Here is a 61,773-nt window from a genome sequence, read left to right as displayed (position 1 = left end):
TTTTCCCACCATACATTATCTTTACAAAATTGATTTTCGCACTTCTATTTTTAGTGTTTGCACTCTTTTATATTATTCATGTAAATTCATAAATTTTATTAGTAAACATATATGTATATGGATAGCGATATAATTATGTAGTCAATTCGCATGGCCTTATTCTTTACTTTTCAAAGAAGGGTGTTCGGAACTTCAGCTTAATCTTGTAGCATGTCTGAATTTTCATTCACATGCCAATTCTTCTTTTACTTTGCATATTCGACGAAACAATTCAATTCGGTTTGCATACGTTAATTACTAGTATAAAAAATAAACTTAATAGTTAGAGTATTTAAATTACGAAGAGAGAAAAACAATACCAATTGATGTTAGAGGATTTGAAATTGGGGATACATGCTCATATATACCATATATAATTTGTGAAGAAACATTTCAGTTTGACTTGGCTTTTAATTGACGTTATAAAAAGCATGCTCATTGCATGTGAAACCTCGTTAAAATCTAGGAATTTGTCAGTGAAACGCGTGAAAGAATGAATTTAATTGTTCAAAAATTTTCAAAGCATGCAAGGAATCCTTCATTGTCTTCTTCTAGACAAATCTTATAGTAAAAGAGAACATGATCATCAAAACAAATAACGTAAAGAGTACTACTTGCCATGCTCATCTTTGAATTTCTTTAAGCTACTTGATCCACAAATGAAAAACTATACAAAGGGTAGTTTCGGAAATCTAAGGTGAGTAAAGTAACTTATTAATGTTTATATTTATAATGACTAATTTGGTTCTTAGAGAATTTTTTTAATTTCTATCAAGATTTTTCTTTTCTTTTCTTTTTTTCCGAATTCGCTGCAATGAGTGAAATAAAAAAGTGAATAAATATGAACCAAACTTGAATTCTTTTCTTCATAATTTTGTATCCTTTCCTTAATTTATTTCAAGCAAATCAAAATCCAAAAAATAATCTTTGAAGAACAACAAGAGTTTAAACCGGCTCCAAGGAGTTTGGTCAAGTGAGCATAACAAAACTAATAAGTGTTTGTCATCCCTAAGGTCTTATATTCGAATTATTATGGAGGCCAAACATTTTCAAAACTTGAGACTGGGAGAATTTGGTCGGTCATTAACTTCAAAATCTCAAAATTAAGTACAGGTGTGTTCCAAGCAAGTGTTCATAAAATACAAAAGTTATCTCAAAAAAAGTGAAATGAATACACTTGTAGGAGAGTGACGTTAACAAAAAATGGAGTGACAAAATTAACTGCACAAAAAAATGGTTTAATCAAAACTGTATTTAAGTATAGTAATTCACGTCTCCTTTTTCAAAAGCATTGCTAAGCATTACAAGTTGGTCGGGCCAAGGCCAGTCGGCAAGAATTGAATACCAAGGCAGGAAAAGATGCCCGAATTAGCTGAGCCGCGGTGGGTCCTAGGTCGGAGTAGTTGGCGGGTAAAATTGGCGGGTGGAATCCACCAAACGAGGAGGCGTACGTGGAATAATCCCTAATCTATGTCAAATGTGGTTAGATTAGATGGAGAGAGATTAATAATTAAATCATTTTTGTAGAAATAAACAAATGCAAAAATCCGGTCCGTGTTCCATCTTCGTCACAAATGGCAGGCAAACCCATTTTCAGGAACAACAACCAGCCACATTGGACGGATACGAATTAGGATAAGTGCTAGTGGTTGGAAGCCAAAAATCCAAAGCGATGTCCAGCTGGAAGAATTCTGACCCGGTTCGGTTTGGGTTTTGAGAGAGCTTTTTATTAAGAGTAATAAATGGAGAAAGATAAATATAAAAAATTTATTAGGGATCATGGTAGAGGTTTTGAGACCTCAAAACGAACAAGCCCCGGTGACTTGAAAACAAAAATGGTAGATGGTGTTAATTAGTTGGCAACTTAAAAAACCAAAAAAGAAAAGAAAAAGAAAAGGGGGAGTTGGAAGCATCATCTTCTACCCATCAAATGGTATGGAGGATCCAAGAATTTCAAAGGCGGTGGCAGGATTTTAATTTAGTGGTGACAAAAATGTATGAATAAAATTTTGTAAAAAAAATTTATATAAAACGTTTATGTTTATTTCGATTGAAAACAAAAATGGTAGGTGGTGTTTAGTTGGCAACTTAGAAAACCAAAAAAATTAAAAAAGGGAGTTGGACGTATCCTCTTCAATCCATCAAATGGACTGGAGGATCTAGTTCAGACAATTTCAAAGGCAGTTGTAGAATTTTAATTCATTGGTGACAAAAATCTATGAATAAACTTTTGTGTACTACGTTTATTTTGGTTGAAAACTTATCGGACCTTAGTTTATTTTATTCTATTGAGCCATATGATCAGTATTTGTTGCAAACTTATGTGAATTTTCATTTATTCTGAATTTTTACAAATTATCCAGTGCAAACAATATTATTGAGCCTAGGAGATATGCTTGGACCCCTGAAAGGCTAGTACTGGAGCCACCCCTAGACAATTTCTGAATTTTTTCCCTGGACCCGCTTCGATGATAATTGGAGCGGTTCATTAGTTAAGGATCGTTGAGAGTATTAATCATGTCAAAAATCACGTTAGTCAGATTTTATTTAATATGAAAACAAAACATGTTCATATTCACAAAAATAAATATATACAACAGTGTATCGGTATTCATTAATCTCAAGATAAATATGCTCAATATAACTTCTTGTGGTTAATACTCTCCACGCTCTAGGAAGAAGCATTTTCTAGAGAATTCAATTCAGATTAATCTAACATCCTGAGCTAGTCCAAGTGATTGTTTGATCATAAAGTTCATGATTTTTAGAAAAAAAAAAAAAATTGCACCATATTAACTATAAAAAATTGGCCTAGGGTCCATTGTACCATGTTTGCAACCCACTAAATCCATTTATCAAATCTCTAACCCACTAAGTCCACTAATTAGTATATGGTAAGGATTCAAGTCCACTCCTTTTAAAAGGGGAAATAATCCATTACATATTTACCCTTCCAAGAATCCCGTTATCCGTTTAGCCCATTATCCCAATTATCCCTTGTACGTTTGAAATAACGCTATTTACGGGGGAATAGAGCGACAGCGAGAAAGAGATCGATGGTTCTCTCAAACATCTCCTATTCCTCATCTGTTGATCTCCAATATTATCCTGTTGTTGGTGATCGATCTCTTCTTGCTCCAAGGATCCCAGGCTATAGTTTCGTCTCTCTACCTCTCGGGTATATCTATCTCTATATCGTCTCTCGTCTCTCTCTAGTCATCTGCTGATCTTGAATTTGTTTTTTTTTTTTTTTTGTTTTGTTTTTGGATTTGTTATTGTACATATGAGAGTTGCATGTTTGGACTGGATAATTTTCATATCTAACATTGTATATAACATTATTATACTTATATGACGTTATATCTCTGTTCAGAGTTACGTTGTATATAACGTTATTGTATTCGTATATCGTGATATAACATTATATATTCTCATTCTAGAGTTACACATGACATAAGCAAATATATAACTATATATGTTTGGAATGTTGTCCAGTTTTTGATATATAACAGTGTTTTTTGTGCAGTTGTCATGGATTCAACAATCATGTTTCTTTGTAAGTATGGGTTGCAGATTCTTCCGGTGAGGTTATCGGGTGGTGCTAGGTTGAATGATGTTTTAAGCAGCATTCGTAATGGGTGGAAGAATCTGTCTGTTGGTAGGTTTTCTGTTTCATATGCTTATGAGGATGGTTATTGTGCTCTTCAGAATGAATATGATTTTGAGAACATGCTTTTCTTGTTTACTAAATGTGATCGCATAAATGCGAAGGTTGATGAAAATAAACATAGTAGCATGTTAATTACTGGTAGTACCAGTAATGAAGAAGCTGATGTTGATGAAGTTGTTGATGATGAGTTAGAATATGTGGATAGAATGGACCCCGCGGAAAAATATTTTAAACATGCGGAGACTAGGAATTTGACGGAAGCTTGGGCTGATTTGATAGAGGGTGTTGGACAAGAATTTCCCTTAGGTGTGAAGGAGTTCAGGGCTGTGCTGGCTAAATATGCGATTGAAAATGGCTTTATGTACCGTTTCGTAAAAAATGACTTACTTAGGGTGACGGCTGTTTGTGTTATTATAGGGTGTGAATGGAACGTCCATGCTATTTTAAATAGAACCAATGGAGTATTTCATATTAAAAAGTGTCATAATGAGCATAATTGTGGTTCAACATATCGAACCAATAAGCATAAATGATTTTAGATATCTTATTTTTTAGATAAATGATTTTTTTTTTTCAAGAACGCAAAAGATATATATATTGAATAAAGCCAAGTACAAGCGCACGTGTGCAAAGGCCACTATCAGTCCGGTTAAAAAAACAAAAAACAAAACAAAACAAATTTTTTTGGAGGGTTCTAATTAACTTTTATAGTTCCAACTGTAAGGATGAAGTTGAGCAAATCCACGATCCATGTACTATGCTCAAGCCAATCCCAGCCCAAATCGCGTGCAGGCTAGCAGGCTATTAGCCTAACCACAACACAAGGGTTTTTTTTCCTTTTTATCTCTCAAACTATGCACATTTTCTCTACTAGTCTCTAAACTATTAATTTGACGATTTCATCCCCTCAATTATTATACCGTTACCTACTTAGTCCAGTAGATAACGAAAGTTAGGAATTTGGACGGAAAATGTCATGTAAGGCCTGTTTGGGACCTTAGGCCATCCACAGTAGTATAATCAAAAATGGATAACCAAAAGTTGACACATCAGCTTTTGATTATCCATTTAAGAGGTTGTTAAGCTTAATAATGTTGAGGTCCACAATGGTCACTTCTAGTCCATAACCAAAATAAAGGGTTCACTACAATTTTACTCTCTTCTTATGTTTTCCACCATTGATCACTTCCTCCCATTACGTTTTTTTTTTCGGGCAAAAATATATCGTTTACGTACCTTCCTTAATTTTGGGGAAAATTAGTGACTTCCATTCTTCATATTATGAATTTGGAAAAAAAAAAATCATGTACTCAAAAAAAAAAAATCAGATGTGTTCTTGAATTTGGAAAAGCATGCAAGATTCTTCATGTATTCAATCACAAGGAGAGGAATGAAAAAAGAATAAAATAGAAATGGAAAAAAAGAAGTGAAATATCTTAATCCGGCGACAATTAGTTGAATTGTAGATGAACGAAAGATATGAGTTTCACTTTTTGAGGAAAAAAAAGAGAAACAGTTTGTGGGTAAAGAGAATGAGATATAGAGCAGGCGAAGAATAAAATACCATTTGAAACATGCGTGTATACAATTTTGGAACCAATTAACTTATATGGTGTGAGATCCACAAATTTTGATTATTGAAAAATGTTGCTAGTTTTGATTATCCAAAGCCCAAAATTTGATTATTTCTAATAATGTTGCTAAGTTTGATTATACCATTGTGAGCCATTTTTTACACCAACATTGTTAACTTTAAAAATAATTTGCTTTTGATTATACCACTGTGGATGGCCTTATAGAGCAGATATTTGATTATGAGAGCCTTAGAGATAAAAATTAATTATGACCCTTTAGGATAAAATGATCAAAAAAATAAGTTCTTCGCACTGGTTTCAACAGATTAAAAATTAGAGCACTTAATTTTTTAACCATATTTTTTAGTATATAAACCTTCTTAAACTTCTTAAAAAATTAAGTGCTCGAATTTTCAATCTGTTTGAATCGGTGCGAAGATCTTGGTTTTGTTTGGTTAAAAGTTTAGATTAGTTTAGTTTAGTTTTGGTAGTGGGTGGAGAGAGAAATATGATAATGATTGAAAAGATAGGTAATGATTGGAGAGAGATAGAGAGAGATGAGAAAGTAATCATTTGAGAAATAAGGTAATGATTGGAGAAAAAAGTAGAGTAATAATTGAAAAATAAAATTAAAAAACTAAACTAAGAACCAAACACAAACCTTATTTTTCTAATCATATTATTTTAAAAAGTCATGATTAATTTTTATCTCTAGGCTATCATAATTAAAAATTTATTTTTTATTTGGGACTCTTTAGAGCAAATACTTGATTATGAGAAGTCTAGAAATAAAAATTAATTATAACATTTTAGCATAAAATGATCAGAACAATATCTTTACACCAGTTTACACGGATTGAAAATTAGAGCGGAAAGCTAGAAATTTGGACGGAAAATGTCATGTAAGGCCTGTTTGGGACCTTGTAGAGCAGATATTTAATTATGAAAGCCTTAGAGATAAAAATTAATTATGACCCTTTAGGATAAAATGATCAAAAAAATAAGATCTTCGCACTGGTTTCAACAGATTAAAAAATAGAGCACTTAATTTTTTAACCATATTTTTTAGTATATAAACCTTCTTAAACTTCTTAAAAAATTAAGTGCTCGAATTTTCAATCTGTTTGGATCGGTGCGAAGATCTTGGTTTTGTTTGGTTGAGAGTTTAGTTTAGTTTAGTTTTGGTAGTAGGTGGAGAGAGAAATAGGGTAATGATTGAAAAAATGGGTAATGATTGGAGAGAGATAGAGAGAGATGAGAAAGTAATAATTTGAGAAATAAGGTAATGATTGGAGAAAAAAATAGGATAATGATTGAAAAATAAAATTAAAAAACTAAACTAAGAACCAAACACAACCCTTATTTTTCTTATCATATTATTTTAAAAAGTCATGATTAATTTTTATCTCTAGGCTATCATAATTAAAAATCTGTTTTTTATTTGGGACTCTTTAGAGCAAATACTTGATCATGAGAAGTCTAGAAATAAAAATTAATTATAACATTTTAGCATAAAATGATCAGAACAATATCTTTACACCAGTTTACACGGATTGAAAATTAGAGCGCTAATTTTTTAGCCATATTTTTAATATATAAACAGTCTAAATTCTATGTAAAGAACTCAGTCTTTTAAAAAAAAAAAATGTATGTGTCAATCTCTATAAAATACCTCGTAAGATTCTAATATATGAACCTTGTAAAAAAATGAGGTGCTTCAATTTTAATATGGAGAGTATGGAAAAATATACATGCACTCGATACACATCTAAGTATTGAGATTTTTTGCCGTTGAAAAAAGGTTTAGATTTTTCTTCAAAAATCTTACTAGATTATGGCGTTGATATAAGAGTTTGTGGTTATATAATGAATACTAGTGATATTTAGCACAGAAGAATACTATGATGAGTTTTTAAACTTTTTATCGGAAAATTAATCACCTTTAAATATGAAAATGATATTTGCACTTCAAAAATTGATGTTGGCACTCTAAAATCTGTGTAACACCAAAGTCATTTTTCTTTATTTTTTTGAGTGTCTGCATGATTGCATCAATTTTTGGAGTGTCAATATCATTTCCCTTAAATATAGAGCATCCCTCCATTTATATGGAAGATACAAACTTTTCAAGATAAACAACATGAAACTAAAATCTGGAAAAGGGTACTCTTGCAATGTCGAAGCAGTTCCGGAGACATCTATAAAAACACTTTAAATTTCAATCTCATAGTTTCTGATCAAATTTTTATGATCCAAACCGTTCAATGTGTGCAGAATGTGATTTTAAAAGTGTCCGCGAGAAATTAGCAAAAAATATGATCGGAAAGTGCTTGTTTTGAGCATTTTTTAATTGAATCGTTCATCAAATCTGAGCTAAAAACTGCTCAGATCAAGCCCGTTCCGGTCATTTATTTTGCTGATTTCTAGCGAATATTCTTAAAATCACGTTATGATTATATTGAGCGGCTCGGATCATGATTGGAAACTATGAAATATTTTTTTAGATGTTTTTATAGATGTCCCCGAAACACCCCAATGTATATATGGTGCATCTTGGTGTGGATTCTACCGAGATCTTGTCGTTATGATCTGAAGTACCGTTCAATTTATAAAGTTCAATCACTTGATGGTTCAAGAAAGAAATTGAGATGACCGGACCGAAGTGTTTTTGGATGGTCCGGATTGAAAATTAATTTTGACTGGTAAAAATTAATTTTGACTGATAAAAATTAATTATTACCGGTCAAAAATTAAAAAGTAATCTCAGCCATTAATTACGCGAATGGATATACGAGATTGTGCAAAACCGTAAAAAACTTATTTGAATAAGTTTCTCTCTATCACTAGACATGCTCTGATGCACATAATGGCAATCTTTTAATAATATAAGAAAAAATGAATTATCAGAATGATTTAAGAAATCAAATGTAGGGCCTAATCTATTTTGATTATGTGGCCGGTTATCTACTTTCGATTAATTATATTTTGAGAATGACTATTTTGTCCAACTAATTCTATAGACTGAACGATTTAGATCCCGAAGACGAGGTCAGAGCCTATACCGAAGTGCACTGCAAATTTGAAATCCGTTGATGAACCACGGGGTTAGCTTGGGGTGATCAAGCTCTGATACTTAAGATGTTTGCTCCATCTTAAAATCTCAAACTAAAAACCTCTTAGATGTTTACGATTCTTTTAGAGCCGATTCATACAGCTAGAGCTTTGCTTTATCTTTAAAAGGGCCTCTTTAGTGGATGGTTGAATTAGTTGATATATACGTTAGGTGACCCGAACACTTGGTTATAAAAAATTGAAGCTGGTATCCTCCACCTTAATTAGCAGCTTCCAATCAGAATCCGCCACATCAATACATACTTGGTTGCCGTCTAAACTTTTTCTCCTCAAAGTCAAAACTATAGGTCATTGAATTAGTTCAATTCATGCACTATAACTAGAAAGGGGTTAGTAGGGACAGTCGCCCTATAAAAAAAAAACTCTACTATTTTATAGAAAAGAAATTCTCGTAAAAATATATATAGAAAATTCTTAGCTCGTATACATGATCGTCCCTGTGTAGTGAAATTTCTGGCTCCGTCTATATAAGCCATTAATAGTGGACCACCTGCACTCTCTCTTTCGATCTCATTCATGGCACTTGAAGAATGTAGGACCCAATTTGAGAAAAAAGAAGGCCACGATGCTGTTTCAAGTGGCTATAGAATTGGCCACGAATATACATACATGTTTGGGTCTTCATCTACAATATTAAGTATATTCTCTCGAAATCAATAAAAACCATATATAGGCGGCCACTAATTTCTCTCTCTCTTATCTCCTGAAAGATGAGGTGAATCCATTGTGCTTGGATTTCTTGCGCTCTTTTGGCCCTTCACTTAGATATCTCTGGATAACGAGACAAACCACGTACTCAATATCGATTCCTCATCAGTCTTACACAAGTCTTCAATTCGCACCTGATCACAAGTTGTGTATTTATATATGAACCACCAAATATATTTCCTTCCTAACTTGCACATATTTTTTTTTCCCCTTTTGTGGATCCGAGCAGTACGTATTTGTTTTCTTTCTTAATTCCATTCTCCAGCTCTAAGTCGGTCCCTTTGCTTTGTCCCTTTGTATATACGAGCTAGTATTAAGGAAACAATGTACTATAAACACGATCATCACCCTTTTCCTTGTTTGCATTGCCACCCACATAGCTACATTCGCATGGTATCTCTCTCTCTCTCTCTCTCTCTCTCTCTCTCTCTCTCTCTCTCTCTCTCTCTCTCTCAGTTTTCATTCGTGAAGGAATTGATATTGTACATCTCCTTCTTGGTCATGTTGCGAAATGAATAATGCAGGTTCAGCATCTTATAGAAAGGTGTTTGCTTCTTCATATGAATCGGGATGAATGCATAAAGGCCCTTGCAGACCATGCTAGTGTTCAACCGCTCGTTACGCTTACCGGTCCCCTCTCTCTAGCTCTCTCTGTACTCACGCGAATGCATGAAAAATATTTAATTTAGAGTTAATTAGTTTTGTGTTGACCGTCATATTTTCGTGCGCTGTAGCATTTTAGTGTGTGTATGTATTTGGAGAATCTTTGGGTTAACCTAACGATTAATTTAGTCCTCTATATCCGTGGATGATGGCAGTGTGGAGAGAGCTACTAAAAGAGAATCAGGACTTCTTTCAATCTTATTTCCATGGCGTTTCTACAAGGCCTTTCAATCGTAAGTAAGCAGAGCACCTAGCTAGCCAGCTTATACTTTTCATACTATTGGCCTTCTTCCTCTTTATCCTTTAGAAAGCCCAAGATGACATACAGACATATATAGTTTGAATGCGCACGGTCTATATATTTTACTGATCAAGAATACTGGATTGCAAACATACATAGTCCCAAAAAACCCAAATAGATAATCAAATAGAATTGGTTTAGGCCAACAGTTGTGCTGGCTCTTGCACACATATTAACTGTGTGTGGACCTCACACTTAACGTGAGTAATTTTGTGTGAAGTGTTTTTGGTTATAATTAATTTTGTTTTAATATGTGTGTTATAGTTTTATTAATTATTTGGCGATAAGCTTTAGCATAGTTGGCACTTCCTACGCTCTACCAATGAGGAGGTCTTCGAATCTCACCTCCTCAACCGGGAAGTGACGTTTCTGCATATGGTGGATCATTCCCAAACTATAGTGGTTTATGAGTTTGTATTAAAAAGTTGAGTGACTTATTTTTTTTGTTCTTATTCAAAAAATATTTGCATTTGTTTGTTTTGCGTCAAACTTTTGTGACTTATTATTTTGTTTCGACGAGAAAAATCGAAAAAGTAAAAAATTTTGATTGAAACTCATAATTTTTTTGAATAAAAAGAAAAATAAGTCAATAAGACAACTTTTTTTTTTACTTATCTTCGTCTTTTAAAAAAAAATTATGAGTTTCGATCAAAATTTTTTACTTTTGATTCCTCTCACCGAAACGAATCAATAAGTCACAAAAATTTGATGCAAAACTAATAAATGTGAATTTTTGTTAAATAAAAACAAAAAAAAATTACTATTGAACTTTTCAATCCAAAATCACCCGGATTGCCCCCTTCTTCCCAGATATACGCTAGTGTCGATTCTCCTCATGATCAAGTGTGACAGTAAAGATGATTACTAGCGGTGTTTTATCTTTCCAATATGATATACTACCTACGTTATGATTTGTTTCTCCCTTTTTTGACTTATACATGTCCCAAGTTAACTACTCAATTTCAAAATTAATAGACTAGATTATGTAAATTTTTAAATCAATAGATCAAATTTGGTTTTCTTAAAAAGTTGAAAACCCGAGATTGGACATACAAATCGGGACGGAGAAAGTATGCCCTTAAAGATAGCTTGCTGTATTTAATTTTCAGGTATACAAATCCATAACAAAACAAAGCTTGCGAGAAGGAAAATTTGGTGGTGACCAACGGGAATTATTATTAATCCTATAATACTCCCTCCGTTCCAAAATAAGTGACCTTTTTAAGGTTTTGTGTCATTTTAAAATGCTTATATCTTTCGATTTATGAAGTTTTATGTAATTTTAAAAACAGTGTTTAATAGAACTAATTAAAATCTATCAAACAAGATCCATATTGCATATTTTTTAACACTCATATTGAAAGATATAAACAATTAAAAATGACACGTTTTTCAAAAAAGGTCACTCATTTTGAAACGGAGGAGTAGTAAAGAAATAATTGAAACAAAGATTGTCGTGATATGTTTCAATTCCTAGCTAGTTAAGAGCTTGTGCACTCTTACAGTAGAGTTTTGGGCCTTTCGTGAAGGTCTCAGAATTTTGGTGTCAAAAAATCTCCAAAAAATACGGAGATTGAAGTTTTTTTTTTTGAACTTATATGGAGATTGAAGTTGATGCTCAGAATGTGGTCCATTTGATTCGAAGCACTACAAATGACAACCATTACCTCTTTGATATTGTGTTCAACTGCAGGTCACTACTCCAACAGCTCGGAATGCCAAAAATCAAGCTCATCTCTAGAGAAGGCAACAAATGCACGGACATCTTAGCGTGTGAAGCCCGGATAGCAAGAGAGAGTTTTATTTCATTTGTTTTGATTCCATATTGTATTAGAACTCAAGTAGCATATGTTAGTAAAGAAGTACGAGTACACGAAAGTCATCTGTATGACTGGTCCAAGATAAAAGTCCATATAATTGGTTTTTACTGTACTAGTAAAGACCATGTGTATATGTAGTAATAAATGCTAGCAGAGTAGTTGTACGTAGTCAGTTTGATAGGTGTGTTACATTAGTCAAGGTAACAGCAGTAGTATGGCAGTGTTCCAATTATATGTTTATACTGTTTGTGTAGGTAATCAGTGATGTAAGCGTCTCCTCCTTACGCCTATTAAAGGAGGGGTTCCCCCATTGTAAAGAACCAAGTTAGAAAGCCAGTCAGTGTTTGCAATAATATTCCAGTCTCTTGTGTTCTTATAATTTCTTGTTGTGTTCTCTCTACGATCCTAACCTACTTAGTGTTTGTACTTACTTCGTGTCTGTAAATTTGGTATCAGAGCCATGTCTTTCATTCTAGCTTAAACCCTCTTCTGGGAACTTTTTTTCCTAAATTACTTCAAATCTTTTCTAAAAGAAAAACTTGAAGTGTATGCTATGTGGTTGCCTTCTAAGGATCCTCCACATCAGAAATTTCATCAACTATTTTGGTTAAAAGAATTTTGTATCAGTGGGTTAAAATACCTTGAGACTTTTGGCTATTGAGCAGTGTGTCTCGATTTATCTACTCTGGTATACAAAATTTTATTAATCAAAATTGGTTGAAGGTCTTTACATTGATAAGAGAAAAGGTTTGATGTACTAAGGAAAAGGAGAACCCAGATTTCTACTTAAAAATGAATCATCTTTTTTCCACCCACTCCTCTACTACGTCATCCTTAGTCCCTTCATGTTCCTCCACCAGTAGAAATTCATCTTCTTCTTCTTCTAATCTTGAATATTTGTATGAGTTTGAATACCTTCCTGATGATAGTAAGGTTCCTCTTACTGATCTCCCTTTCCTAAATCACTATAATGCTTTTGTCAGATCACAAACTTCTATAATAACGACCGCCACCCAACTTTTCTCCACAAAATGCCCAACGTCCGTAAAATAGTATGTTCAAACATCTAAATTTGATCAGTGCTTCATAGCAGCTACAGAAGCTGAACAACTTTTACCTTTGGAAATTCCGATTGATTTGCCTTACCTTTGGCGACAACAAGAATTTACCCATCTTCATTTTAGTGCAATCCGACTTGCTGTTACTTTTCATGGCAGAAAAGGTTTGTCTGTTACTTCCAGACTTGCTCTGGTCAATACCAGGTTTCTACAGTATTAGCACGCATGTATCGCTACAGTCCAAACCACCCTAAATGCTGGAACTGTGATTTTTACCTTCTACCCCAATTTCAACATGCCATTAGCAGATCCTCATCTGCTATCCGCCTTGAAGGTCCAAGTTCAAATTAGTGGTGCCTCCCAAATCTCCTCCACATATGCAGCAACCCTTCACTACCAAATGGCCTATCGTCTTCAAAACCATGCCTTTGACATGTCCTTACCGTCCTCCACAGATGAAGCCATTTTCCTAACAGTTAACGCACCTCACCAAGCCTCTTGTGTCCATGTACCACGACAAATTTCCCGTTCTGAGCTTCTCAAGCTTCTTCCAGAATCTTGGGTTACAACTTATGAGAAAAATCAAAACAAGCCCATACCTGTCCAGTCCTCAAATCCAACTTTCATTTTCAAAACTTGATGGTACAGTGGAGATTTCTTTCCCAAAAGAATTTGTGCCTCAACCTCCACCCATCCTGTCATTTTTCCTTCAAGAATTAACATGTTTGTGGATAGTTCTAGGCCTGGCCCTCCAATTAAATACTTTGATCCCAGTGGCCTTCCAGTCTTCTATTTCAAAAATCCAGAAACAGGTCATTGTTATTTTGATGCCTGTGACTGTGATGAGTGTCTAGAAGACAGTTTCCTAGAAGATGACGAAGACTTTGAAGATCCATGTCCATGTTCCATATGTCCTTCGTCACCTCCTACTCCTTGTAAATCTCCACCTCCTCCTCAACCCCCATCTGATGATGGTTCGTCAAGTCAACCGAGTGGATATTTTATATTCACCTCATCTTCTTCCTAGACTGAAGCAGATTTTCCTCCTTTGGAATTTCATAATTCTCAAGAAAGGACGACCCATCGGCATAAAATTCAGACTCTACTACCATTCTCCCTAATGGTAGTACCAAAGCAGTTTCAGCAACAGAAGCAGCAATGAATTGGCAATCAGCAAATTCTCTGGCTCAGAACAAAATTCTTCAGAGAATTGCTAACTCCCAACAAAATTTGGAGAATGTTGTCCATAAGAAGTTATCAACTTTGGAACTTCTTATCAAAGATTTGCAGCAGAAAATTCAAAATGTTCACCAGGAATTTCTCCAGATTCAACCAAGCATTTTCAGCAGCTTTTTCTCAAAAGGATGCTGAAATGAAGCATCTAAAAAACCAGCTTTACTCACTTCAAGCTCAGCAGTATTCTCAGCAAAAAAGCCCATTTGACATGTTCCCTTCTTCCTCTCAAGAATGTTTTTCTGGGTATCCTCAAATGTCTCAACCATCATCTATAAATCCTACTTCAAGATTTAGTGAGTCCAATATCTTTGGGAGCTCATCAGCTTTTCTTCCTCCACCAAAACTTCCTTTCCCAAAGCCCCAGATAAAACCTGTCCAGCCTCCAACAATTCCGTCTCCACCATCTACATCTACATCTACTCTAACTACCTCTACTCGTTCCAAACCATCTGACTCAAATTCAAAGTCACCCCAGTTAATGGTTCAACCAACTTCTAACCCTTCCAAAAATTCAATCTCCACTCTCCTACATACCTTAGCCACTATACCAGAAGCCCCATCTCCTGAACCAACCATTGAGTCTGAATCGGATACTGAATCCATTGACTTGATACCCATTCCTCATGTTTTCATGATGAATCCAGAAAATACTCCAGAGGAACATGTTGATGATCCTATTATTGAAGAAGGTCCTGAGTTTGATACACCTCCACCTCCAGAAATCCAAACTTTTGATTCCTTCTCACATTCCAATATCCATACCAAAGGTTTCTCCTTTGATAACATTCCCCCATCAAAATGGTTGGATAAGCTTTATGAGATTCATGCTTGGTGCACTGCTGCTATGCTCTCTCCCAATACTACACTAAGTATCGTCATTACTAAGTGTACAGCGAAATTCCTTGGCCGTCTCCGTCAATGGTACTTAGCTCTTAGTGAATACCGACAACTACAGTTCAAACAATTATCAACCCTTGATCAATTTATCTCACTCCTGCATACTGAGTTTCTTGGTGACCACAACAATACAAAAGAGTTTGTTCGAGAAGAATATCTCAGCATGAAGTGCTGTTCATTCGAAAGAAAAGATCTCAAGATTCATTATAACCGGATGTCTCAGAGATTTTATCTTCTCAACGGCATGGATGATGTCAATCTCAAGCAAGTCTTTCTTAATTCCCTTCCTGAACCATTGGGAAATGAGACAACAAGATTACTTCAGACAAAAGGGATGTTGAATGCAACATCTCTTGGTGGTATTTACCAGCACTCTTTGATTGCCTTGAAAAAATTGTGCAATCACGAGAAATTCCTCAGAACTCTTGAAGAACAGGGAAAACTTCTTGGCAAAGCATGCGACCGACCAGACTTATCTATAAAGTGCAAAGACAAGAAGTGCACTTGCCGTCCTTCATACCGGAAGTCCAAACATTTTCAGAAATGGAAGTTCCAATCTCCTGGCAAGTTTTCAAAGTTTCCAAAATCTGGCAGGTTTTCACGTCGAAAAAAATGGAAATTTTTCAAGAAGAAAAAGTTCAGAGGGCAACGAAAGTCTGATCGCTGCTACATATGCGGAAAGAAGGGGCACTATGCAAAACAGTGTCCAAATAAAGCAGAAAGGGACAAAATAGTGAGCTCTTTGGCTCTCATTAATGATGATCTTGAAGATACTGATGTCGAATCTCTGTTTTCCATCGACAATGAAGCAACATATGAAGTAGTTCTTGCATTCACTTTTGATGATTCAGACGATTCATCAGAATCAAGTGACTCTTCTGATGATCCTGACTCATTCCCCTATGAAGTCCAAACAATTGGGTTCTCCAACATCATGCTGGCTCAACCTTTAGCCAAGATCAAAATCTTGCTTGGAAAATATGAGAAACCTATACCAGTCATCGCTTTCTTTGATACTGGTGTAGCAGCCTCCATTCTCAACCCAGCAATCCTCCCCAGATCCTACTGGCAGTCATGTTTCAGACCGTTTACAGTAGCCAATGGAGAAACATTTGTCATCACTCTGATAAGTAAGCCTGTTTCCATTCAACTTTTCCCAGGATACACCATAAAACACCAAGTCTATGGTTCTGATCTCCCAGGAAAAGATTTATTGTTAGGTCTTGATATTTTCCAAAATCTCAGCAAAGTTTCCTGGCTCAAAAAAGGTTTGAAATACAAAAACTACTTGATACCCTGGACCACCCAACCAAATCTATTTTCCATAGAAAATTTCTCCTCCATCAGAGAAGCCATAATCCAAACTTCCTGTGCTGAATATCATTCCCAATTCCTCACCAAATGCTCCAACCCACTTTGAAAAAATCCAGATTTCTTCATTTCTCTTCCCTTTAAGAAAAATGAAGACATTAATCCCACCAAAGCCACCCATCATGGAATGAACCCAGATCACTACCAGCTTGCTCTTCAAGAGCTCCAACAACTCCAATCAGAAGAATTGATTGAGCCCACAACCTCTCAGTGGCATGTGAAGCATTTTATGTGAACAAAAAAACAGAGCAGATAAGAGAAAAGCTTCGCCTGGTTATCAACTACCAACCTCTTAATCATTTTCTGCAGGATAACAAGTTCCCTCTTCCTCGGAGAAGTGTTCTTTTTGCAAACTTGCCTAAAGCTCAAATTTTCTCAAAGTTTGACTTGAAAGCAGGGTTTTGGCAGCTGGGCATCCATCCAGATGATCGCCCTAAAACTGGTTTTTGCATTCCAGATCACCACTTCCAATGGTCAGTCATGCCTTTTGGATTGAAAACAGCTCCATCCTTATTTCAAAAGGCCATGATTCGAGTATTTGCTCCTATTCTATCCTCAACCCTTGTCTACATTGATGACATCCTACTTTTTTCTTCAGATATTGAGTCTCATGTTGTCCTACTACAAATTTTCCATTCCCTAGTCCAAACCCATGGTATCATGCTTTCAGAGAAAAAAATGTTTCTTACTCAACCAAAAATTAATTTTTTAGGGATGCATATCTCTAAAGGTCAATATACTCTCCAGCCTCATATAGCCTCCCAACTTGACCATTTTTCAGATGAAAATCTCACAGTCAAACAAGTTCAACAGTTCCTTGGAATTGTTAACTATATGGCTGATTTTATTCCCAACCTTGCCCAATACCGAACTCCTCTCTCAGCTCTACTAAAGAAAACCCCTCCTCATTGGTCAGCCCTTTGTACCAAAGCTATAAAAGACCTTAAAGCCATAGACAAAACTCTTCCTCCATTAACCATACCTTCAAAGGGGAAGAGAGTCCTTCAGACAGATGCCTCTGATATATATTGGGGAGCAGTTCTTTTGGAAGAAAACACAAATCAAAAGCGTAGAATTTGTGGATACAAGAGTGGTGCATTCTCTCCAACAGAGCTTCATTATCACTCTACCTACAAAGAAATTCTGGCAATCAAAAGGAGTATTGAGAAGTTTGAATTTCATCTAATCGGTCATCATTTTCTAATTGAGACTGATATGATGAGTTTTTCCAGCATGCTCAAGTTCAAACAGAAGCACCTCCCAAAAGCACAGTTACTCAGATGGGCAAATTGACTTTCCAATTGGAGTTTTGATGTTGTTCACATAAAAGGAAAAACAAATGTCCTCCCTGATTTTCTGTCAAGGCTCAAAAAAGAAATCAACCAGTTTTCAAAAACAAAACCACATTCCTTTATTCCTGGTTGCTTTCCCATAATTTTCTGTTTCCATCCAGTTAATTTTTCTGTCCATCTTCAGTGTCATCTTTTAGAGTTAATCCTTCTTTCTAGGTGTGTTCAAATGTGTCAAAACCTTCAACATCTCTGTATTTTCAAGTATGGTCTTGATGAAGGTCCCATAAAAGGTCTACCCTTCCATCCTATCTATCCCTTTCTCACCCAGTTTGAAGTGTCTTACCATAATATCTTTTATTTCAAAAAAGAAGCCTATCTCCTCTTATGGTATTTAGTCGATGTGTATACTATAAGTATCTGTTTTAATAAATCAACAGTCTTGGTCTATCTGGCTCATGCGGTGTTCAATCAAGTTCAACCTCCAGAAGATTTCTTTTTGAAATTTTTTTTGCTTTTTGGAAGCATACCCTACTAGCAACAGAAGATCAGACAAGTTTCCATAGGTCCAGACGAAGACCTCCAATTTGTTTTTTGGACAACTCACAACAACAGATATTTTCCTAATCCTGATGGTTCTATCACTTGGAGAAAGGAGTATCACACTATATTCCTTTCAGCATATCAAGAGTCTCCGAGCATTGAGATCCACAGTGGAAATTATCTGGTCATGACTCAAACACTGTATTCACTCAATGGATTGACACCTGCAGAAGTTTCCTCATCTCTCCTCCATTATGAAACTACAAACTGGAAATGCAATGATACTTATCCGGAAGAATGGCGCCGAAATATTCACTATCTTTTGACCAAGTATCACTTGACTGACAGAGATAAAGAAAGTAGTTCAGATGATCCACAGTGACAATCACGTGCTCATAGCAGCTGTCTCTTTTGTGTGGTGTAATATAAAGTGTAGTAGTATTGTCCTCTTTTTCAGAGAGGGTGAAATTATTAATAAAGAAGTACGAGTACAAGAAAGTCATCTGTATGACTGGTCCAAGATAAAAGTCCATATAATTGGTTTTTACTGTACTAGTAAAGACCATGTGTATATGTAGTAATAAATGCTAGCAGAGTAGTTGTACGTAGTCAGTTTGATAGGTGTGTTACATTAGTCAAGGTAACAGCAGTAGTATGGCAGTGTTCCAATTATAGGTTCATACTGTTTGTGTAGGTAATCAGTGATGTAAGCGTCTCCTCCTTACGCCTATAAAATGAGGGGTTCCCCCATTGTAAAGAACCAAATTAGAAAGCCAGTCAGTGTTTGCAATAATATTTCAGTCTCTTGTGTTCTTATAATTTCTTGTTGTGTTAAATACCTAAGAACTTTGTAGTTGTATCTTTATTTATGTCATGCTTCCCTTTCCAAAAAATCAAAAAAAGGTTTAGCTAGGACAATAGCTGATGGTAAATTTCATGCTAAAGGCCAGTGCCCAATGGTAACTCTTGTATGTCTCGTTTGAACTTCTGTTGTACATAATTCACACTCCCTATAACAAATAATTCACACACTAAAAATACACAATTCACACTCTAAAAATTATTTGTTTTCTACACATAATTTCACATTTAATATGGGTCTTATTTGATAAATCTCGTTGATTAGATTCTAAAAAAATAAATTTTACAATATATATATATATATATATATATATATATTAAAAGATATTGCATTTTAAAATTTATAATGCAAAAAGTAAAATGATATGTCCACATCAGCAGAAGTGATCAACATCAAGGACATGCTTAATATGTTATTCACGCGCATCATGCGGAAGGAAAGTACAATAGAGGATTCGCAAGGGGCAAAACTCTAAAAGTGGGGCTGGCTTGAAATTTCCTGAATTTGGTATAGATTTTGGTAAGGAATGGAGGTGAATTTTGGGTGATTTTTACTCGAATTTGAGTTTGAGTCTAAATTTGGTGAACGAGTGAAGATGCTTTAAAGAGGCTGAGGTTTCGTCCTCGCCTCTTTCATCCCCCTTTTTCGCCACCCCAAAATTACTATTTTACCCCACCCAAACTCAAAACGACATCATTTTTAAGATGGGTATTTAAGGGTGGGTATTGCGTCATGTCGTCTCGTGTTCGTGTCAGAATTTTCTCAACCTTAACCTAACCTGTTTAACTTTTCGTGTTACCATGTCGTGTTTCGTATCAGGAATAGCCGACCCTAATTCACTAATTTCGTGTTGTGTTATCGTGTCATTTCATAATTCTCGCGTCGTGTCGTGTCATCTCGTGTTTGTGTCAGAATTCTCTCAACCCTAACCCGATCTATTTATCTTTTTGTGTTATCGTATCATGTCATATTCGTATTTCATGTCAGAAATAGCTGATCCTAATCCGCTAACTTTGTGTCTTGTTCGTGTCGTGTCGAAAATTCCCACCCCTATGAATATCTAACTAGAATGGGAAAGCAAATAGCCTCTATACTTTCTCAATTCATCATAGAACACAGCACTTCGCTTCTCTCCAAATTAAGTCCAACCAAACGAAGCTACGGAGATTCGAAGAATCACAACGTGGTCGTGAAGAGCAATCGCAGGTCGGCACCACCTCTTTCTTAAACTATATCACGTCCGACCTGTTGTGAACAGGCGCAAGATCACTCACTGGCAACCTTCTTCGACTGCTGGTATGCGAGAACTAACCATGCATAGTTGTTAAAAACCTACGATATATGATGCGAATCCATTGCTGGTATGCGAGAGCTAACCATAGTTGTTAAAAACCTACGATACATGATATGAATCGTACGATTTGTATCGTCTCATTCGAAGAACGATACATATCCCACCCTATATCTTTTTTGTATAGAAATCCTACGCTATCCTATATCTTTTTTGTATAGAAATTCTACGATACGATCGCGAATCCTACGATTTATACACGTATCCTAATTCGTTACGTATCGTACGATTACTTAATGGAAAAAAGTCGTATCTTATTTCAAGAAGCATACATTAATTTAAGTCATTTGATCTAATTATGAAATCTTTTAAACTATTTGATAGAACTTCACCCTCAATGTAGGACTTGTATAGAAGAATAAATTATATTTCGATTGTGTTTTGGTTGACTTTTTTTTTCTTAACAAAAGGATGTGTAATAGGGCCTAGTTGAGAGACTTGAAATTTTGCATCTTAAATTCTTTTTTTAAAAATGTAAGCATAGTTTGTTGACAAAAAACAAAAATGTAAGCATAATTTTGCATCTCTGTTTTGTAAGTGCTGTTGGGTGTTTATCAATATAATCTTCTCACTTTTGACAAAAAAAAAAAAAAAAACTAGGTGTATCTACTTTTTAATTGTATATATTAATATATGATTAACGTTATTGGAGCACAAACTAAATTTGCTCCATCCGTCTCTATTTAATTGTCCACTACGATTTTACGTGCATTTTTAACGGTTTATCACCAACACTCTATCACCTGCTTTCATCAAAACCATTAATTTTTGAACCAAGGAATGCTTAGGTTGAGCGACGTTCCAGTTCTTCAAATAACTCACTGTAATAACTTATAAAGTGAGCCAAAGAATAATCTGAACATAATTTGGAGTTTGAGAACAACATTATGTTCAGATTATATAATTTGAATTGAAAAACCAACACTCTATCACCTGCATGCTTTCATCAAAAACATAATTTGAAATCTCAAAATCCTACTATGATTCTAGCACTCCAATTTTTTTTCTTTCACATGGGTCTTGTGTATGTGTACGCTATTTTTGGATACATGGGCTTTTTTTTTTTTTTTTGTGCGTGGATAAATTGGCAATTGTTTTGCAATCTAATTGTTGTATCTAAATTCTTCTCCATTTTTAACATCTAAACATCGTAGAATTCTAAATAGAATGAAAATTGAGTGATCTGGAAAAGATATTCAGAATATTACTAATTTAGTAATTAACCAACTTAAACACCTTTTGATCTTTACAAGCCCATAACATGGGGAAAAAAAACATGGAAAAAAAAAAAAGGGGGAGAAATGGTAATGTCTAAACTGTAATTATTAATTAATGTCGAAATTAAAATGTATAAAAATCTGGTACTTTGCACATAGTACAAGTCGATCTTTTATGCACTCCTATAATTTTTGGCATTAACCAAAACAATTATGGCTTTAGCAACACCGAAAAGTAATTGTCAAACTTCATTAATTCATTCCTCAAAATTAATTTGTAGTGGCAGATTACATGCATTGAGCTAATACCTTAAGACAACACCTCTTTTCTCCCATATCTGATCAGTAGTCCACAACTAGAGACCCCCCCTATAAATTAGGCTGAAGTGATGACAGGTAAGTGGTAGTCGAAAACGGGTTCTATTGGAGAATCAGGGGATGCTACCAAGAACCCTGATGCCAAGCGGATGTCAAGTGGCGGCATCCGGTTGGTCATTTCGGCACATACAGCTCGAATTAAATTCGATCCCAAATTTCAATATATATACCAATAGGCCCTACATATACTTGGCTACACATTTTGCAATATTTGTCTACTTCCATTAGCTACTAGTAGAGAGAGTAAAGAAGACTAGCAACTCTCCTCCCCCTCCTCCTCTCAACTTTTTGCTACTCAATTCTATATATGGGTAGATATTCAAACAAAATTATTTGGATAGAGTGGCAGAAGCGAATAGGCATAGCAGATATTGTCTTCTTCTTTTGTTTAGTTTAATTTTACTAGGCAAAAAAAGAGTAGCGTTGGAGATGCTGAGGCCACTAATTGTGAGGTCACTATACTACGCCAACTCCTAGAGGTTTACCTTAAGATACTAAACATTCACCCCCCAATTCCCACACCAACAACTCAGAAGAACAGCTTTGTATGGCTAGCTGTTTAGGAAAATGGTAAATAAATAAACAAACTACTGTAACAAACTTTTTTTGGCACAAAAAATGTGAAATTTCGGTATCTCAAATAGACGGGATTCACAATAAGTTCTTGCGTTTTTTTTTTTTCCCCCGGCCCCCTCCTGTATACGTGTAAAAATCTGTAGTCTAATCTAAGAGGAAGGGATTGATTAATAGGACCTTAGGGTGAGACTTGAACCTAGAACCTTATCATGATTAAGGGAGCACCTTACCACCTCGGCTACCCTTTCTGACTCCATTTCGACTTTGTGAGTATGAAAAAGTTTGTAAATTTCTACGAATTTACATAGCAGTACTCGATATAGCTAGAAACATGCATAGCAAGGGCTAGCTGAACTGAAACGTTTCAGTTGTCTTTGGACAAATTACATCGGTAGTCGATTTTTCAACACTTTTTTTTCCTTTAACTGCGAGTACTCCAACAAGTGCTAATTATAAAGTAAGAAAACTGATTGTAACCCTAAACTTAACCTAAAATAGAAACAACAGCTCCTATCATCTGGCATCCATGCAGTACTCAAATGGTGATTTTGACCTTATCATGAAATGCCTAGCTTGGTCGAAGCCTTTTTCTTTCATGGAAACCATTGCCGCCTTCTGCTTGCACCTGTGATTAATAAGTTGTTTCCAACCAGAAAGCCATGTGTTCAAGTACCATATAAGGGTGGCATCATAAATTTGACTCCGACTCTCATAAAGGGACAAGCTATATAAATAAAGCCACGAATAGATTTCTGATAGGAATTCGATCCTTAATTTGGACTTGACGGAACAATCCAAATCTGAAATCATCTGTTAATGTGATCAATGGTTCGGATTTGCTCAGTAAAAACATTTGCCAGTAATTATAGAGTCTGTGCAGCAAATTCGAACTATTGCTTATATCAATGTGTGGTCCGCATTTGGACTTTCCCGTCAAGTTCAAAACTTGGACGGGAGATCAAGAATCCATACCGATTTTGATATAGCTTAAATCTTGAGCTATCAAATATTACTGTTAGCGGCCTTGAGACATCGAGCGCTTAGGATGATGTCGTGTTTGATTCAACATACGTTCCTTACTTGGTCAATCGATCATATGTATTCGAAGTTTCTAAATAATCCTTGCCATCATGCCATGTGATTATCTAACAAGATCAAACCTATGATTAATAAATTTTCTTTTACCAATCAAAAAAAGAACAAACCTACAATTAGAATGCTCAGGCTGCACAAAATTAAGGACAGGCAAGCATGCAAACTACATGTTCATTTCCATGATCAGTTTTAAGGTTTCAGACCAAGGGATGAGTACCCTGTATACCTATCAATTCAGATGGGTTTTTTGTTTTTGTTTTTTTGATAATTCTGGTGTCCGGTCACGCAAACGTGCGCACATTTCAACTAGCTTAATTCTTGGGGATCGACTCCACCGCCCACTTATGGGGCCCATTCAAATGGTTTTTGTTGATCAATATCACACTGAATTTCAGCTAAGAAATAGCTAGGTACCAACTTATTACAATTTAACAAATCAATAACTATTACAGAATCATTACCTCATATCTCTCCAACATCTGAGCTGCTTCGCATCTTCCTCTGATCAGCTCCCTCGCCACAGCTGATTTCTCCATGTTTTTTGTACTGAATTGGTGGGAAATGGGCCCACTGGAATTGTTCAAACATGTTTGAAAGAAATTTCCAACTAATTAGTTTCCCCTTGAAATGTGAATTTTAATTAATTTCTTCTGACTAATTAGTTCAGATGTTAGATTTTGTTTTTATAACTTACATTTTTTGCAGCAGCACTGAAGGCTTCCTTGTGAGTCATGTTGGGATGTTTAGCCTTCAGCCTTCTGATTTCTTCTCTGCTTTGTACACTTTCCATTAGAACTAACAATTCAAACTTTATCTTCATAGGAATATACATGTTTAATTACTCTCTCTTTTTTAACAATGCTATGTGTCGAATTTTGAGCACAGACCTGGACACATATATTGTCTCCGGAATCGCCCGATGCACGTGGAGTCGTTATATTATTTTGAGTCCCCATGTGCATTCAAAATTTTCGGACACAATATCGGTGTCAAAATCTGTGCGCCAATATCAGTCCACACAGACTTTCTCTAGCTTTTTTTTTTTGGATAAATGAAGTTTCTTTACTTGATGAAGTTGTTGTAAGCTGATGGAGCCCGTGGCCTCTTCTCTGGTGCTGCACAATTGATCAAGAATCATACCAACATTAAAACCGAAGTGAGAATTTTCAACGTCAAATAAGAAACTAAATGAGTGACTTTAATACGTACGCCTATTCACAATGTGATTCATCGGGATGAAATCATCCTCCTCCTCATCATCATCGTCGTCATCAGATGAGATGACCAGCGATGGGCTCCGCATATCCAATGCCTTTTGATCAGCATCAGCTTCTTCTCTGCGAGGACTAACTTCTTGTTTCGGCTGCAGAGAAAGAGAGTGTGTGTGTGCAATTTTTTTTTATCAGTTGGAGCTATGTAAGTAGGAATAATATACATGTAAATAAGCTAACTAATGTAGTAATTGTATTGAGTAAATGCCTGATCATGATCTTGGGTGAGAGAAGCAAAGAGATTGAGAGGGATGAAAGAGGCTTTCAACATGTTGACAGAGAGGAGGCTAGTGCAGTGCCCGCATCTCACTGTAACCACCATTGTCAGACTCCCATATGGCACACTTACCTGATGATCAATTTGAAGAAACAAAGAGAGAGAAATTAAAGAATAACAACAAAACATTAGAAACGACAAAGCGATGAGATTAGTCATTAGACGCATATAATGCATAAACAGTGAAATCAAGAAATGCTGAAGAGCATTATTACTAGTAAAATGGTGGTGCAATAACCACATTGCACATAGCAAATCTGTTCTTGAAGGTCAAATAGTTGGTTTAGTGTAGTAGACATTGTTTCCCTTTCCTTGGCCACAGAGAGAGAGTGGATTGTGGAGTCTCAGTAGTAGAAGGGTAGGGTAGATATATATAGAAGATTGTTGGTCTCGAACAAAAGAACTAATCATTAAGGCACTATTCAGTTATTGAAATTTTATTAAGTCAGAGTAAAATATTATAGCTAATGAAATCTTATTAAGGCCCCCAAAGAGAAATAAATTTTGAAAACTTTTTTTTTTTTTTTGCGAAAAGATCATCCCAGTTATATTATTCTGAAAAAAATAATAGTGTTTTTTTTTTTTTTTGGAAAACATAAGGCTCCATTTGTTTGGGCGTAAAATATTTTCCGGTAAAATGTTTTATCTATTTTCCGGTATTTGGTTGTGTAAAAAATTAGAAAAATATTTTACATGTAAAATATTTTCCATCAATTGGATGAAAATGACTTACCCTCAAATCTTTCGTAAGTTATTTTCCGAAATGAACATGTTGCCTTCTACTGCAATTCTCATTGCTCAGTTTCATCGATCGTCAGTCCTAACTCACGTTTAATTTCAATATTCTCAAATCTTCAACGTTTAAGGCCCCCCCTCCCTCTACACTATTTTGTTGATTTCTGAAAATATTTTTAAGTGTCGACCAAACATCGAAAAATAAAAGTTTGAACTTAATTTTCTGAAAAAACATTTTACATCGAAACAAACAGAGCCTAAGTGTCTCTTTGTTTTCAAACAGAATTTTAAACAGTGTTATGTATAATTGATTCTTAAAAACAGTAACCAAACATGCCTCAAGGCTTTATCAGAGTGATCTGCGCCTTTGCCAAATAAGGGTAACAAATTTCGTTGACGAATTCTGAGCAATCAAAGTCCAAGCACTGGATAAATATTGTTTTACAGTGGAGAAAGAGATAATTCACTAGTACCATATTAGTTTGACTATATGAATTTCCATTTCTTTTGTATTTGAAGGTCAAGTCAACTTGAACTGAAGACCACTTGCAATCTTAAACTTAAGTGTATTTTTTCGACAGGCAGGTGTGTCCGGACCAACTCATGCATATCTCAATTAATCCCTTCTTCAGTCCGATCGAAGGTAGGCCCATCCACGCTAGCTAAGATTAGAAAATTCACAAGAAATTACTTTCTTGCGACCTGAGCCCAATAATCGAACTCTGATCTATTGTGTGGGGAGCAAATCCACCAATCAACCAACCGGACTAACCTTTGGGCTATTCTACTCTTTATATGGCAGAGGCCCAAAGTTCTATGGGACTTGAAATAAATTGACCGGCAGTACTGCTTCTTGGTTTCATGTGTTGTTTTCTCCTTATTAAATCCCTCTCTCTCTCTCTCTCTCTCTCTCTCTCTCTCTCTCTCTCTCTCTCTCTCTCTCTCTGCTGGGAGAGTGAAGTGCAATGAGTTTAAGTTACCATGTTTGAGGGGCATGGGAAGTTTCTAGAGGACTTGGTGCAGAGGGAAATTAAGAAGGCATCTTGGAAATTTGTCTCTTGTTGAAAGATAGGAGGTTGAATTGACAAGGAAGAGATGTACACTCTGCTTTCTGTGCTCTCTTGTTTCATGTTATATTTTACCATCCCTTTCTGTGTTGTATTTAGTCCTCTTAATTCCCCCTACACCCACTCACCTGCTGTAACCAAGTACTCCTTCACTCACCCACGTGCATGCACATGACCCCTTTATTAATTTTGCAGTTTTACTTTTTTCTCCTCCAAAGTTTAGAAATTAATTAGCTAGAGCTACCAAGTTATGCTCACACCCCACCATTTTGGGAATTTCAGACTTTTAAGGAATATGAAAAGGCTACGATTATGCAAACAGTACAGTACCTGGCTGATGAGAATCCAACAAAATAACCCTTGTACTTTCTCTTCACTTTCGTATGGTTATTTTTGAAGATGATCATGTACAAGTAAATGTATTTTTCATTTCCTTCAGTAATACGCAACTCAAGCATAAGAGTTCTATGATACTTTCGCAATAAAAAGTTGATTCATCGAGAATAATATTTGGCTCAAACGTGAGATCATCTCCAATGGTTCTGGCCATTTTTTTGGCTTGCTACAATGGTGCTAAAACCGTTCTATGGCCGCCACCACTAGCAGTCGTTGGATCACATCCACGAATTGCTCCCAAGAGTCATTAGATCACAACCCTTGCAAGAAATGCCCTTGCTCATTTTCATGGTCAAAGAAATGGCCAAGCCATTTTTTGGCTCCCAAATTTGTTCCCGTTGGAGGAGAAAACTTCGGTCCGGAAGCCAAAAATATGGCTTCGACTCTCCGTTGGAGATGCTCTAAGACAGTGAGGTGGCATCTTCAGATCCCTAGCTGACCCAATAATCTAATGGAGCAATACCATCTCTCCGCGTAATGTCTTCATATTGTGGATTCTCCTTCTGTCCCAGTAGCACACACCAACCAAATTGACAGCTAAGAACATGTATCCAGTCAAATATCGCATGGAAATGAACTAGTTTTTGATTGCTGTTTTAGTCTAAACAAGAACAGTTAAGACTTCATTGTAAGTCATAATAACAGCCTATTTTAGGTAACCTTGTGCTCTGGCTATACATGTGATCCACTAGGACTCATTTATACCATGGAGGGACCATAGCCCCTGGCCCCTACCCACTTAATACCTCAAGCTCTAAGCATCTCCAACGGGAGATATCAAAAGTGACGTGGAGCAAGTAACGGCTCCTTTGGACAGCTATAACCTATCCAACCAAGCTTCCTTTCCTTATGCAAAATTAAAGTGGATTTGAAGGGAGCCTCATGGCTGCCAAATTTGACATCACCATCACCTCATGTCAAATTATATTTTCTTCAAAAAAAAAAAAAAATTTATCGTTGGTTTTTAAAAAAGAACCGTTTGACGCAAGGGTTGGAGAGGGAAGGTTTGATGTCAAATTGGAGATGTCAAAATGTCACGTAAGCCTTCAAAAAAAAATTGACATCTCCAATTTGAAGTCATGGGTTGAAGATGCTCTCTAAGGTTGCGCCTTTACGGAAATTGAAACTTGATATAAGTTCATTTTCTACCCCAACGTAATGAAGCTAAGGGTTCACTTACTTATGCAAATTCAAATTGAAGATCGCCTAAGGGGTTGGATTAGTGGTCAAGGTTTGCATGCTCCTTCTTAATTTCCCAGGTTTGAAACATTTCAAGTGCTATCAACTCCTTTGCATAAAATGCATCTAGAGCTTTGCTCTGCCTTTAAATGGGGCCTGGAATTGGTCTCTCATGATTAAACAAGGTGCGTGCGAGCAAGCCGGTCCGAACGCCTAGTTTTAGGAAAACTTGAAGATAGTTCAAAAACCTTGATCACATGATTCACACTTACCCTTCATAAGATTCAAACTCCATTTCCTTCATTATAGATTTGCAATATTCACAACTACTCCATTTCCTTCATTATAGTACTAGTACAACATCAAGTATTTTGGGGGGCATATAGGGTATCAAGCAGCTGTTTGAACTCATAAACATCTCCAGGAGGATATTTCTGTTTGGACCATCCATTCTCGTCTGAATTTGGATAAGGAATTAGTAGAAAGATCTACCAGAAAGGATGGGAAACCCCGAAGAAAGCTTCGATTACTTCTTTTCCTTCTCCATTTACTTGTCTCCCAAATAAAGTCCCTCTGAAAATCATAATCCAGACACAGGCTTAAGGGCACGTTATTTTGACACAAGACCTGAAATAGAAACTAAACTTCGATCTTAGTCACGTCGATGAATTCATAATCACAGCACAACTGCCGGGTTTATTTTTTTCCACATTTGAAATTGGCGTGTTTATTTTTTACTATTTTTATTTTTCATTTGGAATTGGCACAAGTGCCAAATAGACTTCCGCCGTGAGCGAAAAATCCTCTACATGTAGCTGCCACATTCTGAGTTGAGGGATAAACCATTGCTAGACAACATGGTGGGAGTAATTTGTTTCAGACCAGGCCAGGCTCGTACCAGTTTTTTATCAAGGGCGTCTACAGAAAGTTAGAACCCACAAGGATAGATTCTATTTCAACCGAAGCATTGATATTATGATAAGAATGAACAGCAAGCCTGCATTCACGTACGAATACCAAGGTCTACGTATTTATCCTGTTACACTACTGAAATGGAAGGTTGAAGAAAAGACTGGAATAACAACTAATGAAAATGATGATAAAAAATAAACTAATGAAAATGGAGTTGCCTATATTCATATCGAGGAAATCCATGATATGAAAAGTTTACGGTTTAAAAGATACTCCAGTAAGTAACAATTGGTTTTGTAGTCTCATTTAAGAATTCTTCCGATGATTCGAGGATTCAGTGATTGTATGACTAAGGCTTTTGATTAATTTGCTTATATCTTGAATAATATTTCTATCAACCATTTGCGTCCGGTTTCGACCTTTCAACCGCATAAGTTGCACAAACGCATAAGTTGCACATTTGAGAGAGGCTACGCTGATACACTACGTACAGGCTGTCATGCTAAACTTGTTAAAGACCACTACTGGTACTGGTCTTCGGAGGTAGGCCATGCCGATTTAAAATTACACTAATCAACTTTGCCACATGCTGTATGAATCTAATTAGCGACATGACAGGATTAATTTGTCGCCATACCGTGCCAATATTGACTTCACATGCTAACCCCATAACATTGTGCATCACCGTAGTTAATTATGAAGCTAAGGTGGCTAAACTTGGGGTTTCAAGACAGTTTTTGGTATCTTACTGTAGTATTATCTGGGAACCTACGTATCCATTGATAACTAAATTCGCAAGTTGAGAAAGTAAAAAGTTGTAGAATATACTTTAGAAACATGCCTTGAAAAACCCAACGAAAAACAGGACTATCTACTTCTCTAGCCTAGAAATACCAGGAACCTAGCAAAACCCCGTAAGTTCATCTAGAGGATCGTAATTTAGATGTAACTGAGACAAAACAAAACCTAAACCCCCACCCCAAAATTTCAAAAATGCCCGAAGTCCCACTCTACAGTATTCTTCGTCTCTTCCAAACATAAGCCACTCTCCCCCTTTCCCAGACCCCACCTACTATAACTCCGTAATATAACAATGAGTAAGTTCCTAGAGAATCATTACAGCACTGAGTGAAGCCAAAAAACTTTCCATCAACGTAGACGCTGCCAGGCCAACTGATGAAAAACAGGACTTCCAAATTCTTGAGCAACAACACAAGGAATTTAAAGAAAACCAATCAATTCAACAGAAGGATTCATTACCAAGTTCAATTCGACAATAGAAAGTTACAGATGAACCGAAAAAAGATATTGAACTCATATGGTCGTTGACCAAAGTTGGGTTCATACAAGCAGGGAAAGGAAACATAAGACAGGGCTAAACACAATCGACTGTCACGGCAATGGTGGCTAATACTGTCCCCTAACGACCACCATATGAATCAACATTAAGAAGAACAAATGCACCAACATTAAAACCAAACGGAGAATTTTCAACGTCAAATGAGAAACTAAATGATAATTCAGAAAGCAGGGTCTGAGGAGAACCTTATTCGAGAATCTTCTATTATTCTCAGCCATTTGACAACAGATAGCTGTAGATAAGCTAATTAATGTAGTAATTGTATTGAGTAAATGCCTCATGATCTTGGGTGAGAGAAGCAAAGAGATTGAGAGGGATGAAAGAGGCTTTCAACATGTTGACAGAGAGGAGGCTAGGCAGTGCCCGCATCTCACTGTAACCACCATTGTCAAACTCCCATATGGCACACTTACCTGATCAATTTGGAAACAAAAAAAAAAATAGAGAAAATAATAAAAACCAACATTAAGAACGATATAGGGATGAGATTAGACGGATATATTGCATAAACAGTGAAATCTAAACAAATCTGTTCTTGAAGGTCAAATAGTAACTAGTAAAATGGTGGTGCAATAACCACATTGCACATAGCAAATCTGTTCTTGAAGGTCAAATAGTTGGTTTAGTGTAGTAGACATTGTTACCCTTTCCTTGGAGAGAGAGAGAGAGAGAGAGAGAGAGAGAGAGAGAGAAATAAATTTGGAAAACATAAGTGCCTTTGTTTTCAAAAAGAATTTTAAACAGCGTTATGTAGAATTGATTTTTAAAACAGAAACCAAACATGCCTCAAGGCTTCATCAGAGTGATCAGCGCCTTTGCCAAAAAAAAGGGTAACAAATTTCGTTGATGAATTCTGAGCAATCAAAGTCCAAGCACTGGATTTATATTGTTTTACAATGGTGAAAGAGATAATTCACTAGTACCATGTTAGTTTGACTAATATAAATTTCTCTTTCTTTTGAATTTGAAGTTCGAGTCAACTTGAAAGGAAGAACACTTGCAATCTACTCTTTATAAGTGTAATTTTTCGACGGTCAGGGGTGTCCGGGCCAACTCGCGCACATCTCAAGTAATCTTCTCTCCAGTCCGATCAAAGGCAGGTCATCCACACCAAGATTAGAAAATTCACAATAAATTACTTTCTTGCGACCTGATCTCAAGAATCAAACTCTGATCAAATATGTGGAGAGCAAACCTACCAATCAATCAGACTAACCTTTGGGATATTCTACTCTTTATATGGCAGAGGCCCAAAGTTCTGCAGTTTCTTATTAAAGATAGTTCCTTAGACGGTAGAATCACTGTCACATAATTAGCCTCCATCTGATTAAATTCAGCAACAAATAAATGCTTATAAAGCCAGGAAGATACCTGGCACATAGTTTCACCAATCATACCTTTTTCACTTGTAGATAACCACAAAGAAATTTGAAAAGAAAAAGTCCTGACATAGGTTGCATGCATTGGCATATGAAACAAAAACGCCCACCAGAAACAACGATCCATGGCTGCCACAAACTTTCTTCTTTTTACTACCAAGCAGCTCTGCTCCTAGTGTCTTACTTTTAAGGGCCCAAAATGAACCAATTTCATTTCATTTTTTCGCCTACTACTACCTTGTTTTGAACAAATCCTCACACCTAATTTTCACCAACTCTATCGAAAATTACATTGGTCCATTTTTTTGAACAAATTGGTGCATTTTTTAACAAAATTTAATGCGCATATTTAATGAACCTCTTTGTGCCAATCTGCAAAGAGGCTAACCCAAAACCTCACGCCACAATCAGGTGCTACACGAAATGTTGAAGAGGATACAACCCGCTCTTGGACTTAAGACTAGGCGCGTAGCGTGCTCGATCTAGCAATCTTGGACAATTGTTTTGATGAACTGTCACTAAACGAAAAAAGAAAGAAGAGCTTGTCTTCCTTTGAGACTGAGAGCGATTCCTAGAGAGATCGATGCTTCCTTTCGGGTGTAGCTAGTTGTGGGACCCAAGGCTAGAGCTGACGATGATGATGAGGACGACGAGGATGACTGATCCCATTGGCCTATGGCTAACATGCATTTTCTTTTTGTTGAGTTGTTGTAGAAGGGGGTTTTGGGTCTATCACCATTTCAGCATGGTCTTAGGCGGGTTCACCGCTTTTTGTTAAGCTGAGTCTAACTGCTAACCTCCCGTCTGTTGGGTAACTGGCCTAATCAATAGGAAAAAAGTTGACAGCATATTGGAGGGTTATCCCATTTTTTAGCAACAAAACTGATGCACCTTTTCCTAATGGAGATGGACTTTGAACAGTGCTGCAAAGAGACCACAATAACTCAACCACCACCAATACACCTTTCTTAGAAGAAATCACATTTTTGGGCGCAAAACAAGAATGAGATGTTCTCATGTTCTTTACAAGATCCGGGAAGTATACAATGATCATAAAGCTAGACGCCTAGACCCCCATACTGAGCAACTAATAATAAGCAGCCAATTAAAACGAACACTAAAGGTTTTTAATCTCTTTCTCACTGGGTTCATAAACTTTCTATAGTCATATCATAGCATTTCAAATTGATACAGTACTCATAGCAACTTTGCCTCGCTATGTTTCCTTAAATGAATTCAGATCAGGAATGGGAGATGTTATACCTGTTTGTCTTCCAGCGAGCATATCTTTCCATCCTGTAAACCAAAGAGAGCATGAAAAGTTAGATGAATAAGCAAAACAAGAAAGGAGGGCACAAAGAATTACATTTCTCGTACTGAAACAAGAAGGCTTTCATGCCAAAAATCTTTCACTGAACAAACAATCATATTCTTCACTCATCAGTCATTGGTAAAAAAATTGTTGGACAAAAGTACTCACTACACAACTACCAGAGCAAGAAAAGCATTCAAAATATGTATTCCACATGCATTGCTCTAATCACATTCATTCAGTATTTGTGAGGATTTCTTTCTGCATGTGAATAAGCAACAGTATTTCCAGAGAATGATGGAACCATGGATTACAAAGTTTGAGGATACAACATGCATTGGAGCCAGCATAACCAGAGTTTTACTTCCAATAGAGTCATCATTGTTATTTTCCTCTACAAAGACCCCAACAAAAAGCGCAATATAGCATCCCCTAACATTTAATACTTGCCGACCGCTACCAGACTAGCCATATTGTATGTTATGGAGCGTTGGGCGACTAAGAAATCCTTTGTGGGATGGTAGGCGTAGGACCAATTGAACATAAGATGAGAGAGAATAGATAATGTGGTTTGAAAATGTCTATTGTAGATCAGAAGCCGCAGTAGCAGGTTGCATTAAGGGGAGAAGTAAACCAAATTTGATTTTAGAGACAATAGTTTGAAAGGATCTAAGTTTATTGAATCACAGGACATGATACCCTTAATAAGACTCAATGGAGAAAATAGAATCCCGTACCCAACCCCAAGATATTAGGGTTAGCTAACATCCTAGTCAATTTCAGCCAATCAATCTACTCAGAAGAAATCACTATAATAATTCTCAACAGTCTCTGGGATCTCAAGCTGTACAATCATGCACTGAGTTTACGTAGTCCATGTTGTCTACAGGGCCGGCCCAACCCCAAGGCCCAAAAGGCCTGGGCCTTGGGCATCCCAAAAAGGCCAAATTTTAGGGGCACTCCACTAATTTTTATATTTGGGCTTGACTAGAAGTCTTTTTGGCCCGATAGAATGGAAAAAAGAGGCCCATTCCAATTAAAATCTGGCTGTGGCCCATAGATCCAGTCAAAGCCCAAAAAATGCTCGGTGGCATTTTTGTAAATAAGTGATCTACATGGTCTTTAATTGAAACCCTTCCTCTCAAACATTTCACCGGCTCACTCTCACCCAAAACAAAACAAAAAATTAACGAAGAAAAAAAAGAGGGGAAGCTGAAATTGATCTGAAAGACTGAAACGGACGATCGATTCCCACCCTTCTCTAGTTCTCTACTTCTCTGTGTTCGAGATTTTCACCAAACGAAGGACCGAAGACCGAAGGGGGAGCTGCCGAACTGGGATTTTGGGCTGGCCTTGAGTCTGTGTCTGTGTTCGAGATTCGAGCTCGAGGTAATTTTTTTTCCGATCGGTGCAGCGGTGCTTTCAGTTTCAAGTTTCAAACTTTCAATAGTATTATAGTAGTCAATACTCAATAGACAATAGTTAATAGGTCTCTCACTCTCTTTGAAGTTTGTAATGTAATATACTAACACTAATCAACTAATTTGAACTGGGATTCTGGGAAGGTTCGAAGCCCGAAGGGCACTGCCGGCTGCCACTTTGTGTTGAACTGTTGAAGTAATGAAGTTTGTAATTTAATATTGCTTATGAGAACATTGAGAAGTGAGAATCTCTTTAATTAAGTTTAGTTGATTAGTAATAGTGATATTAGGGCTTTTTTTATTCTCCACTTGATTTGTGTTTAAGATTATTGGAAATTGAAATGCAGGACCAGTATATACTACTAGTATAATATACATTGCGGAGTCTTAGAGTCCCATTCGCTTGCGACTTGCGAGGCTTCAAATCGGTAAGTATTCTCTTGCCCTGGTTGGTGGTGCTTAAATTTGTACGTATGTTGTTAAATGCAGAGCCCTGGCTGGTGGTGCTTAAATTTGTGTTGTTAAATGCAGAGCCCTGGCTGGTGGTGCTTAGATTTGTGCTGATTTAGTTGACATTAGTTGGTGTGCTTAAATTTAAAAATATCTGATTATCGGTTAGTGCTTAAAACAATTCGTTTTGGGAACCTTGAAAACAATTCCCTTCTCTTAAAGACAAAAGGGGCTAATGATCTTTGAAAGTCAGGAAACTTCTGATAAATAAGCATTTTTATTTATGCTGAGTTTATGCTGATGAGTTTATGCCGTCACAAATTGGACAAAAGGTCACGCTAGATAGGAAGAGAGAGATTGAGATTAGGGGTTTTAAAATTTGTTAGGACTTTTGAAAAAATTTACACCGCCAAATCAGGACGGCAGGACCACATAAGTTTAAGCATTTAAGCGGTATATTCTTGGGCCTCTCGCCATCGATGAATCGTAGTTCTTCGAAAGTTCGGCTTTTTTTAATTTTATAGGCAGGACCGCAGGACCACATAAAATTTGTTAGGGCTTTTTTAATATTGCTTATGAGAAGTGAGACTTTCTTTAATTAATAATTTTATATGCTTTTTTTTTTTATTTCTAAGTTCAATTGAGTAGTGATAGTCATATTAGGGCCTTTTTTTTTATTCTCCACTTGATTTATGTTTAAGCTTATTGGAAATTGAAATGCAGGACCAGTATATACTAATATACTACACATTGCGGAGTCTTAGAGTATCTCTCTCCCATTTGCTTGCGACTTGCGAGACTTCAAATCGGTAAGTATTCTCTTCTTATGCAGAGCCCTGGTTGGTGGTGCTTAGAATTGTACGTATGTTGTTAAATGCAGAGTCCTGGCTGGTGGTGCTTAGATTTGTGTTGTTAAATGCAGAGCCCTGGCTGGTGGTGCTTAGATTTGTGCTGATTTAGTTGACATTAGTTGGTGTGCTTAAATTTAAAAATATCTGATTTATCTGATTATCGGTTAGTGCATCATTAATAATAATGTTATAAGCCTCTTTTTTTAATTCTTACCTAGGTGCATCATGCCTAAACGTCAACTATCTGGTCATCAGAAAAGAATAAAGAAGCAAAAGACTGAAGCATTAATAAATTCTCAAAAAGGGGCTATTAAAAAGTTCTTTTCAAGCAACGAAAATGTACAAAGTTCAGTCGAAGAACGCGAAAATTTGGTGATTGATGTCGCTGAAAACTTGGTGAATGAAGAACAAGTAGAAGAAGAATGTAAGGATTTGGGGGGTGAGGAAGCCTATCAATGTGTCAATGAGAGTAGTAATGAAAGTTCGAGGGATGTCAATCTAAATGAAGACTTGAATGTTGAATGCGCTCCTGTAAACATTGATGATCCATGTAATTGGGATAACATGGATCAAAAATTAAGGGACTTATTGGTTGAAAGAGGTCCCGTAAGAAGAAATGATGATGCTACCTTTCCTAAGGATGACAATGAGAAAAGTAGACATTTCTCTTCTGTGCACTATATTCGCCATTTACCCAATGGAGAGAAACATGATAGAAAATGGCTAGTATACTCGGAGGCTTTGAATAAAGTATTTTGCTTTTGTTGCAAATTATTCAAGAATGAAGGAAACAAGACTCAATTGGCCAATGATGGATTTCAAGACTGGAAAAATATTAGTGATAGGCTTAAAAGTCATGAAACTAATTGGGAGCACCTCACGTGCATGAACAAATGGATTGAGTTGGAAAGAAGATTTCAGAAGAATCAAACAATTGACAAAAGTGTTCAAGAACGAGTCATTAAAGAGAGGGAACATTGGAGAGGGGTATTATTGAGAGAAATTGCTCTTGTGGAAGCACTTGCGCAGAATAATTTACCATTTCATGGAGAAAATGAGAAGATTTACCAAAGGAATAATGAAATTTTTTTATGTTTTATTCAAATGATGGGAAAATTTGATCTAGTAATGCAAGAGCACTTGAGGCGAATTGAAAAGGCTGAGATTCATAACCATTATCTCAATCACAAAATCCAAAACGAGTTGATACAGATGTTAGCGGCGGAAGTGAAGAGTAAAATTGTTGCAACAATCAAAGATGCTAAATATTATTCAGTTATACTTGATTGTACCCCGGATGTAAGTCATGAAGAACAAATGTCCCTTGTCATACGATGTGTGGATATTTCAACAAGTCCAATAGAGGTGAGGGTGAGTGAGTTTTTTTTAAAATTTTTTAAGGTGGATGACACGACGGGATTGGGGCTATTTTGTGCACTTCAAGAAGTATTAGTTAGCCTTCAACTTGATATTGGTGATTTAAGGGGACAAGGTTATGATAATGGCTCTAACATGAAAGGGAAAAATAAGGGTGTGCAAACAAGAGTACTTGAAGTAAATCCAAGAGCATTCTATACCCCATGTGGTTGCCATAGTCTCAATCTTGTTCTTTGTGTTATGGCCAACTCTCGTTCTAAAGCAAAAACATTTTTCGAAGTGGTACAACGTCTATATGTGTTGTTTTCCTCTTCAGTCCAACGGTGGGCAATTTTAAAAGACAATTTGAAAGATGTGAAGGGTCTCACGCTTAAGACATTGTCATAAACACGTTGGGAAAGTCACATTGAAAGCATCAAGCCGATAAGATACAATCCCTCAAAACTAAGAGATGCTTTGGTAGACTTGGCGAACGACACGACGACAGAGTCGATAGCACAAAGTGAAGCAAAATCCCTTGCAAAGAACGAACTTGAGAATTTTGAGTTCTTGTTTGCCATGGCTATTTGGTACAAGTTGTTGTTTGATGTTAACATTGTGAGCAGGTTTCTTCAAAGTGAAGACATGTGCATATACCTTGCTATCGAGAAGTTAAAATGCCTGATTGATTATTTTGAGAACTACAGAAAAGTTGATTTTGAGGAGGCAATGGTTGATGCTACGGAAATGGCGAATGAAATGGGGATTGAACCTAAGTTTGTTGAAAAGCGCATCATTCAAAGAAAGAAGCAATTTGATGAAGATGTTGCGGACGAGGTGACACACTCTGCTGAAGAATCAATGAAAGTGAATTACTTCTTGGTAATTGTGGATAAAGCTCTTTCTTCCTTCAAAGATAAGTTCCAACAATTTGAAGTGTATGACAAGAATTTTGGTTTCTTGTTTGATTTGGAAAAGGCGAGTTCGAGTGATGAATGCTTGAAAAATCATTGTACCAACCTTGAAGAAGTTTTAAAGCATGGCGGGGTTTCCGATATTGATGGGAGAGATTTGTTTGTAGAGTTGAAATGCTTGAAACAAGTATTGCCAAGGGGAGTGCAGAAACCAATTGAAGTGCTCAATTTTATCAAACTTATGGCCGACTCTTTCCCAAATACATGGAATGCGTATAGAGTGCTTTTGACTATACCGGTTAGTGTTGCCTCGGGAGAAAGAAGCTTTTCAAAGTTGAAATTGATCAAAAATTACCTTCGATCAACCATGTCACAAGAAAGACTAAATGGGTTAGCCATGTTATCAATTGAAAATGACTTGGTGAAAGAGGTGGATTATACAAATTTAATTGATAGTTTTGCTTTTAGAAATGCAAGACGAGTAATATTCAAGTGACACTCATGCGTTCTTGAGATAATATGTATTTACCTATTTGGAGACTTTGTATTTTGTGTTCGTATATAATGATTAGTAGAACTTTATATTGGTTTGGCTTTTTTGTATTGTGATTGTTGCTGTAAAAATTGTTAAGTATTAACTCTTTAAGGGCACACATTTTTTTATTGGCCTTGGACACCCAAAATCCTTGGGCCGGCCCTGGTTGTCTGGTTGTACGAACCTTTTCCTCCATATTTAACCCCCACATCTCTCTCTCTCCCTCCCTCTCTTACGTGTCCGTCTCTCAAATTCTTTCTCTCTCTCTCTATTTTTTTTATAAACAAAAAAAAATTAAAAATCTAGAAAATTAAGAAGGGTTTGGATGGTTTTAAAAGAAAAACGCATTTTCTTTCTTATACTAGGATATATGTATCGATTGATTAGTTTTCCAACATGGCCATCACAAGATCTCACTCTCACTGATCTCCCACCGCAAAATCGGTTTCATAATACTCCCACGTGGCAATAGGCCTTGTCAGCTGCGTGTGTGGTTGACTTGAGTTTCTATTAGTGGTTTAAAATTCTACGAGCGCTGTTATTCGCAACCCTTTATTTTCTCCCATAGCCCACTACATTTCGGTAAATGGTTGTTGAAAATCATACATAACATTTTGATAAATAGCTGTTGAAAACAAGATTATATTTCGGTAACTACATGTTGAAAATATGTTAAACTTTCTGCAAACAACTGCCGAACATACATTTTCGGTAAATAACTGTTGAAAAAAATATTATATTTCGGTAATTGGATGCTGAAAATATATCTCAATTTCGGTAACTAATTGTCGAGTATAATTGAAAATTTTTAACGGGCTATGGGAGAAAATAAAGGGCTGCGAATAGCAGCGCCCAATTCTACTAACACCCCTTCTATTTTATATTACTATCAACCACACTGCACACCCCTTTGTTATTCGAAATCACACTGACATCCCCTGTCAGATAACTCCACATAACTCCGTTACTTGTTCGAATGTAGTTACCAAAAAACCGTCGATTTCTTTTTTTCATTTCCCACTCCCCCGTCCCCCATTTCTCAGCCCATTAACCGAGCAGGGCTTTTTTTTAACTACTCTCTCCGTCCTTATTCTTTTCTCCGTCCTTATTCTTTTCTCCGTCATCTTATCCTAACCGTATAGATAATTAATTATAACTTTTAATTGATAGTACTGTTTATATGCAATATGGATATTATTTGATAGATCTCAATGAGCTCTTTTAAACGATATTTTCAAAATCACCTAAGATTATAGATTGCAAGATATAATCAATTAAAAAGTGGCACGGACTCCCAAAAGAGACTGAAGAATTGGTACGGAGGGAGTGATTTATTAAACAAAGCGTGCTTTTTTTTCTTTATTCCCAAATTTCGTTAACTCGCATTTGCAATTTACATTTTAAAAAATGTGTGTTTTCCAATCACGCTTTTAGCATTGGTTAAGCCGTATTAAGCAAGAAAATTAACTTAATCATAATTGCCTTATCGTGGTTCCAAAACACACCTATAAGAAACGCTCTTGGCAACTACGTTTATAATGTAAACATTTTGCACATGCATAAAGAAAAGGGTTTATTGTAAACACGCTTTCAGAAAAAGCGTAAATTGTAAGCACGCTTTTGAGAAGTACTTCCTCCGTCCCAATTTAATCGTCTTTTTTGGGAATTTATGCTATTTTTTAATTGATTATATTTTGTAATTTATAATATTTTATGTGATTTCAAAAATATTTTATTATAGAACTAATCAAGATCTATCAAACAAAATCTATATTTGATATAAAATTCACTACGGATTTAAAGATATAATTCATTTTTTAGCCAGTTAAAATAGAACGAAGGACAATTAAATTGGAACGGAGGGAGTACTAGTATTCGGAAAATTTTCAAAATGGCACCTGAGCTTTCGACCCAATGTCTCATAAACACCTGAACTTTACTTTATTTCAATTAGGCATATGTGCTTTACAAAATTCCAAAATTCAGGCACCTAGCCTCATATTCCGTCCATTATGTAACAAAAATTACTTATGTGGCATTTTTCTTCCATTAAGTGCCCCTTTGGCACACAAGAGTAGCCCCAAAAGTTGTAGAGAATCAAAGCCTTCCTCAAACTGACACAGTTGTTCTTCGATTTCCTAACTATGGTGTCGACTAGGGCTTTCTGCTTGCCCTTTTCTCATTGCTCGTCTTCTGCTTTTTCTTTGGTTGCACGCTCGTGTCAGCTTCGTCTTCTTCTAATTCTTCTTTTACCACTACCAAGGAATCAAGGGGAAGCCTGGGCCTCTTGGGACAACATCGTCTGGTGTACACCCTAATGATAAGGGGGCCGCGGCGGTGGTTTTGGATCAGTAGAGGTGTGGCCATGGTCTTCGCTCCACTTCTTCGTCTTCTTCTTCTCCTGTTTTTCGTCTATTTTGGTGTGATTGATGTTGTTGTTGCTGTAATTGGGTTTGATAGTCGGGGGAGACAATGCCATGGAGGGTTTAAGGGAATTTGGAGAAAATTGAATAAGAGAGAGAAACCCCAACCGAGATTGATGATCGATCTCTCTCTCTCTCTCAACTTCGCCGCCAGCGAACTTAGCAACTTGACCGTATTTCTTTTAAAAAATTGTTGGGAAGTCCACTATAGCATATTTGTAACCCACTAAATCCACTTCTAAATTTCATAACCCCTCTAGTCCACTAATTAGGTTTTGGTGAGGTCTTAAGTCCAATTCAATTAAAAAAGGAATTAGTTCAGGACCAAAATATCCTTACCTTTAAAAACTGTTAATCTGATATATCTCACTCCTATAAAATCTCCCATATCCCACTCCTATAAAATCTCTCATATTCACGTTGTTCCCATATCCAGAAGGGAAACAGAGTCCAAACGAGAGAGAGAGAGAGAGAGAGAGAGAGAGAGAGAGAAAGAGAGAGAAGATTACCCTTTCCATTCAAATCCCATATTTTTAGCCCATTATCCGTTCTACGTTTGAAATCCCAGCAGTTACGTTGGAATAAAGCGACAGAAGATTCTCCTTTTCTGATACACTGTATATAACGTAATTGTACATATATAACGTTATATACTCGTTCATCAGTTCTCATTTAACGTGCGATACTTACATTTTACGTTATATACTCATTCGTCGGCTCGCATTTAACGTTATATGAGTTTTTGAAATCTCTTTTTCATTATAATACAAGAACATATAACATTCCACATTTACATCTGAACGTACATATATTAACAAAAATGGTCTATGTTCTATATTTTTTTTGGAGTTTCGCTGCACATAAACTCCCATATAACATTATATTTTTACTTTATTGAATTGGTCCGCGCAGCGGCCTCAATGACTTGCTTCGAGTAACAATATATGTTCTTTTTTTGTTGAGAGGTACACAAGTCAGCAGCTTTCATATAATGTTATATGTTCTATTTTTTTGGAGTTTCACAGCACAGAAACGCACATATAACGTTATATGTTCTACTTTATTGAATTGGTCCGCGCAGCGGCTTCATTGACTTGCTTCTGATAACCGTATATAAATAATTTTATATATGTTTACAATGCAAAAACAAACAAACAACCTTATATGTATTATTTTGCCATATAAATAAATACACACAAAAAAACGTAATAAGTGTGACAAAAAATAAACATATAATCTTATAACGTTATACATGAGATTCTGTCCTTTTTAACTCTAAAAAAAATGGGAAAAAGAAGAAGAAGAGATCTTGTAACTTCTTTCCTTTTGTCACCGTCGCCTTCTTCACAGTCGACTTCACATGTAACTTAATACTCTTCACCCTTTGAACAACTGCACAAATAATAAGTCAGTAAGGCCGCTGCGCGGACCAATTCAATAAAGTAGAACATATAATGATCAGAGTTTGATATAACCATATATACTCGCAATTAAAACACTAAATTAACCATATATGTTAACCATATAGGTCTGAATATATAACCATATATGTTTCTTAACAGCAGCAAAAAAAGTACAAAAAACATTCAAAAGCAAGCAAAAAAACAGTTTTAGTGCAATTGGACTACCGTTTATAGACTTGAATATATAACCATATATTTATATATGCATAAATATATAACCATAACCATGTATAACTATATATATAACCATATATGTTACCCAACAGCAGCTAATCAAAAGTACAAAAAACAAAATCCTAATATATCTGAACATATAACCATATATGGTACCCAACAACAACTAAACAAAGGTATAAAAAAACAAAACCTTAACAGATCTGAATATATAACCCTTCAAATGTAAAGAACCATACCGAGGGACACAAGGTGACGAAGATCGAGTTATTTGTTACGATTTGGAAGGGCACCTGATGTTTTGAACAGATATACGATGATGAAGGTGTCGACGACGGTGGTAGCGGTGATGGAGGGCGGGAACTCGGCCATGGTGGTAACAACCATGGATGGCGACGAAGGGCGGAGAGGAGGAGGAGGAGGAGTGCACCGTGGCGAGCAGGCGAGGAGTGAACCAACGGTAGTGAGTAATCGGCAGGAACGGAATGTGACGGTGACGGGAGGTGGGTGGTGATGGCGACGACGACAGGAGGCTGCAATGAGAGATTTGTCTATGGTTTCTGTCGAAGAAGCTGGATCGTCCGGAAAAGGGAAGGGGGGGGGGGGGGGGATGGGCTGGGGCTTTATAAGGGGATTAAATGGATATGTTTGAAATTGAGGAAATAACGGGGCAAATTTTTTTTTCAAAACAGGGGGTATATTAGACTAATCAAGATTATCATATCCTTATTAATAGGTTAGTGGACTTAGGGGGTTATAGAATTTAGAAATGGACTTAGTAGGTTTGGAAAGTGGTATAGTGGACTTATGAAAAATTCTCCCTCTATTTCTTTTCCCCTTTTTCTTCTTTCATTCTCTCAGTCTACAAACCCTCCTCTTGTACCCAAAAAATTGCAGAAAGCCATGTATGCTACAAAGTTCTGGTTATCAAATAGGTTAATGTTGGGTTTGTACTCTTTGGGATTCCTAGAAACTAATTGAGAGAGAGAGAGAGAGAGAGAGAGAGAGAGAGAGAGAGAGAGAGAGAGAGAGAGAGAGAGAGAGAGAGAGAGAGAGAGAGAGAGAGAGAGACGGTTCTGACTTCTGGTGTTGGGGGTGGGAAAAGAAAGATGATGGGTGCGTTCGCCCATTTTTCCTTTGGGAATTGATATTTGTGCTCCAAGATTTACTGCAGGCGCTTACCTTTTTGTTTTTACACTGCTGGCAACATCACAGCGTAAAAACAAATCACAGTATAAAAACAAAAAGGTGGAGCGCCAGCAATAAATTTTGGAGCGCGAATATCAATTTCCTTTTCGTTTCTTTGAAAACGTGAAGTAAAAGGGTGAGGTTTTGATTGTGTACATCTTCTCCACTTCCCACCATGTGCAGTGAAGCCAGTTACTGGGTAAAAAATGCCACGTCAGCCCTTTGTTTGAACAAAATGGACGAAGTATAACGACAGGTGCCTGAATTTGAGAATTTTGTAAAGTATAGGTGCTAATTAAAATAAAATTAAAATTCAGGTGTTTATGGAACATTGGGTTGAAAGTTCAAGTGCCATTTTGAAATTTCTCATAATATTCTCATTAGTTTTGCACATTCTTTAAATCATTACGACAAATGGTTTATGCTTGGGAAAAAAGTATAAATGGCACTATGTTTCCTACTTCCTTGACAAATGGTTTTCGATTATTGGCACTCTATGTATTTTTTTTTTATCCGCACTCTATGTTTACTACTTACTATTATTAACAACTGGTTTCCCTTTCTACTCCAAAAATGAAAAATTCGTTTAATTTTCTCTCCTTTAATCAAACAAACAAATAAGCTATTCAATATAGGAAGTTTTCTTTTGCTCAGTATTTTATAGAGGGTGAATAAAAATGCGATTCACAATTTGATATACTCCCAGAGGCGGCTCCACATGGAGAGTTCCATGGTCAACTGAACATCCGAACAAATTTTTTTTGTTTAGAATTCATATGAAAATTATGGGCTAATCTTTCTTTGAACACACAACATAAATATCAATGAACACCCAATTCTAAAAGTCTTGAACACCTAACCCAAAAAGAATTGAACACCTAACCCAAAACTAATTGAACACTCTATCACAACCCAATTTACAGTCCATCATAATCATAATAAAAAAACTTGTCAAAACAAAGTGAAAAGGAGAATCTATTGGGGCAAGTATTATGCTCTGCGTTCTTTGTCCATCTTTATTGTCAATGGTCTAAATATGTTAATTTCGTATTCATGACAATTATTTTTTTTTTTTTTTGGGGGGGGGGGGGGGGGGGGGGGGGGGGGGGGCGAGGTAGCTTATAAAATTACAGACAAAGATTTTAAAAAAAATCAACTACATTGTAAATCCCGTTAACTTGAATAATATTTTTTCGAATTTAAGACTACGATAGAAAATCTCATCATGTCATCCTAAAGAACATATTTTTGAGAAGGGCAATCCCAACGTACTACCTACAATTTCTTTCACAAGGATTTTAGTAGATTAATATGCTAGTTAAACGTTGGCACAAAATATAAAAATTTATTTAGGTCAACTGTAAAATTTTAACCCCTCCATTCTCAAAACACTATCTACTGCAAATTCCAACATTCAAAAAAATTCATTTTTTGTTAAAAAAATAGTATATATTTTTAAGTTCTTATTTCGCCTCGTAGTTAATTTTTTTTTAGAATAGAAGTTATGTTTTTTGACCGTACTATTTATACAGCTATATGAGATTGTGTACATATATTATTGGTTAATATATCAACTAGTAGAATTAAAGTAATTTTTGAACACCCTATCACAAATTCCTGGAGCCGTCACTGTATACTCTTTAATTGTTTTGCTTATTAGTATGTGACTCATTGATTTTTTTAGGCTTAAAGATTCAAAAAAAGAAAACAATTCCCCATTGTATCTATAGAACTCATAACTTTGTGTTATATGGATCTAAGCATCTAACAATATTTAATTAAGAACTTCCACTAAACAACAATACTTCATTAAAAACTTCCTTTAAACAAAAAACAAAAAACAAAAAAAGAAAGAAATACTCTCTCCGTCCCTAAATAAGTGTCCGGTGCGCAAAACTAAACTTTACAAAACATGCATATTTTTCATTAAAAAAATTAATTTTTTTTTCACAGTCTAATAGAACTCATTACTATCTATTGATTTGTGGAAAAAAATTAATTTTTTTAACGAAACAAATGCATCTTTTTGAAGGCCTAGTTTTGCGCGCCAGACACTTATTTAGGGACAGAAGGAGTACAAAAAATCATTTTCGTCATCAGAATAACACTTCGAGATCGATTGCATATTGTTGATCCCTCCGATTCGCTCTAATCGACTTCCAAGGGTCGGAGCCTTCTCTTTCAACATCGCTCCCTGCACTGGATTAGAGTGAGAGAGGCATTTACCAGATAGCGAACGGAGCTACCCCGCTGGCCTATGTCTGGTCCCCGGAGTGACGAGCGAGGAGGAGAAATGGTGTGGAGGTGAGAATCGGAGTATGGGTAAAAACTAGGGTGGACAAGTCTTATTTTTTAGCCCGCTAAACTCTTTGTCAATAACGCTTTCTAAAGGCGTTTTTTTTTTTTTAAATCACGCTTTTTATAAACAAGGTGGAATAACGTTTTCATGAAGCATTTTTTGTAACCACGCACCATTTGTCAAAACAAATGGAACCAGAAAATTTCAAAAATTGCAACGAAGTCCTACTCTGCAGTACTCTTCTGTATCTTCCAAAAATAAGCCAATCTTCCCCTAGGACGGGAGCAGAATTTCATATACAATGGGGCCAGTATTCTCCCCCTTCCCAGACAAAACCACCCCCCACCCCCCACACACACACACACACCAAATCAACCATAACTCCGTAATATAACGATGAAGGAAAATTCTAAAATCAACCTAATGGGCTGACAATAGTGAATGTGTGACGTGTATTAATGGATATAAAAAGTACATAGAAATATGTGTTTTCCTTGTCTTCTAGTGTGTTTATCGTCAGCCCACAGCAAGACCGAACAATGAATAAGTTCCTAGATATTCATCACAGCACCGAGTGAACCCTAAAACTTTCCATCAACCTAGACACTACCAAGCCAAATGAGACTTCCAAATGCTTGAGCAACAACACAGGGCACTTAACGAAAACCAATCAATTCAACAGAAGGATTCATTACCAAGTTCAATTCTACAATAGAAACAAGGCAATGCAACCTCATTAACATAACTAAAAAACAACAATATACCATCATACCAGCATGCACATGTCATAAATCTCAATTTACAGTTAGTACATACAACAGATGAAAGAGAATATGACCCCAACATAACTCAGATAACAAAAGCACAGAAAGCTACAGATGAACCGAAAAAAGATATCATACACATATCATCGACCAAAGTTGGGTTCATACAGGCAGGGAAAGGAAACAGAAGACAGGGCTTAAACACAATCGAGCGCGACGGCAAAGGTGGCTACTACTGTCCCCTAACGACCACCATATGAATCAACGTTAAGAAGAACCAATAAGTGAGTGATAAATAAAATTCGGAAACGAAAACACTAAGAGGAACATGGAAACAGGAGCTATAGACTAGTTCACAAGGAACTTAACAAAAACGTAGAAGTTCAACAAACCTAAATGAATTTTAAAACTGGACTAATCCAGCAAATTTTGACAATGCCATATGGTCCTACTTCCCAGTTTAATTCCAAACATAATCCATTCTCCTCTTCCCGGCCTGGCAGCCCCAATATTACACCATAGTATGACATAGATCAAAAAGTCCCAGAGAACCATTGACAGCACTGAATACTGCCTCAAACTTTCTATCACCCTAGGTAATACCAAGCCAAACAATAAAAAACAGCACTGCCAACTTTTTTTCTTTTCTTTTTTTTTTGTATAAGAACTAGAATTTTATTGAGAAGGCTTCAAGGGGATGCCACCCATGTACAAAAGAAAGCGAGGAATAGAAGAAAAAGAAGACAAATAACAAAACTCTTGCATTCCCTCGACTCCCAACTAAACAAAGGAGAAATCAAAATACTCTTAACATTGAACAAAGGCCTATTCTCCCCATCAAAATACCTTCAATTCCTCTCTCCCCATATTGGCCACATCAAGCACTTCCAACTGATTGAGCAACAACACCAGGAACTTATCTAAAACCAATCAATTTAACAAAAGGCTCATTACCTAATTCATGTCTACAATTCAATCAATTCAACACAACCTCATAAGCATAACAATGCAAATAGCATCATACCACCATTCAGACAAAGTATATAAAGCTAAGCATGCTAGTCAGCATTAGCAAAACCCGCAAAACAACAATTATGGCATAAACCTGCCCAAATTGAGTCCTTAATTTATCCGTGTTTAGCAACACTACCCGAGTTTCTTAGCAATTAAAATCCAACAATAAACACCACCCTACCGGTTTATTACTTCTAAACCACATATGCTTCCCCAACAAAGAAAACCCTGCAAATCCACCACCAATTAAGCAAAACAAAGGCCGAAACAAAAACACATCATCAAGCATCATAGGCAAAAATTGAGTTCATTTAACCAAAATTAGTCCAGGATGACCAGCAATCCAACTCCAGAAACTAACATCCAAAATTAAACAAAACCCATAGCGATACGATTAAAACATAAGGAGAGAGGCGCGCAATTAATCACCGCCGGCCTTCTGATAAACATAGGTGAGCCCGCACTTGCCACAGTAGTGCCTATCAAAGTGGTTCGCCATAAAGGTCCCGGCCCCGCACTCGGCGTTTGGGCACTCCTTCCTGAGCCTCTGCACCTTCCCGGAGTCTTCCACCTTGTAGTACTGCAGGACCCCGAGCTTGACCCTCTTGTGCTTGTGCTTGATCTTCTTGGGCTTGGTGTACGTCTTCTTCTTGCGCTTCTTGGCGCCGCCGCGGAGGCGGAGGACGAGGTGGAGGGTGGACTCCTTCTGGATGTTGTAGTCAGCGAGGGTGCGGCCGTCCTCGAGCTGCTTGCCGGCGAAGATGAGGCGCTGCTGGTCCGGGGGGATGCCCTCCTTGTCCTGGATCTTGGCCTTGACGTTGTCGATGGTGTCGGAGGATTCCACCTCCAGGGTTATGGTTTTGCCCGTTAGGGTTTTCACGAAGATCTGCATGGCTGCGGCGCGGGGATGAAAATGGAGTGGCAGGGTCGGACGGGATGAGGGCGGATTTTATATGGAGATGGGCTAGGGTTTGTGGTGAGGTGTTTGTGGTGTGGTGCGAGTGTATGAGAGTTGGTGTTGGTGCAAGTAGGACTGACGTTTGATTGGTTTCCAGGTGGGACCGTGATGTGGTTTGTGTTTAAATTTAAAAATTAGAATTAAGCAATTACGCATAAATTTCGAAAAGGGAAAATTTCACGTAGGCACCTGACCTTTCACACAAATCACACATAAACACATGGCCTTTCTTAAATTTTATATAAACATCTGAGTTTTCTAAAAACTCATCAATTCAACACTTGACCTTTCTTAAATTTCATATAAACACCTGAGCTTTCTAAAAACTCATCAATTCAACACCGGCCGTCACTCCTCCGTCTAAAATAAAACTGAAAAAAAGTTAAGTACTCCAATTTTTTATTTGTTTGAACCAGTGCTAAGATCTTATTTTTCTAATCATAATTAATTTTTGACTCTAAAGTTCTCGTTAGTCAGCCTTAAAAAAGTCGTAGAATCAAATATCCCTTAGGGGTAACTAACGAAAGCCTTAAAGTTAAAAATTAATTATTACCCTTTAGAAAAAAATGATCAGAGAAATAAGATCTTCACATCGGTTCAAACGAATTAAAAATTGAAGCAATTAATTTTTCAATTATGTATAGATCATTTATATATTAAAAAATAAAGTTAAAAAATTAAGTGCTCTAATTTTCAATCCGTTTAAACCGGTATGAAGATCTTATTTCTCTAATTATTTTATCCTAAAAAATCATAATTAATTTTTGATTCTAAGGCTCTCGTTAATTAGTCCTAAGAGATATTTGATTCTATGACTTTCTTAGGGCTGACTAACGAGAACTTTAGAGTCAAAAATTAATTATGATTCTTTAGGATAAAATGATCAGAAAAATAAGATCTTCGCACAGGTTCAAATAAATAAAAAATTGGAGCACTTAAAACTTTTTTTCCCTTTGGTTTTAGACGAAGGGGTGATGTCAGGTGTTGAATTGATGAGTTTTTAGAAAGTTCAGGTGTTTATATGAAATTTAAGAAATGTCAAGTGTTGAATTGATGAGTTTTTAGAAAGTTCAGGTGTTTATATGAAATTTAAGAAAGATCAGGTGTTTATGTGTGATTTGTGTGAAAGATCGAGTGCCTAAGTGAAATTTTCCCTATTTCCAAATTTGTGTTTAAATTTGTGTTTTGCTTGATCAAAACTCATTTGAGATCGGCTCATCTCTTAAACAAGCTAAGCTTAAATACTTTTTTGAAGCTCGTTATATTTTCAAACCAAGTTTATGAACCCCTTCTTGGCTTGTTTGGCTTATTTATCACCCATAATTCAACGGGTTGAGTTTTAAGTTAGAAATGTACTTATCTCTTACAAAAATCTAAAACAAAATAAATAAAAAAAAGGAGTAACGGAGTATAAAAAATTCCGCACAAATCCTAATAATTCTCCAAGGTATCCATAATAGCTATGCACAACAATTAAAGGACAATTAAACTTAAGAAAATGATTAAAAAAATTCTAACACATCTCTATCTCTATTATAAAACAAAATGATATGGTGACAAGTTGTTGTAACAGCTTAGATTTGTTTGATCCAAAGATTGATGTGTGCTTTCCAATTCTCTTAAGAAAGTGCCCACAATTTTTTAAATATTTCACAAAAATGACATCTCTTCTTTTTACCCAGCTTCTGTTGTTGGCATAATAAAATAAATAAATTCCAACTCCTGTTGCTGGTTGAAGAAAGCTGCATAAAAGTTAAGTTAAGAAAGTTCCATGAAAGCAAAGGTAATGGGTTTAACAAAGAAACCAGCCGTGTGAAATATTCCTTTGAGATTTTTTGGTGTCTATTTCTTCCAAGGTGTAAGTATTGTTTAAATTTTAATTTAACTGCTGTTCCGGGTGGAATTTCTGCCTGTTTCGAGTGCTCAAGAAATTTGGTGATTTTTTTGGTATGAGTGGGTGGGTATATTGTTAAATGTTACACATATCGAGTTTTATAATTTTGACTTTTCTTGACGTTCCATTTTGAATAATAGTTTAGTAGTGTAGTCCGCGTCCAAGTCCATCTGTTTTCAGACCCTTCTTTTTCTTTTTCTCTCTTCCTTTTTCTGTTATCATTGGGTTGCCCATGCCTACATGGGTAGAAATTTATGTAAGTCTAAGCAAAAATTGAATTTCAGAAGAGTAACTCCATGGGTACAAATTTTTCTGCAAATTGAGCCAATTCCAATCGGGGGTGGATAGTACTATATGCACGGGCAAACACTATGCCTCTGGTGATCGCTTACACTGAGGTATTTCAACCAAAGCCTGAGTTCTCTGTAACTTTTTTCGATAGCCTGTTTTTTTTTCTCGCGGTTTGAACTAATTTTTTTTTTACTCTTTATATGATTAGTTTATGGCGTTTGATAACTATTAATGATTGAAGTTACATTGAGGTTTTTGATTTATAGGTTCTAATATGTTGTTTCATTTCTGCAAATGGGTTTAACGTATGTGGTGACCGGTGAGGAATTCATAGTAATGCTAATTTAACTTTTTTACTTGGTATTTACTAGGATTCCATAAGCAAATCGATAGTTTTTTGTAACTAGCTTAAAAGTTTAGTTAGAAAAGTGTCATAAGTATGGGTAATTTTCTTTCATGTCACTAAGAAGAGGATCACATATTACGTAATAATGAATTGATTTAGTGTTTGAGCCATTAGCTAGCAAGTGTCATAGGCACGGACAATTCCAATCGAGGTGCGTAGTGCCGTAGGTACGAGTAAACACTAGTCGCTCAATGAATCGGAAATTAATGGGAACACTTGGCAGATTATGAGTTGACACTATAGCCTATTTAATGGTGACACTATTGCCTATTTAGTTTTGAAGTGGGATAATCTTATTAGAACAGAAAAAAATTGCAAACTCGGGCTCATGAATGGAGATAAGAGTAGTAATTTTTATTCCTTGAATATCTTAAACTTTTGATAGTAACCGTGGTACTCTAGAATTTTTGCCATACAAGCCAAGTAACTAGTAAATTTAAAATAAAATAAAATAAACAAGATGTTCGCATAAGAATTAATTATGAAGATGACAAAGGCTAAAATCTTTCCTTTGTTAGGTTCTCTTCTCCAAAAACTTATTTTCAAAATTTTTGATTGCTTTGACGTCTTTGGTTCTTTTTTCTGAAATTCTACAACTTATTTTGCTTCTCACTTTTTGGTTATACATACCACATCTCTATCTAGAAAGTTAAAAAATAAAAATCTCCGACAAAAAATTATTCGCCGCGGACAAAAAATTTAGGAGTATTAAAAAATGTCAAATGACCAATAAATAAAGTCAACGCTAATTCTTTTAATATTTTTTTGATAATTTTTTTTACTTTTCAAGTGTGTCTAGTTTATTTGTACTAAAAAAGTGAAAAAGTTTATAAAAATGTAAAAAGAGAGAGGCTAAAGTTGAAAAAATATAATCTTATATAATCATTATCTCAAAAAACACATCCAACACAGTCTAGTTGTTCAGAACTTTTTCCTAGGAAAGGAGAAGTTCATGGGGTACTTGGACAAGGATGAAATAGGATTTGCCATCAGGAAGTTTGATGAGAAAAGGTAATGTAGGAGAAATTTTTCAGTGCCGGGAGGGTATCACATGGTGTCCGTTCGGCACATTCGAGCCATTCGATGTGATTTTGAACGGCTCAAATTTGGAGAGAAAGAAAAAAGAAAGAGAGGCGGGGATGAGAGAAGATTTTAATCTAAGTTGTTTAAAAGTGCATCAGACGGCTCAAGAGTGTCGAGCGGAAACCATGTAAGATACCCGCTCGGCGCTGAAAAATTTCTCGTAATGTAGTGAGCCACGTAAACATGTAGTAGTTAGAAAATTGAAGGGGGATATTGGGATTTTTCCTGTAACTTTTTTTTTTTAAACTCGATTATTGGGACATGGTTTACGTGGCTCACTCTCCTCTGCTCTCTCTCGAAACTACTACATTCTCAATTTCTCAACCTTCTTGTCTCTCTTTCCCACCAGAGTCCTAGACCCACCAAATTCCTTACAGGAATATTACTCCTAATTGGTTTCGTCCTATCCGAGATATCATCGCTCGAGTAGAGAAGGCCCTCCTCCTTCATCCTTCAGAGAGAGCAAATTGATCGCGTTAAACACACAGGTAATTCAAAAACTTGCTTCTCTTTAGTCGATTTCCTTGTTCAGAAAGCCTATGCGTACATCTTTAAAACACAATTATGGACACCATAGGGTCCGGAACCGTTTGGTGGACGATGGACCTAAGTTCATATAATGGTCTAGGACACAGTTGTATCCGGAATTGTGTTGGAAAGTTGTGTCTTTAGCCTTCTTGTTTATGCAGAAGATATTCAGAGATTCGATAAGTCCATGGTGTATATATTACTACTATGTTTCTAGGTTGAAATAGTACGACATCCTATTTTTAGGTGGCCGTTTCAATTCTTCTGCATCTCATTTGGAACCGTCTAAAATAATTTCTGACCTCACATACATGGCAGTTTTTTTTTTTTTTTTTCCGTTACAATGCCAATTCAATTTCCGTGCATTACTTTGGCCGGTACCAACCTGGGTTTTTGTATCTGTTCCTTTTTTTCTTTTCCTAATTTGCCTCTGTGAAGGTATGTAAGTTGTCTAAACCCTGATTCGTGAAGGTTGTGATTGAAATGTGCTTCTGATGTTGTTTCCATTGGGACGCCAATTTTGCCCAAATTCTATTTTCCCCGCACTGTTCTTCTTGTGGTTTTCTCTCGGGGTTTTTTCCCCCCCGGTGGTTTGGATAGTTCGGGCCGGCTTACGTACACCTCGACTAATCCGCTCCCCAATCCGGTCAAAGGCATGCCATTCACGTCAGGACTTGGGAATTCACAAGAAAATACTTTCTTGCTGTCTAACTCCAGAAATCGAGCCCTCGTCAATTGTGTGGGGAGCAAACCCACCAACCAACCAGACCAACCCTTGGGGCTTTGTTTTTGTTTTTTCTGGTTTTGGTTTCTGTACATGTCAGCTATTACAGAATTTCAAATAAGTTTGTGTTTCTTTCCTTTGGGAAATTCAGCTTTTGTTTTCTCAGATGACATGGTTAAATTGCTGTGTCTCTGATGTAGGACAGATTTAGAACCCTTAGCGTATCGCTGCCTACAACTAAAATCGTGGTGCTTTGGGTGGGGAAATAAGAATGTTGTTTGGATAAGTGCGCAAAGTAGAAGAAATGAGAGAATAGAAGAAGTCGAGAGAGATAGAGAGAGAGATGTGCTTTACCCTCGCAAGGGCTAGGCAGTTTCTGCAAGGAAGGACCGCAGCCCAAACCCCAATTACAAAGGCCTTAACCTTGTAAACTCAATTCATTAATCAACTCTATTCCAAATGAAAGATTACATCTCAATTTATAATCCATGAGAAAGACTCTTCGAATTCCTAGAACTTTAAATGAAATGAACCTAATTAATGAACACATCCAAAAAAAGATGTGAGGCTGAACCTAGATATATGCGTACATTGAACCTACTAGCATGTGTTTAATGCATCTAGATGAGTATTAATGCAAATACTAAATACATGATGACCCTTTCAACTATCAATGCAAACACTTAATTCATGATGACCCTTTAACTACCAAACTACCATAGATGACCCTTGAACTACCAACTACCAAGGACACTTATTTTCGGACCAAAAAGCCTTCTTGATGCTCGTGCTATCCTTAGCCTTTGGTGTATGCTTCCAAAGCCTATGAAACTTGTCTAACCACTCCATGGCTATGTCATCAGTCTCAGTATGTCAATTTGATGACTTTATGATTTTAATAGTTAGGTCTCTTATTAGTGTATAAACACTTCTATTCGTGCGGATGTCATTTTATTTAAGGTTACCTAGAAATTAGAAAAGCCCCAGGGGTAGTTAGGGGGTTAGTGAGTTTTCTCTCCACACAATTGATAAGGGTTCAATTCTTGGGGCCTGGCTACAAAATGTATTTCTTGTGAATTCCCTAATCATGACACGGATGACCTGCCTTTGACCGGACTGGGAAGGGATTAGTAAAGGTGCATAAGATGGCCCGGACACCCCTGACCGTCGAACCAAAAAAATGAGTTACTTAGCATTCTTTAGAAATATTCCATCACTAGATTTGCAAATAGCTTAGTCATTTGCAGACTTAGTCATTTGCAAAGTAGATATTAATGTTCATACTGCAGTCATATGAAACTTATGTTTTATTTTTTATAAGTGTAACTCATTGAGTTTTCTAAACAGGATCCTCAGACCAGACTTGGCAGTCAGTCATGACAACTGATACAACTGCCCCAAGTTATTGGTTAAACTGGAGGTTCTTCCTCTGTGCAATATGGGTCTTAACCTCCATTGTTGTATCGGCAATTATAATATGGAAATTCGAAGGCTCCAAAAAATCAAAAACAGCGGGAAGAGATAACTGCCGAGATAAAGTAGGATCTTTGTACAAGGATGAAGCTTGGAAGACGTCTTTGATAGTAGTCCATCCTGCTTGGCTGCTTGCCTTCAGAGTCATTGCTTTCAGCACTCTTTTGGCATTGCTTATTGCCAGTGTTGTTCTTCATGGATTTGGAATGTTCTACTTTTATACCCAGTAAGTTTTGCAGCTTGCTTAAGTTCATCCTTATTCCCAAACTTGCTTCAATTTGAAGTTGATATAGTGACGTCCAAAAGTGGTTCTCTTGTTTGCAAAGCCCTACCTGAATGCCCATTTAGGATTCTTTTCGGCAGATCCATGCAGTACTTTTCTTTCTTTTTTTACAGATCTAGCTTTCTGCAAGAGATGTTCTTATTATACTATGCAATTTGCAAAATCCTAGTTCTCTTGTCTGCATCTTTAACTTGTCACTTGTACAGTTGTACTAGCCTAAGCAGGCTTCTTGATCACTGTTGCTTCTACGATTTGTGAAAATGCCCATATTGCCTATAAGAAGCTGGAATGGCTTTTCTTTAAACTCTATCTACTTCCTCATGCGAGGGTTTTAAAACTTTTTCAAATCATGACATGGGAAATGTCGAATCATTGGTGACCTTGAGGGGCGTATTAACCCACCCTGCTAATTATTTTGTTTGTGATGTTTTCTGTGCTGAACAGGTGGACTTTCACCTTGCTCACCATGTATTTTGGGGTATATCATCAAATCCGTATTCCCTCCTTTTGTTTTTATGTCTTTATGTTTTTATTTGAATTTGACAATAGTGTTTCTTTTTTTACACCTATATGCTGCTTATATTCTCAGTTGTGTTCTGTAGCTTGCGTCTGTATTCTCCATTTATGGGTGTTGCCAATGTTGTCATGAAGTTGGTGATGGGGTTGATCTTGTCGCTTTAGATGCAAAGCGAGGCACTTATGTGGCTCCAGCATTGGAGGAAAATGCCAAGCTGCAAAATATGTCTAAAAACGTGAATTCCCATGAAGAAACTCGTGTTAGGAAAACTGCAGGGACATGGGGCTATGCCTTTCAAATCATTTACCAGGTAAGCGTTCTCCAACAGTATCATTTTGTCCTTGAACGATTCAACACAATTTTGTAGGAAAACAGAATCATGGACAAGATGTTCATTTTGTTGTTATCTGCATGTTCCCTATATGTGAGGAGTAGTCGACAGAATGCAGCAGTATTAATTTTCGGTGTTTTTTTAGTACAATAGTGCAGCTGCTGCGGCAGTGTCATTCCGTAGTAAATGTGAATGCATCATTTTGGATTCTCTTTGTCAATGTTTGGATTTTGATTCTGCGGTTATGGTTCTTAGAAGCTGAAGTGAAAAGAATGTGGTACTGTTAGGTACTGATAATTATAAAGAACAAAAAAAAAAAAAAAAAGGTTAAATAAAGAACAAGAACAAATTTAACTCTGTTTAAAGTCGTCTATGTGTGGACAAAATTTACTAACCAGCTGTACAGAATGAGGTAGAATGAATAGGCCAAAAATATCAAAAGATTCAAAACCACATTTTTAGTAGAGTCCTGCTACCGGTACAGATTTTTGTGCACAGATTTCGTTGTGGGGCCCACCACGGGTCCCACACAAATCATCCAAGCCGTTCATTAAATGTAAAACATTTTTTCAAGGGTCTCCGTAAAAAATAAGCTCAATCCAATACCTATAGGTGCTTCATCCAACCATCTAACTTTTCATTCAGATTTTCGGATAATGAAAAGTTATACGATTGGATCGAGCATCTATAGGTATCGGATTGAGATTATTTTTTACGGGGACCCTTGAAAAAATATTTTACATTTAATGAACGGCTCGGATGATTTGTGTGGGACCCGTGGTGGGCCCCACAACAAAATCTGTGCACAATCTGTGCACAGATTGTATGTGGGTGTAGCATTTCTGTTTTTAGTACATGTTGTCCAAACAGAAGCACTTTATCGCAGAAACCTAACATTTAGAGGTCAAAATTTTTGTAGTTGTATCTTCTTTTTTGTTTAATTATCAAAATCAATGGCTATGATGTAATTTATTTTCCCGTTCTTCCCTGAGCAGGTTTGTGCAGGTGCTGTGACGCTTACAGACTGCGTCTTTTGGTTCGTACTTTATCCATTTCTCACCTCCGCTGATTACAGATTGAGTTTTGTAAGTATCGGCATTGGAGTCCTGTTTGTTCATTTTTTTCCCAGTTGTGTGCAGAGTGAATTAGTGACAGCTGAGTGAATGGGTGGCTCATGTGGTGAAAGAGCCTTCAACCATTCTCCTGTTTAGGGCCAAATCTTGGTGTTCCCTCCTCTCCTCTTCCCCAAACTCTCCTGGATAGGCCCTGAGAAAAAGAAAAAACAAAATTAAATATGGTGGTAGAGAAAACCAAATAACCAATCGTAACGATTTAGTTCGTAGAGTCACAAGACCAGATAGCCTCATAAATTGGATATGCAATCTACAATGTTCCTGCCCCTGGATCCTTGAAAGCAAAACAAGAAAATTTTCGGCTTGGACAGTCACGGTTAGTTCCTAGATTTGCAATTAGGTATTTAGATATGCTGCACAACCTCGGAATGGAAGCAAATGAAACACATGATGCCTTCAGAAAATTGATGATGATAGTGGCTGCTTGTTTGTGTAAAATTAGGTAGATGTTCTCTTGTACTGGTAATTATTACATTCCAATAAATATGACTGGAGTGGAATATAACATATACATATGCTTCAGAACTACTTTTTCTTTTGATCAGCATATGCTTCATAACTACCGCAAGAGAATATCATGTGCATAACAAGCGTGCTCCAATCAATTACCTACTCTAGATGCATCTCTTGTATTGTCCTCTTAACTCTGCATTTATGCATCAAGTTGAAAATCTCTTTAAATTGCAGATGGATGTAAGTATGCATTCAATCAATGCTGTTTTTCTCCTCGGTGATGTCTTTTTGAATGGCTTGGTGAGTTGTATACCTTGTATGTTCGTTGATTTTTTCATTTATTAAATGTCAATTGTGACTGACGAGATTTATTTGTCTTCTTCCAGCGGTTTCCCTTCTTCCGAATAGCTTATTTTATTCTATTGACGGGAATATTTGTCATCTTTCAATGGATCATCCATGCTTGTGTTTCAATGTGGTACGCTGAATTTCTTTTCCATCTCTTCTTCTCTCCCCCTCCCACCCCGCCTGCCCGCTTTCCCCGGGACCACCCACACGTCTCTCTCTGTCTCTGTGTGGACATTGGACGTTGCTAACACCCTTTGTTAACTCTAATACTAATTCTTTATTGTTGCAGGTGGCCTTATCCATTTCTGGACTTGTCGTTGCCATATGCTCCTATCTGGTCTTCATCTCCTCACACTTCCAAATTTGCATGTTTTTATTGCTTATAATTTCTAATGATCTAGCAATCATATCCTGCCTTTAACATAAGCAAACAAGAGCTATTCTCAAGGCCCAAAACGTATGTAACAACCTGAGCTACGAACCACTATATTTTGAATGTCTAATTCTAATTTGTGGAACTCGGGGCTTCAAGCTCAAGAAGCGATCCATGATATAAAAAAAATAAAAAAATGCCCCCTATTAATATTACTTGCCAAAAAGAAAATGAATTGAGATGATTTTCTTATGATCTGCTTGACTGAGTCACTGAACGTGGATGTGGTCCTTGAATCACTGGAACCACTACAAGAATCGCTGAACTCCATTGAACCCTCTGAATCAACCCAAAGAAGAAACCAAAATCCTTTGCTGATTGAGGATCGAGGTTTTGTTAAAAGTGCGACATCCACTAGATTTCATTGTTTAAAATATGAGGTGGCTGAATAATTTTGTATGGTGCTAAATTGATGGCAAAACAAAAAACTTTCCAAGTTAATTGTCTCATGAGCTCACTCAATTTTTTTTTTTTTATGTCACTACAATCGTCACAGGTATTTGGGCGTGGGGTTGCTACATCTTCCATGCTATAGCGTTTTTGCTATGATAGTAAGGATGAAGCACTTGTGCTTGTCAAGATTGTTCCCAGATGCATTATAAACGCCTTGCCTTACTTTCTCTCTGGATTAGTTTAACTGCTCATATGGGATTTTCCCGCCATGAAAGATTTATGTGTTAAGCAAAGGCCGACTAAACTCTACTCCGAAGTTAACAAGGCTTCTCTCTTTCACCAGGTTTGTACCTGTGGTCCCTATATGGTATGTGAGATATGGGATAGAGGATTTGATATTCTTTATAGGACTCTGCGACTGTTAATATGTGGAATGTGTAAAGCTTTAGAATTTTGAGGAAACAAGCAGTGTATGACTCTTGCAGATTGATGCCTAATGAATGACACTATTGCACTGAGCAGTTCCACTAGAACTCATTTGTATTTCTTCGGCGTAAAACGATTTATTTTGTGATTCATAGAGAGAGAGACCTCGTAATTTTCCAGAATCGAATAGAACATCAAATTAAGACTTTTCACATGTTCCCAAGGTGAACTGTTGCAGCTGATCGAGAGATATTCCACCAGTCAAACCAGAAGCTTCACTCTGTCTTCACTGGGTACACTGAGCCTGCACTCATCAGCAATATCTGCTGCTGATATTGCGGTTCTTGATGCCCTAAGCTTGTTATGTCATTGTAAAATGACATAATAGTTATGAGCAGATCCAATTGTAATATGAGCAATGCCAGAGAAGCAGATACTCCAGTTGATATGGGAAAACATTCCATTAAACTGCATACCGATACGCATCGATATGCTTGAGTTGAAAACAAGACTCAACCGCGAGCAAAAAGGTTTAACAAGTGATTTTCATCATCGAGTTTAAAGCTCGATCTCTTCAACAGAATGAAAACCTGTATGGTAAAGCTGTGAAGCTAATAACTGAGAATAAAAAAGAAGAAGCTATGAGCATTTAGCGTCGGTACGTTGTCTTCTCTAGTTGCTTGGTTATGCACTCTTTGGTACGTGCTGTAAGTTTATCCACATAGTATAAGATGTAGAATTTTCTTTACGAAAACACTTGCCCGGGTCTTAGTTACATAATCCTTCAAAGTGCTTGTACTATTAATACTCAAACTGCGCTCGCACTCTCAATCTTCACTCTCGTGAATTTTAGTAAGTTGGAATGTGTTTCAAAAACGCTTTCACACTCGCGCTCCTGCATGCGGATTAGTGAGGCCCAGGTCATAACCAAATGATTGTCCATGCACGGTTCAGAGAGCACTTTTAGTCTGCACTGGTGAATGCAAGCCCCCTATCAAGCAAGAAAGAAGCGGCTCTTCCCACAGAGGTTCGCCCTAACTGATCACTCAATGCGCCCCAAGCCCAATTTGGAAAATTTGAACCCACAATTGTTCATATTCGATTGCTACTACTCTTTTGCAGAAATGGCTTCACTTCTGCTCCTAGGCGTAGTGAGCCGAAACGCTGGAGCCTTAGTGATAGTGGTCCAAACCATGCATCGATCCTTAAGGCTTAAGAGCTCGGCGAACTACAGGCCATGGAACATGCAAGAACTAGGCCTGACCGAATCACTGGTCCTTACCGAACCTATGGCCGTGGATCCTTTGTCTACAGGTTAAAAGGCTCGGTTCTTATTCGGTGCAACCGGGTCTCCCTGTCTGAACCGTATTATGCTTTGGGTACACCAAAGCCTTCGATGATAAACCAGCACACCACAATAGGAATGAGAACAAAAGCAGCGCAATTCATGTACCGTCAACCCGTGAACTGATTTCCAAGTCAAAATTGGAGTATTTCTACAGTTTGACCCATTCAAAGTTATTCACCAACCAAAAAATGACTTAAAACATACCTTTCATATTTCGGACAACGATAGGAT

The 61,773-nt window shown here is 36.6% G+C and overlaps 5 protein-coding genes and 2 long non-coding RNA genes across 7 annotated transcripts; 5 read left to right on the top strand and 2 right to left on the bottom strand.

Moving 5' to 3' along the window:
• Positions 1-9,080: 9,080 nt before the first annotated feature.
• Positions 9,081-10,160, top strand: LOC131310893 (uncharacterized). The gene is made up of 3 exons (XM_058338152.1): positions 9,081-9,516; positions 9,648-9,753; positions 9,942-10,160. Exons 1-3 carry the CDS (start codon positions 9,448-9,450, stop codon positions 10,025-10,027), a joined length of 261 nt encoding a protein of 86 aa, XP_058194135.1. The 5' UTR covers positions 9,081-9,447; the 3' UTR covers positions 10,028-10,160.
• A 514-nt stretch (positions 10,161-10,674) lies between these two features.
• Positions 10,675-12,286, top strand: LOC131310894 (uncharacterized). The gene is made up of 2 exons (XR_009195333.1): positions 10,675-11,245; positions 11,781-12,286. It is a non-coding gene; the product is annotated as an uncharacterized LOC131310894 (long non-coding RNA).
• A 10,574-nt stretch (positions 12,287-22,860) lies between these two features.
• Positions 22,861-25,668, bottom strand: LOC131311033 (axial regulator YABBY 4). Its single transcript, XM_058338348.1, has 8 exons — positions 25,544-25,668; positions 25,260-25,400; positions 24,990-25,143; positions 24,847-24,895; positions 24,475-24,550; positions 24,242-24,350; positions 23,153-23,310; positions 22,861-23,119 (listed from the first exon to the last, which is right to left on the bottom strand). The coding sequence occupies exons 1-6, from the start codon at positions 25,625-25,627 to the stop codon at positions 24,243-24,245; spliced, it is 612 nt and encodes a 203-aa protein (XP_058194331.1). The 5' UTR covers positions 25,628-25,668; the 3' UTR covers positions 22,861-23,119; positions 23,153-23,310; position 24,242.
• An 8,910-nt stretch (positions 25,669-34,578) lies between these two features.
• LOC131311093 (uncharacterized) lies at positions 34,579-36,783 on the top strand. The gene is made up of 3 exons (XR_009195401.1): positions 34,579-35,057; positions 35,437-35,517; positions 36,609-36,783. It is a non-coding gene; the product is annotated as an uncharacterized LOC131311093 (long non-coding RNA).
• A 714-nt stretch (positions 36,784-37,497) lies between these two features.
• On the top strand, positions 37,498-43,708 carry LOC131309558 (uncharacterized). Its single transcript, XM_058336174.1, has 4 exons — positions 37,498-37,689; positions 37,792-38,090; positions 38,181-38,958; positions 43,565-43,708. Exons 1-4 carry the CDS (start codon positions 37,498-37,500, stop codon positions 43,706-43,708), a joined length of 1,413 nt encoding a protein of 470 aa, XP_058192157.1.
• A 5,103-nt stretch (positions 43,709-48,811) lies between these two features.
• LOC131312147 (ubiquitin-ribosomal protein eS31 fusion protein-like) lies at positions 48,812-49,567 on the bottom strand. The gene has a single exon (XM_058339911.1). The coding sequence runs from the start codon at positions 49,410-49,412 to the stop codon at positions 48,942-48,944; it is 471 nt and encodes a 156-aa protein (XP_058195894.1). The 5' UTR covers positions 49,413-49,567; the 3' UTR covers positions 48,812-48,941.
• Positions 49,568-54,001: 4,434 nt separating this feature from the next.
• On the top strand, positions 54,002-60,301 carry LOC131311441 (uncharacterized). The gene is made up of 9 exons (XM_058338910.1): positions 54,002-54,118; positions 55,752-56,103; positions 56,605-56,638; positions 56,763-56,987; positions 58,004-58,093; positions 58,829-58,894; positions 58,981-59,072; positions 59,232-59,279; positions 59,872-60,301. The coding sequence occupies exons 2-9, from the start codon at positions 55,781-55,783 to the stop codon at positions 59,975-59,977; spliced, it is 984 nt and encodes a 327-aa protein (XP_058194893.1). The 5' UTR covers positions 54,002-54,118; positions 55,752-55,780; the 3' UTR covers positions 59,978-60,301.
• The last annotated feature ends 1,472 nt before the right edge of the window (positions 60,302-61,773 follow it).

The sequence above is a fragment of the Rhododendron vialii genome, chromosome 12a (genome assembly GCF_030253575.1).
Source record: "Rhododendron vialii isolate Sample 1 chromosome 12a, ASM3025357v1".
NCBI lineage: Eukaryota > Viridiplantae > Streptophyta > Magnoliopsida > Ericales > Ericaceae > Rhododendron > Rhododendron vialii.
Note: the sequence above shows the minus strand (reverse complement) of the source record. Positions and strands in the feature narration are given on the sequence as shown.

What these genes read in the sequence shown, in the direction of transcription:
- LOC131312147 (XM_058339911.1), bottom strand. Translation starts at nt 49,412, where the DNA reads ATGCAGATCTTCGTGAAAACCCTAACGGGCAAAACCATAACCCTGGAG.
- LOC131309558 (XM_058336174.1), top strand. Translation starts at nt 37,498, where the DNA reads ATGGGAAAATTTGATCTAGTAATGCAAGAGCACTTGAGGCGAATTGAA. An exon ending in TACTTGATTGTACCCCGGAT is followed by an intron (nt 37,690 to 37,791) that starts GTAAGTCATGAA and finishes AAATTTTTTAAG; the next exon opens with GTGGATGACACGACGGGATT. An exon ending in GAGTGCTTTTGACTATACCG is followed by an intron (nt 38,959 to 43,564) that starts GTTAGTGTTGCC and finishes TGTTTTGAACAG; the next exon opens with ATATACGATGATGAAGGTGT.
- LOC131311033 (XM_058338348.1), bottom strand. Translation starts at nt 25,627, where the DNA reads ATGTCTACTACACTAAACCAACTATTTGACCTTCAAGAACAGATTTGC. An exon ending in ATTGCACCACCATTTTACTA is followed by an intron (nt 25,401 to 25,543) that starts GTAATAATGCTC and finishes ATTGATCATCAG; the next exon opens with GTAAGTGTGCCATATGGGAG. An exon ending in GAATCACATTGTGAATAGGC is followed by an intron (nt 24,896 to 24,989) that starts GTACGTATTAAA and finishes TCAATTGTGCAG; the next exon opens with CACCAGAGAAGAGGCCACGG.
- LOC131311441 (XM_058338910.1), top strand. Translation starts at nt 55,781, where the DNA reads ATGACAACTGATACAACTGCCCCAAGTTATTGGTTAAACTGGAGGTTC. An exon ending in CATGCTTGTGTTTCAATGTG is followed by an intron (nt 59,073 to 59,231) that starts GTACGCTGAATT and finishes TTATTGTTGCAG; the next exon opens with GTGGCCTTATCCATTTCTGG. An exon ending in TTGCCATATGCTCCTATCTG is followed by an intron (nt 59,280 to 59,871) that starts GTCTTCATCTCC and finishes CAATCGTCACAG; the next exon opens with GTATTTGGGCGTGGGGTTGC.
- LOC131310893 (XM_058338152.1), top strand. Translation starts at nt 9,448, where the DNA reads ATGTACTATAAACACGATCATCACCCTTTTCCTTGTTTGCATTGCCAC. An exon ending in CACATAGCTACATTCGCATG is followed by an intron (nt 9,517 to 9,647) that starts GTATCTCTCTCT and finishes TGAATAATGCAG; the next exon opens with GTTCAGCATCTTATAGAAAG. An exon ending in ACCGCTCGTTACGCTTACCG is followed by an intron (nt 9,754 to 9,941) that starts GTCCCCTCTCTC and finishes GGATGATGGCAG; the next exon opens with TGTGGAGAGAGCTACTAAAA.